The 60,579-nt window shown below is 42.3% G+C and overlaps 1 protein-coding gene across 1 annotated transcript; it reads left to right on the top strand.

Annotated features, from left to right (window-relative positions):
- Nucleotides 1-3,442: 3,442 nt before the first annotated feature.
- Nucleotides 3,443-50,609, top strand: SVOP (SV2 related protein). The gene is made up of 16 exons (XM_075276602.1): nucleotides 3,443-3,651; nucleotides 23,814-23,974; nucleotides 24,894-24,979; nucleotides 26,538-26,636; nucleotides 27,263-27,334; nucleotides 27,433-27,557; nucleotides 30,023-30,086; nucleotides 34,948-35,073; nucleotides 37,346-37,474; nucleotides 37,967-38,040; nucleotides 38,183-38,259; nucleotides 41,301-41,408; nucleotides 42,483-42,594; nucleotides 42,788-42,869; nucleotides 47,915-48,004; nucleotides 49,167-50,609. The coding sequence occupies exons 1-16, from the start codon at nucleotides 3,617-3,619 to the stop codon at nucleotides 49,371-49,373; spliced, it is 1,647 nt and encodes a 548-aa protein (XP_075132703.1). The 5' UTR covers nucleotides 3,443-3,616; the 3' UTR covers nucleotides 49,374-50,609.
- The last annotated feature ends 9,970 nt before the right edge of the window (nucleotides 50,610-60,579 follow it).

Raw genomic sequence — 60,579 nt, forward strand, 5'->3', positions numbered from 1 at the left:
GACGTGTTCAGAAATTAAAGCAGCTCCTCTCCCCTATCTGAGATCAGGAAGCTAGGTCACGTGGTGCAGACACAGGAATAGCTAGAAACACAGGCTCTCTACCGTGCACTTAGCCCCTCCTCTCTCCCTCCTGAGAGCAGGCAGCTACATCACTTGACTTTTGAGCAGATAAGTCAAGGGCTGTGTCAACAATGAATTGAATAAAGTAAGATAGTGGACAAACAAAGCAGTTTTGCTGAAGCAGTGTATTTAGGAAAAGTCTTAGGGCCCCTTCACACGGCGTATACGCTCACTGCTTTGGAGCGTGTAAACGTTCCGTAGCAGCGGCGTCTAAAAGCAGATCGCATTGTTTTCTATGGGAGCCGGCAGACGCGCGCTCGCCATAGAAATGAATGGGCTGCTTTTTCCATTCATTTCTATGGGGAGCGCGCGTCTGCCGGCTCCCATAGAAAACAATGCGATCTGCTTTTAGACGCCGCTGTTACGGAACGTTTACACGCTCCAAAGCAGTGAGCGTATACGCCGTGTGAAGGGGACCTTACATCTACATTAACAAGCAGTATAGATAGGATCCTTGTGATGGGACAACCCCTTTAATGCTCTATTCTCCTGATACTTCTTGACATGTAATCATCAATCTTCATAAGACCTCCCTCCCTACGCACCCCTTATCTGCTGTCTTAAAGATTTCTCCTTTGCATTCCCCATACTCAGAAACTTGCTACATTAACCCATTAACTGCCATTTTTTTTCCCAATAATATGGGAACTGCACCGTTAAAAATGACCTCGTGCATGCACATGATCAGTTTAGGTTTCCTATCATGGGCGACATCCTGCTGGCAATGACAGCTGGCAATGACAGATGGCATTTGTAGGCGGGTTAAAGTACCACCTCAGGATCATGGCAGTTAATGAGTTAACACATCAGACTGTCCCCTGCAATCAAAACTTTTAAAGACAACCTATAAACCCACCTCTTTAGGAAAACCTACAACCTACAACAGGGGTGCCCAATACGTCGATCGCGATCTACTGGTAGATCGCAAAGGACATATGGGTCGATCCCCGATGTCTGCTTGTTCACAGTGCAGGCTGAGAGTCATCTCCGGACACTGGATGCCGAAGCCCCAGCCTGCCAGTGTCCAGAGATAATTCTCAGCCTGCACTGTGAAGAAGCAGACAGCGGGGGTCCCTGGGCAGCCACAGAACGATGCTGTCTTGCTCTCGCGATCCGCCCTGCCCATATGCCCGGCCCTGCCCACAGACACGCCACCCCACCCACAAGCCCGCCCATAGATCCACCCACAGACCCTCCCCTGGCCCCGCCCTAGTAGATCTTTTGCCTTGGTAGCTGATAAAGTAGCTCACACGCTGAAAAAATGTGACCACCCCTGACCTACAATAACCCTGCTGCTACTATGATAGCAACTGAACTAATTCTACCCTCACCTACAGTCTTCTGCCCCTCCTTTGTAGATTATAAATCTTCACAGGCAGCGTCTCCTCTTACCACAGTCACTAGTTCAGTCAGTTTTGTGGTTATTGTACTTGTTTTGTACTGTGTATATGGACCATTTTTCATATACTGTATACAGCACCATGAAATTAATTAAAATAATAAAAATAAGTTAGGTGTTTAGGGATAACTTATGGATAACTCATTAGCCTTACACCAGTTTTCTGGCATAGATAGGTGTAAATTTTGTGCATCTTTGGTGCATGGCTCTTTCTTGCACCATCATTCCTTTTGAGGTGTGCTTATCACTGTTTATGTGGCTATAGTGGGACAGACACCCCAGGGTGTGCAAGCCAGGGTGGGGGTACACTGTCCTGACAAATTTACTGAAATCTATACCAGTTCCTGAGTGGCGTAGACTTTAGTTCTGGTGCACATGAGCTCACCTGAATTATTAAGGTGCAGGAGTCTCTTAGTAATTCAGGCATAGTTTGCACCAGTGAGGTATTAGGACTAGGACTGGTGTACAGAATGGTGTACTCTAAATAAATCCCTCCAACATCTTCAGTTGCACACAGACTGAGTGGGTAATATAGGTTGCGTCATTGTACAATATCTATCAGTTTTGAGACATTGTAATATACACAGTTCACTGCAAATACATTTTCTATTCCCATGTCTGCACTAAAGTTGCATTTCAATGGTAAGTGGGCTTCTCCGCAGCCAGAGTTACCTCTCCTGCCACAGGTTATCTATAGAGATGAGCGAATAGTGAAATATTCGAGATTCGATATTCGTTTCGAATAGTCCCTCAATATTCGACTATTCGAACGAATATCGAATCCCATTATAGTCTATGGGAAAAAAATGCTCCTTTCAGGGGCACCACTATTTGACTAAAGGAGAGTCACCAAGTCGACAAATAGCAGGAGGAGAGTGTTTAGGAGGAGCACTGTGCAGTTAAAGCGCACAGACTCCATTATAGTCTATGGGGACCGTGCGCTTTAACTGCACAGCGCTTGCAGTTGTGCTGATAAAAAGTAAGCTCCCTTGTAACCGCAAGCTGCCAGCTCTCCCGACTAGCAAAGACGAGCTTGCGGCAAATCAATGCTGGTTCTGCAGCAGGCTCGTCCTTGCTAGTCAGGAATGCTGGCTGCTTGCTGTTACGAGGGAGCTTACTTTTTCTCATAGGAATGAAACTGACCAGTGTTGATTGGCCAGTGTACAGCATTCGGCCAATCAACGCTGGTTCTGCGTCTGAGGCTCGTCTGTGAGTAGGCGGAGTCTAAAATCGGACCACAATGGAGACTGCTGTGGTCCGATCTTAGACTCCGCCTCCTCACAGACGAGCCTCCGGCAGAACCAGCATTGATTGGCCGAATGCTGTACACTGGCCAATCAACGCTGGTCCTATGAGAAAAAGTAAGCTCCCTCGTAACAGCAAGCTGCCAGCTCTCCTGACTAGCAAAGACGAGCCTGCTGAAGAACCAGCGTTTATTTGCCAAATGCTATACACTGTATAGCATTCGGCCAATCATCGCTGGCTCTGAATCGAATATTTATTGCGAATAGCTAGTAGTATTTGATCGAGTACGAATATTTTGAATACCATAGTATTCGATCGAATACCTACTCGATCGAATACTACTCGCTCATCTCTAATAGAAACAATATCTAATATGAAAATGTATACAATTCACATTTTTCAGGGCAATGTAAACTGTTCTATGATTTCTTATGTAATATGTGAACAGTGTGAAGGAAGTAAACAAGTCACAATGGTATAACAATTCTGTTTCAATAACACTAAACATAGATGGGAATGCTACATCTGTATATACCAAGTAGCAGACTTAGTGAGTTTTATCAATCAGCTATTATTACCAGCCAGGGTTCTATGGTAAGCCAATAGGAGGAAGCTATGCAGTAAGCAATGTGGATAAGAGAGGAAGAACCAATGGGGGGCTATGTTACATGTCAGAGGATAGGAAGGGCCTGTGTGGCTAGCATTCCTGGCAAGGAACCATTCCTGAAGTGTGACACATCTGTTTGTGCTCACAACACACAGGAGCTGTCCAGCAGGCAGATCTCCTGAATCCAGCACAATGTGACAGGCCATGAGAGCAGTCGGGGCATCCGTACCACACACAGCACAGACATGGAGGATGACCTGTTCCAGCTAAGACATCTTCCGTGAGTAGCTCTCTGATCCTCCTTCTCTTCATTATCTATTGTGGAATCGGTACATGTACAAGGCAGGATCAGGCCCCTTATGTGCTGCCTCTTATTAGAATTCACTGCAGATTAAGCGTCAAAGAGCTTAAGACACTAAGGGTTAATGAGTAGAAGATGAGCAGGGCTGCATTTAGTAATCTACAGGAATAGTCTAAGAATCTCCATTGTCTTCATTATAATTAGTAATGCAGGGCATCAGATCAGTTAACCATTTACCCCTGCGAGGTTCTCACAGCAAGCAGTGGCCATATAGTACATCAATACATGCAGTAAATCTTTGTATTGGAGAAACCTTCGAAAAAATGGCAGGAAATAAATATTAAGCATTATAGTTAACTAGAAAAGGAAAATCAATAATAATGATACTCTACCTATACTATACCTATATATATATAAAATATTATATTATTATACTCCTCGTTGCATCATTGTCATGTTGGAATCAGAGGGAAGAAATGTCCAGAAATACATTCTAATGTATTTATTATGTCAAGTGAAATATCCCTTACTGTGGTTGGAAAAACAGTATGTAAATAGTATGTAATATGATTATGTTCATTGGAATCAGACTAGTTTAGAGCTGTAATATAATATACATTGTATTACTATGTGTGCATCTATGTTTTTGGTGGAAGTTATTCCTATGCCTATTTCAGATTATATTATGTGCTTTTAGCTGGAAATGTCTTGGACAGTGAATGCAGGAGGGGACAACTATCTGTAAATATCCGAGGATAGTCAGTGTATATAGTTGTGTTGCTTACATTACATTAGTGTATATGCATGCACCATGTCGCTATATACTGTCATATGTCCATTTGTAAATACAAAAACACAGCAGATGCTATCCTTGAAACCTACATTTAGGCTACATTTGAACATAATATGCACTCATATTATTGCCTAGAATACAGTATGTTATTGTTAAGAAAAGTTGAAGAATTTGGGGCATTAATTATACAGAAATACTGGAGACTGGCATGCTGTCATTTTAAAAGGGAATAGTTTATTATTTTCACTGCTGAATTCAATGTTGAGCATCCAGTATAATAGATACTCAAGTATATAAAATATACATGTATATATATGTGAACTATATATGAGTATTGGAACATACCTCTTAATTCTTGAATTCAGGTGTTTCAGCACCTCACCATCCTGTCTGCTTTTACAAACATTTTTGAAGGATTGGCTCATTCTTAAGAGCTCACTGAATCACAATGTGGTACTGTAATAGGATGTTACCATTGCAACAAGTCGGTTTGTGAAATTTCTTCCCTCCTAGATATCCTGCCATGAACTGTGAGTGGTGTTATAGAAATATTACATGATTATACAAGCCTTAACTCACCAAGCACAATGTCTTACATGAGACAGAGTGGTGTAAAACATGTCACCATTGCACTCTGTGTTCTGTGGTTTGGTGAATGTGAGAAGAGCATTACCTGCCTTTATTGTGCCAACTCACAATTAGCGCGCTATTGTAGTGGGAGTGTTTTTCAGGTGTTTGTCTAGACCCTATAAAGGAAAATCTTAACTCCTCCCTGACATCTGCTGTACTATTACAGCAGATGTCGGGTCGTAAAAGATGGTGGCCACAACCAGGTCTTCACTATATTCTACAGCGGAGACCTGGCGCTAATGCCTGTGATCAGAGTTCACTCAGATCATGGGCATTGCAAGTCAGCACCCCCACCCTACAGGTAAAAAAATTGCCCCGGGGTTGGTCCCCACCAGCCCATGCCTTTGTCATTGCAGAACAGCTCTCATACAGTGAGATTGCGGAAGCCAACCTGTTCCCTTGACAGCCGGTAGCCTACTAAAAGCTCCCAGGCTTATTATTGTATTGTAGTCTATGACCAGCCTCAATAGCTATGTAGTGAATTTACCATAGACGGCAATACAGTTGTGTTGCTGTCTATGGGACCTGCAATCGGAAAATTGCAGGTTCAAGTCCCCTATTGGGGGATAATAAAATTATTATTATTTTAAAAAAAAGTTTTAAAAAATATTATATGTCTGTCTAATATATGTCTGGTTTACAAACATAGAATAATATTTTTCCCATACAGTGAGTACCGTAGCAGAAAAAAGAAATTCAAAAGTGCCAGATTGCCGGGGGTTTTTTTTGCCATTTTGCTTTCCATAAAAATTTGAGTAAAAAGTGATTAAATCATCAGGTTTTCCCCAAAATGGTATTGCTAAACTGGGCTTCTGGCCCTGCAAAAAGATGCCTTGTACATCCCCATATACAGAGATGTAAAAAAGTTACAGACAACTTTTGCAAAATTTTGGATTTTCTTAGAGGTGTTAAAATGTAAAACTATATGAATTTGGTATTCACAGAATCATATGAACTCATAAAATACAGATAACAAGTCATTTTGGCTGCACAGTGAATGCTGTAAAAACAAAGCCCCAAGAAAGTCACACAAATGCAGTTTTTCTACAATTCCTACCCATTCTGACTTTTCTCCAGCTTCCCAATACTTGGTATGGAATATTAAATGGTACCGTTACAAAGTACAATTTGTCCTGCAACATTAAACCCTCATATGGCGTTGTGAGCAAACAAAAACAAAAAACAAAGTTATGGAGTTTGGAAGGTGGGGAGTCAAAAATGCAAATTTAAAAATGATTGGGCTAGAAGGGGTAAACGGTACTTTTATATCCCAACATGATTATGCCTCAGAGCACATAGCAAGGTCCATAAAGGCAAGGTTAAGTGAGTTTAATGTGGAAGAACTTGACTTTCCCGCACAAAGCCCTTAATTTCAACCCATCAAACACTTTTGGTATGAACTAGAATGGAGATTAGCCCTCTCATCCAACACCAATGTCAGACCTTACAAATACTCTTCTTCATGAATGTGCCAAAATTCCAAGACACACTCCAAAATCTTGTAGAAAGCCTTCCCAGTTGAGTGGAAGCTATTGTAGGTGCAAAGGAAGGGCCAACTCCAAATTAATGCCTATATATTTAGAGTGGGATGTCATAAAAGCTCCTGTAAATGTAATATGTACAGTAGGTGATCCCAGTACTTGTGTCCATATGGTGTACTTTATGCACTTAGTGATATACATAGCTTAGTTATTGAAGTGCCATCGTACATGATTGATTGCTGCTTGAACTTCTTCTCCTTGGTCATGCAGCTAGGAGAAATGGAGTGCCCCAGGCCCCCCTTTCAGTTTCAATGGTGGGATCTCCACCAGTCAGACATTTATAACATGAAAAAAAGGGCAATGGTGCCGCACACTCACAAATTTAGAAAGTGTGGTGCAGACGTCAAAGGGTCCTTTGACCCCACAATCAGATTAATCAAAAAATGTTGTCGCACACACAGGTTTTGTTGCCAAAAAGGGAAATAAATTTATTTACAACACCGTGTACATCATTTGTTGTGCCTTTGGACATAGGGATCGCAGTAATATGAAAAAGACTGATAGATCACAATAGTTGACGTTTCGGTCGTGTAGACCTTCATCTGAACTGATCTATAGTGTGAATACAAGGCATATAGGAGGCGTCCCAGGCATAGGTAGAAGCAGCTCAGTAGCTGTATATATAGTAAAGAGGAGAGCTACTGAGCTACTGAGCTGCTTCTACCTATGCCTGGGACGCCTACCTATAAACCTATACCTATAAACAAAATAAGAACAGTATACTTATCACAATGAAAGAATTTAGAACTCCATACACAAATATAACTGAAGAGGAAGTATTGTATGTAATGTAAAGAACATGTTCACCATCTCACACCATATTGTTCAGTAGTTCACCCCCTCATACCTTATTGTTCAGTAATAGATAACAAGTCCAGAAATTCTTTTATATTAACAATCTTCTTTATCTTGCAATCTTCCAGAAGCGTCTACATTAATTTTGTTTTGGCAAGACGCAAGCTCTTTCTATAAATTACTTCCCCCTCCAATGTTTTCAGCTAATTGGTCCAATCTGAGCAGCTTGGCATAGCCAAGCATTATTGTCATAAACTGTTGATGTAGGATACAAGGAATACATATAAACACTTAAGGAATATAAACATATTAAACACCTACAGAATTTTATATATTGTATTCATGATCCAGAGCAATGTATGTACAATATTGACTAATTATTATTTTCAGAGAAGTGCCAATGCACCCCTGCCTTCCAGTCTCTTTTGATTGCATAGGACAGTGGAACATGGAAGAAGTGTCAGGGGTCACCTTGGAGGTTCACCACCTCCTCTCAATATTCTTCCCTTTCTTTATTTTTTTTCCCTCTTATTCTTTTCCTATCTCCTTTGTAAAGCTTTTCATCAATACTCTTTATGCATTCTTTCTTTCCTTGATTGAAACTGTTAGAGAAACCTGGAGGGGCACATGAAAATGTGGGGACAACCGAGGGGGACATTACAATGTAATGTTTGAGAGTCCACGGCAGTGGGGACAGATTAAAGTGATGGGCCACTGAGGGGGCATTATATTGTGTGGGGCCACTACTGAGGCATTATATTATGGTAGTAACTGTTCTGTTATTATTGCTGTTTACTGTATAACTAGCAAGTCCAGTAGCTGTGTCTTGGCTTTATTAAGTTAACGTCCCCATCCTTTCACCTACTCCATTGCTGTTGTGTTATATGTTGTCCATCTGTTCTACTAGATCGTTTTATACCTTTTTCATTATTTGAATTCCTTAATAAAACATAATTAACCATAAAGGGGTTGCTAGTCGGTCAAATTACTTATAGACCGCTTAGAATCATTTCTTGGATTCCCCACCACCCCAGTACTGACACTGCCCAGTTCCAATGCGACCAATCATTGGCTGCAGTGTTCACATGTCTCGCATCAACAAGACATCGCTGGACCAGGAGAATGTTGGGTGATCCATGAGATGAGCAGAAGTACAATTCTTATTTTGCAAAATTCTAAGCTTTTTTACTATTTATTCCCAACTGGACAACCCCTTTAAGGAAGGAAACCTTTGACAAGGTTAAGATGATTTTTTAATATGTTACTGTTTACCTAGAGTTTAAAATATTTAAGTATAAAATCTCCAGTACTTTGTTTTATTTTAAGACCCCTGATACACAGTTTACAGCTATCAGGAATCCCAGTGCCCAAGATCCTGTTTCTGCAGCTTACAGCATGACCACCATTACCACCAGTCAAAATCTGCCTGGGTCTGTTCAGCTTGTCAGAACTTTATGGCACAGACCCAGGGTTCTCCCTGACTTTGCTATTCTCCTGGTTACTGACAGGTGGCTGTGACCTGGGTTTGACTTTGACTTGGACTCTGACATATCTTTGTTTTCATTTTGGCTAATCCATACTCTCCTGGTTTGACCTCAGCTTCTTTGTAACTCCTTTGGCCTGAGACAGGGTTATTGGTTTGCTTCTCTCACTGCAGGCACACTTATTTTTTCGTACAAAGTTTTGGTTTTGCAACCTCAGTCCCGACTTGGATAAACTCAAATTTGTGTTTTATCGGCCTCAGGGGAAAACATCAGGGGTGGCTTAAACACTGCAAACCAAAATATTATTAATATTAGATTATAGGTAGCTACTTTCCTTCTGATAGTAAAGTTTGTTTCCAATTCCATTACAAGAACTTGCTCCTAGTTTCAGATTTTTCTCACGTATTGCCTGTATATTCCAGTACTAAATGCTGTATATGTGTTCTATCAATCCAGGATGCCGCTGCCTTCACTAGGCTGGAGCACTAGCATACTTCTTTCCTATACTGCTTTTTAATACAGACAATATACTGTGGCTGTGTGTGTCATCTCTCCCCCTCTTCCTTAGATTCTGCTCTCTTTTTCTACACTGCCTCTGTATGTATGATCACTTCCCGTCTTCAGACTCTTTCCTGGGTTCTCATCTCTTTCCACACTGATACTACCTGTATGTGTGTGTTTGTGTGTTTTATCTTCCTGAAAATTCTACTTTCTACCTACAATGATGATGCCTGTGTTTGAACATTCCTCTCCCCCTTTAAGAATGTGCTGTGGGTTCTCACAGTTCTCTCTCCAGACTTGAAACAGCCTACCTCTCATTTACTATTCCACATATAGACTCCATCTCAATCCTGCTAGTATCTTTTACACTAAGAGACAGAAGTGAGAGAGTAAATAAAGATGAGGATATCTGTCATCCCAATAGTAGGAAATTTGTAAAGGAAGCTATTCAGAAAGTTGCTTAACTTTGCATTCAGGAAGTAGATAGGCCTAGTAAATTTGTGGGTGTTAGCAGGCATTATGAGCAATTTGGACATAGAGTGTAGTAAAAAAAAAAAAAAAAAAGGTTAAGGTTATGTCCACACAGAGTTTTATGCAGGCTGAAAAAAATCAGGAATTAGGAAGAATGGCTGTCAGTCAGTATTTGTATGTTCATTCATCTATTTGTCCTCTTATTCAGGCCTCTGATGTGCAGAGACTATTCTCTTTGCATAAAACGTGTCAGCTGCAAATACATATGTGTTTGTGACAGCTTGTGCATGTTTTCTAGCTAGATTATTTGGGAGAGTGTAATGTAAGCTCTCTAGTTAGCAAGCTAGTTAGCACTTCTCGGATTCGGTCTTTTACTGACCCGTAAGCCAGTTTTTGTTTGCGCTATATGTATGTGAGTGGTGGGAACAAACTGCCAAGTGTGAGTTGGTTAAACCGTATGGTGAGACTCTGCACGTTATTGTTTGGGACATAGAATAGATTGATCACTGTTTATTATTAAGTAGCAGGTCAATTGTGAACATATACCTGGACATCTGTTTTGCTCTAGATCAAGGATCGATACCAGCAAAGTGATATGCTTTTTTTCGGTCCTCATCTTTCCTAGCTAGGTTAATTGAAGTTTTATATGGAACAGAACAGATACAAAATGTAAAACACAAGAAAGAGCTTAAAGGGGCTCTATCAGCAAAATTATGCTGTATGAGCCCCACATATGCCTGAATAGCCTTTAAAAAGGCTATACAGGCACCGCTAATCTTATTTTAATCTCCCCCCCCCCCCGTTCTTCTGGCGTGTTTGGTTCAAATCGTGTGCAGTAGCGCTCCTGCACACGCTCCGGGGCCATTTGTGTAGTAGTTCTAAGTTCCCTTTAGAACTACGCGAGCGTACTGTGAACCTCTTCATTCCGGAAGAACAGAAGATCTAGGCGGGGAAGAGCCAGGACAGGAGGGCGCCACTGGAAGAAGAAAAAAGAGGAAGGCGTGACAGCAAGATGACGTTGGACAGTGCAGGACCGCCCACTGTGCACGGTAAGTATCATTTTCATATTTGTTTTTAGGGTATTATTTTAAAACGGGGGGGGGGGGGGTGTTAAAATAAGATTAGCGGTGCCTGAATAGCCTTTTTAAAGGCTATCCAGGCATATGTGGGGCTCATACAGCAAAATTTTGCTGATAGAGTCCCTTTAAACAATACCATTAGCTAGTGTATAAGTAAACGATCTAACCTGAAAACGGGCATGTCAAGGGGAAAACAGGTATGAAAAAGAAAAGAAAAAGGAAAAAATAAAAAGACACCAGGGGTGACAAAAAAGGAGGAGACAAGAGAAGGGGGGTGAGTGTGGGGGGAGGTGGGGAGGGGGCTCACCATTGCAGTGGGAGGGGGGCCAGGTAGTCTTATGAGAAGAGGCTGGTAAACTCTGAGAATTCCTGAAAACTTTTTTAAATATTTATTATCGACTTTTAAAGAATTTTATTCAAAGTTAATTTTTAGTGTGTTTCAAAATCATTTCTGGAATGAGAGCCCAGTATGGTTGTGAACCTAGCCTTATGTGTATGACCAACGCAACTTTCTCCTTTGTTTAACACTAAGTAGCTATTATATCCGTAATATATCAATGATTTACTGCCTACGCAGTTTATATAGAAAGTGTAATCTGTACCCTAAAAAGAAAAAAGTTCAAAATTTCAGAATGCAAAAAAGTCAAACATTTGTGTAGTCCTCAAGACTAAAAGTAGGCCCTGAAATGGTTCATGGGACATCCATTGTCTAAGGTACATAAATCTCCAGAATTTGTGATTATGACTCCTGATCAAGACCTGTTTCCACTGGGGTGTTCCCATCAAATATATCTGTGGCATATTCAGAGCATGCTATGCTATTTCTATAATTCTCATTTCACATGGCACAACCTAATTCTATCTGTGCCAGGATGCTGTCACAACTATTCTCATGTTAGGCAAGATTTGCAGAGTTGAGAGCTCACAAATCACAAATTTAAGGCATTTTCTGTGGATACGCCAGTCTAACATGAAAAACCCCTCTAGCTTTACTTTAAACTAGCAATATACTATGTATATTTATTGTGCTAATTTTTTGTATAAATGTAATTTTACCAACAGTAGTTTATAAGAAATAGTGCAAAGTAAATGCTCATTGAAATTTGAAATTGTATATTATATCTTGCATCTGCAATGTGCTCTTGGTCTGGCCAAGTTCTAACCTGATAGCTGTCTAACATATGGAAATAGCATTGGGCCCTAGTGCAAATCTGTGATATTTATGTAGCAGTGGAACTTGTCATTAGGCACCAAAACTCAGATCAGACAACCAGACCCTTTTAGTACAGCCACCAGCTATGTCTCCCCAATAGTTAAGCCATTTTCTACAAATGCCTGTGAATGTTTCCATTGTGTTTGAGGCTTTTGCTTACTGTAGATTTTACATTTCTAAAGATAAAAGAGAGGAGGTATAATGTTTTCTTGCTGAATTAGTTCCCATTATACCAGCAGTAGCATATTTCTGTAATACTTGTAAAGAATGCCCTGAATATATTGGGTCACGGCCTTCATCATTTCACAAGCAGATGATTATTATAGTGAGCGCATAAGGGTTGGTTTGGTATTTGCAGCATTTCAACATTTATTAAAATGTATTGGAATTGCTTTTAATTTTATAATTAACCCTATCTTCATTCATTATACCAGGTATAAATACTAAACCCTTTGGAATTCAGTTTGTTCTCTGTGTACAATAGAGATTATATAAGGCATGAGACAGATTTATGACAACAAGGGCCGTTTAATTGAAAGTGGTGCAGTTGTCAGTAGCAGCTGAAAAGGTTCATTTCCCAAAAGGGCTGTAGAGAGAGAAGATGGAAATTTACTTGGGCAACCACTCGGGTCTCCACTTTTTATTTGCACTAGTTTTTATAAATCATCTCCATTTTATGCTCCTGTATATTGTATTGTGAAATGTATCGGAATATTGTGTGTGAAATAAATATATACTTTTGTGATATTTGTAAAAACATTTTTCATGGTACACTTCATCTGAATAGAACCAGATGTTCAGGATTTAAGGCTTTAAATATAGTCTTTCTATACTAAATTGGCCCCAGCATGGGTAATATCAAGTAATGATCTTTCCTATGGCGTCCCTGGCTAAGCTTTTTTTTCTTTTCCCTATCAGTATGTCTTTGGAGTGTGGAAGGAAACCCACGCAAACACAGGGAGAACATACAAACTCCTTGCAGATATTGCCCTAGGCAGGATTTGAATCCCGGGCTCCAGCACTGCAAGGATTTTAGAACAATAGCTTGGTATTCATGGATCTAAGACACACCCAGTGAGGACAGTAGTTATGGGTAGGATATCAGGCTCACCACGGACAATGAGGGGAGTGATCTAGTATAATGGCTACATGACTAGACAAAGCTGCTTCCTACCCCTGTCCCTAGAAAAGGTAAATTTTCACCTGATAGGTTCCCTTTGAGTAGTTTTCTTTTTTCATATAACTTGAATAATAAATTTTCTAAAATCTATAGCAATTACTATAGAATTACTCATGAAAATGTGCCAGAATGTACCAAAAACTGGCATACATGCTTTGCGCCATATTTATTAAGTGTTGTAGCCTCTTTTTGCACCTTTCTGACAAAGTGTGGGGTTTTCAATGAAATGGAAAGACGGCGCTCTCAGGTCACAACAGGATTTTATTCAAAAAGACAATGATGCACAACGCTAAAAAATCGCCGCGTTTCGGGCACACCTGCCCTTTCTCAAGTGCGTAACTAATTAGAAAATAGATAAAACAAGTATTCACTTCAACGTTTTTTTGGCCAGAGAAGCACTTAGGCCTAAGTTAAAATATACAATGAATTCAAAAAATAATAATACATGATTTATAAAACAATAGTAAAACAAATCTCATATACCAACCTTATCATTTAAAATATAAAAAAATCTATATATACATAATAACAAGTAAATGTGCCAAATCATCTCAATCTCATGATAGAAAGCCATTGCATATCAAACACTGATCGTTAGCATGCATCATTGTGTTGTTATTTATATCAATGTGGCTACCAATAATCCCTAGTTTACAACTACAGCAAAAAAAGGGGGAGCATAGAGAGTCTTACCTTCACACAAAGCTCGGTCAGTCTGGAAGATGTATACAAATTGTATGCCGTGTGCTCCTAGGTTTAAATATAGTGGAGCTCGTTTGGCTCCCTACATTCCTTGGAGTGTTGCCAGATGGTGCGATTCAGGTTGGAGAACATATATGTCCGCGCAAAATATTAAAGCTACACAACAATGTGCTCTAAGTTGTAGCGCATATGTGACTCACGCGTGCGTGGTATAGTTAGCATTATTAAGCGCATAGCTAAGTGCTCATACGTGATATGCATATTCATGGTATGATTACCATTACGGAGCACGTGACTGAGTGCTCATACATAATTCGCGCATGCGTGGTGTATTTAACATCGCGGGACACATGACTGAGCGCTCATATGGTAAATAAAAGGTATTGATGTTTTTTCGGATTTCTCCCTAATATTACAAATGAATTGGAGCAACTCATAATGAAAACAATTGTTCCAAAAAACAACAGATATAGTAAGAAAAAATATATATACATACATATAAACACATATATACACATATATACATACACACACACACATATATATATATATATATATATATATACATACACACATACATACATACATACATACATACACACATACATACACATACATACACACACATACACACATGCTACAGACTGGGACTTATATATTTTCAGCGTTTTGAAACGCGGCGATTTTTTAGCGTTGTGCATCATTGTCTTTTTGAATAAAATCCTGTTGTGACCTGAGAGCGCCGTCTTTCCATTTCATTGAAAACTCTATCTTCCCTGGCCTTGGCCGGTGTCCATCAGACGTGCTGCCTCCTCCACCTGGCGGTAAACCCCAAACGTAGTTGTGAGCGATTGTCACAACCTCATCAGGTGAGAGGCCATTTGGTCCTTTTAAATCTTCTGGTTATTTCCACCAAAATTTATCAGACATTCTACACTATATAGTGTGCTCGGTGTCTCTTTTGTTTTTTATTAAAGTGTGGGGTTTAGCAGACGAAGACAACCTCGTCTGAAAAGGGTGAAGATTAAGATGCAAAACTGTGTCCCAAAGAAATGTGCCAAAAGTCTGGCTTTTTCCTTGTTTGTTGCACTATTTAGTAATATGTGGTGTGAATTTAGGGGGAAACAGTGAAGATATACCCAATTTATTAAGAAGCACATGGCTGTCAATAAATTTGGTGTATCACTGGACCGCCATGAAACAGAAACTCAAATTTAGATCTGAGCTAAACTTTACATAGCACCATAGTAGGTGAGGTTGGATGAAGACAGGTCCATCAAGTCCAACCTATAAATTTACAGTGTTCATCCAGAGAAAAGCAAAAAACTCAATGAGGCTGATGCCAATTGTCCCATGTCAGGGGAAAAATTCCAAAGGCAGCAAAAGAGTACAAAACCCTGGATCAATTTTTCTGACCTGAATGATATTTAATCTGTTAGATAGAGGAGGCTAAGCCCTGTCCCATGTTAGAAAATTGATTTTTGTAGTGTAAAATACCAGAATAAGCTATGCGGTAAGAAATTCAACTTTTTACAGCAATTAGTGGAGTTATGGCTAGATGGTGCAATGTCTGTGTGTTTTAGTTCCTCACCATTATCAAGATGTCTGTTTTCTGCTAAGGCATAGGAATATTCCGATTACATACTGAAAGCCTGTATATGCCATACTTCAGACATTAAAGAGATTTTTTCTGGGTTAAAATTTTATTTTTTGATGAGGCCGGGAGAGGTGGAAAAACAAAAAAAACAACCCATACTCACCTATTCCCACTCTAGTATCTCCCAGCGCAGTCCAGTTCTGCAACTCTGTTGTTGTCTTTCGGTAGAAGCCCCACTGCACGTGACTAGTGAGGCCAATGAGCGTCCTCAGCAGAAGGGACCCAGGAAGTCAAAGCTGCTGAGGAATTTCACTGCAAGAAGACAGCTGAGCAGAAGGACTGGACCTCGTGCGGAGGGCACCGGACCACTAGGGACAGGTGAGTATGTTTAAAAAAATAAAATAAAAAAATAAATCACCTTCCCTGGACTAATTTAAAAAAAATATTTTAGCCTGGCCAACCTCTTTAAGGTTGAGGTGTAATTTAAGCCACATTAAAAACCAAATCTTAAAAGCTGTCTGAAGTTTTGATGCAGTTGTGAATTTTACCCATGAAGTTTTTAAACTAAATGTTTTACCTGTAACAAGTGCACTCTTTAAGTATCTAGGGGTTTGGATCTCCTGTGAACTGGGAGAGTTCTTCTCTAGGAACTACCTGTCGCTCATGTGGACAGTTACAACTAACTTGCAGAGATGGTGAACGGCATCTAGTCTCATTTTGTCAATATCATAAAACCCTCTCCATATGAGTCCCCACCCCGCATTTTTTACGTTTCTGTATTAAGATCTAACTTTCTCAATATGGACAAATAGATTGACACTGTTTTCGTCCTGACAAAATGAATGGAGGTGAAGTGCACTTTCTCTGCTACTCCCCTCTATGGATTCATCTTCTACTGCAGCTTTAAGGCCTCACCCTACCATTGGGCCGAAACTCCTAATTTGTAAGGTGTTATTTCTGAGGCACTCTATATGTTATACGCCTTCTCCCATGTACCCTATTACTGGGTAACCCTGAGTTCCTGACAGTCATGTCATGTAGCACCTTTAAGCCATGGCCTATGGTGGGAAAGTTTATGACAGTGCTTTTCCATGTGGATGACTGGTGACCCTCCCCTAGGGAGCTACTCAACATTTTCCAATCTGACCTCTTTGGGACCCTGGAGGGCACTTAACTTTCTTGTTGGTCCTGTCAACCCCAGAGGGTTATGACAAGCCTCTAACATCATTTGAAAAGTCCTACAGCAGAATTAGCCATGTTCGACATTCCCTGTCAGACTTCTGCACTTCTTATCCCTCCCCCACTGGCTACAGACTTCCATTTCTGGATATATGAGAAAATGATCTAGTGCCCCTCAGTGCTCCATAACTTTGGAATTTACTCATAACTCCTCAATCGCAAGTAAGTACCAAGAAGACATTTATAATCTGCTAACTAGATGGTACCATGTGTCATCTAAACTTCACAAGATTTTTCTGACTGCCTTCCCACATTGTTGTTGTCATGGTGTGGAGGAGGGAACACTGCTACATATCTTTAGGGTCTGTGTTGGGGTTAGGAGCTTTTAGAAAAGATGTTTTCACCATCTTTCTACCTTATACACCTGTCTAATCTTTCTTTGCACACTTACCGTAAGTCGTCACTTCAACACTTTGTCAGTGCTGCCAGTGCCTGCACCCCAGGTTTCTGGAAGGCTACCACCCTACCTCTCTTGTTCACTGGATACATAAAGTATATACATGGTGGAGCTTACCACTTTTCTTAGGAACACTCATGACTCATTTATTACTGCCTGGACTCCTTGGATTCTTTTCCAGAATAGCATGACCTCATGAGTAAGAATTGAGGGGCTGGACCTGTTTTTTAGTGTCCTCTTTCCTTGGTAGGTTGCTGGAATTCACTCTTTCCCCTCTTTGGCTATTTTGCAAAAATAAAATTATAGTTTGATCACAAATTTCCCTCTTTTCCTCCTACCCTTTCCCTGTATACTCAATTGTTATGCTCAGTGGCATAAATATTAGGGTAGCAGCGGTAGCAGCTACCACAGGACTCGGGACCTTAGGGGTCTTAATAGGCCGTTACCTGCTGTAGTAACCCCAGTAGATAACGGGTCCTATTTATCTACTGATTCCCGCTCCTGCTCGCAACTGCCTCTGTTTCTCCTTCTGTGCCCCATACCATGCCCTGGAGGAGAGAAGGGGAAGCAGAGGCAGCAGTGAGCAGGATCAGGGATTGGTAAGTGAGGCTGCGGATCCACAAACTCCAACAAACACTGCTATCATTATACACTGTCTACCAATAAGTATTTGGACACTCATACAAATGAAGATATCTGCGGTCGTGATGTAAGTCACGCCTTCCATCGTTAAATAGGAAACAGCAATGGCAACAGTGCATTGGCATTAGTCGCATTCAAGATGCCACGAAGTGCAGAGTTGCCCGATTCTGAGAAAGGGGTAATTGTGGGGTTCCACAGAAATGCTCGATCCTTAAGGGATATAGCAAGCGAACTGAATTACCCAAAATCAACAGTGGCCTATGTGATTACAAAGTGGAAGGATGAATGGTGATTGTTGGAATGTGCCCCAAGTCGTCAGACCTCCGAAACTGGGAGATAGAGACAGACAAGTGCTGGCCAGAGAAACCGCACCCAACCGATGGCTCACATACACCAGGAGTTTCAACATCCGGGAGTATTGTGTCAATCAATATCATCTGTAAGGAAGCATCTGCTGAGTTCTACCAACTATTGGATATGAATAAATGTTGTTTTTCTATTCTACCACCGGTGTCCAAATACTTATTGGTAGACAGTGTACTCTGGAGTTTTTTCAGACCTCCGAGTATACTAATTGAAGGCCCTCCAGCATTTGCAGGCAGTCTTCGGGCCTGTTTGGTGATGTCCCAGACCTCACGTGGACCAGGCCAGCATCATTACGTGTCACGACTAGAGATGAGCGAACACTAAAATGTTCGAGGTTCGAAATTCGATTCGAACAGCCGCTCACTGTTCGAGTGTTCGAATGGGTTTCGAACCCCATTATAGTCTATGGGGAACATAAACTCGTTAAGGGGGAAACCCAAATTCGTGTCTGGAGGGTCACCAAGTCCACTATGACACCCCAGGAAATGATACCAACACCCTGGAATGACACTGGGACAGCAGGGGAAGCATGTCTGGGGGCATAAAAGTCACTTTATTTCATGGAAATCCCTGTCAGTTTGCGATTTTCGCAAGCTAACTTTTCCCCATAGAAATGCATTGGCCAGTGCTGATTGGCCAGAGTACGGAACTCGACCAATCAGCGCTGGCTCTGCTGGAGGAGGCGGAGTCTAAGATCGCTCCACACCAGTCTCCATTCAGGTCCGACCTTAGACTCCGCCTACTCCGGCAGAGCCAGCGCTGATTGGCCGAAGGCTGGCCAATGCATTCCTATGCGAATGCAGAGACTTAGCAGTGCTGAGTCAGTTTTGCTCAACTACACATCTGATGCACACTCGGCACTGCTACATCAGATGTAGCAATCTGATGTAGCAGAGCCGAGGGTGCACTAGAACCCCTGTGCAAACTCAGTTCACGCTAATAGAATGCATTGGCCAGCGCTGATTGGCCAATGCATTCTATTAGCCCGATGAAGTAGAGCTGAATGTGTGTGCTAAGCACACTCATTCAGCACTGCTTCATCACGCCAATACAATGCATTAGCCAGTGCTGATTGGCCAGAGTACGGAATTCGGCCAATCAGCGCTGGCCAATGCATTCTATTAGCCCGATGAAGTAGAGCTGAATGTGTGTGCTAAGCACACACATTCAGCACTGCTTCATCACGCCAATACAATGCATTAGCCAGTGCTGATTGGCCAGAGTACGGAATTCGGCCAATCAGCGCTGGCCAATGCATTCTATTAGCCCGATGAAGTAGAGCTGAATGTGTGTGCTAAGCACACACATTCAGCACTGCTTCATCGGGCTAATAGAATGCATTGGCCAGCGCTGATTGGCCGAATTCCTTACTCTGGCCAATCAGCACTGGCTAATGCATTGTATTGGCGTGATGAAGCAGTGCTGAATGTGTGTGCTAAGCACACACATTCAGCACTGCTTCATCACGCCAATACAATGCATTAGCCAGTGCTGATTGGCCAGAGTAAGGAATTCGGCCAATCAGCGCTGGCCAATGCATTCTATTAGCCCGATGAAGCAGAGCTGAATGTGTGTGCTAAGCACACACATTCAGCACTGCTTCATCACGCCAATACAATGCATTAGCCAGTGCTGATTGGCCAGAGTATGGAATTCGGCCAATCAGCGCTGGCCAATGCATTCTATTAGCCCGATGAAGTAGAGCTGAATGTGTGTGCTAAGCACACACATTCAGCACTGCTTCATCACGCCAATACAATGCATTAGCCAGTGCTGATTGGCCAGAGTACGGAATTCGGCCAATCAGCGCTGGCCAATGCATTCTATTAGCCCGATGAAGTAGAGCTGAATGTGTGTGCTAAGCACACACATTCAGCACTGCTTCATCACGCCAATACAATGCATTAGCCAGTGCTGATTGGCCAGAGTACGGAATTCGGCCAATCAGCGCTGGCTCTGCTGGAGGAGGCGGAGTCTAAGATCGCTCCACACCAGTCTCCATTCAGGTCCGACCTTAGACTCCGCCTCCTCCAGCAGAGCCAGCGCTGATTGGCCGAATTCCGTACTCTGGCCAATCAGCACTGGCTAATGCATTGTATTGGCGTGATGAAGCAGTGCTGAATGTGTGTGCTTAGCACACACATTCAGCTCTACTTCATCGGGCTAATAGAATGCATTGGCCAGCGCTGATTGGCCAGAGTACGGAATTCGGCCAATCAGCGCTGGCTCTGCTGGAGGAGGCGGAGTCTAAGATCGCTCCACACCAGTCTCCATTCAGGTCCGACCTTAGACTCCGCCTCCTCCAGCAGAGCCAGCGCTGATTGGCCAGAGTACGGAATTCGGCCAATCAGCACTGGCTAATGCATTGTATTGGCGTGATGAAGCAGTGCTGAATGTGTGTGCTTAGCACACACATTCAGCTCTACTTCATCGGGCTAATAGAATGCATTGGCCAGCGCTGATTGGCCGAATTCCGTACTCTGGCCAATCAGCACTGGCTAATGCATTGTATTGGCGTGATGAAGCAGTGCTGAATGTGTGTGCTTAGCACACACATTCAGCTCTACTTCATCGGGCTAATAGAATGCATTGGCCAATCAGCGCTGGCCAATGCATTCTATTAGCATGAACTGAGTTTGCACAGGGGTTCTAGTGCACCCTCGGCTCTGCTACATCAGATTGCTACATCTGATGTAGCAGTGCCGAGTGTGCATCAGATGTGTAGTTGAGCAAAACTGACTCAGCACTGCTAAGTCTCTGCATTCGCATAGGAATGCATTGGCCAGCCTTCGGCCAATCAGCGCTGGCTCTGCCGGAGGAGGCGGAGTCTAAGGTCGGACCTGAATAGAGACTGGTGTGGAGCGATCTTAGACTCCGCCTCCTCCAGCAGAGCCAGCGCTGATTGGTCGAGTTCCGTACTCTGGCCAATCAGCGCTGGCCAATGCATTCTATTAGCCCGATGAAGTAGAGCTGAATGTGTGTGCTTAGCACACACATTCAGCTCTACTTCATCAGGCTAATAGAATACATTGGCCAATCAGCGCTGGCCAATGCATTCTATTAGCTTGATGAAGCAGAGTGTGCACAAGGGTTCAAGCGCACCCTCGGCTCTGATGTAGCAGAGCTGAGGGTGCACAAGGGTTCAAGTGCACCCTCGGCTCTCCTACATCAGAGCCGAGGGTGCGCTTGAACCCTTGTGCAGCCTCGGCTCTGCTACATCAGAGCCGAGGGTGCGCTTGAACCCTTGTGCACACTCTGCTTCATCAAGCTAATAGAATGCATTGGCCAGCACTGATTGGCCAGAGTACGGAATTCGGCCAATCAGCGCTGGCCAATGCATCCCTATGGGAAAAAGTTTATCTCACAAAAATCACAATTACACACCCGATAGAGCCCCAAAAAGTTATTTTTAATAACATTCCCCCCTAAATAAAGGTTATCCCTAGCTATCCCTGCCTGTACAGCTATCCCTGTCTCATAGTCACAAAGTTCACATTCTCATATGACCCGGATTTGAAATCCACTATTCGTCTAAAATGGAGGTCACCTGATTTCGGCAGCCAATGACTTTTTCCAATTTTTTTCAATGCCCCCGGTGTCGTAGTTCCTGTCCCACCTCCCCTGCGCTGTTATTGGTGCAAAAAAGGCGCCAGGGAAGGTGGGAGGGGAATCGAATTTTGGCGCACTTTACCACGCGGTGTTCGATTCGATTCGAACATGGCGAACACCCTGATATCCGATCGAACATGTGTTCGATAGAACACTGTTCGCTCATCTCTAGTCACGACCCCTTCCTGGCTCATGTGATGTCTGTACCAACATTTAAGAGGGCCGAAAATAGCGGGGAGTGCAGCGGAAACCGGGATAGGTGAGTAACATTGATTTTTATGTTTGTCACCTCCCCTGGGTCTCTGATCATTATATTCTGGGGTCTGAAATGATAATATAATAATTGTTAATGGGTGGTCCAGCATGGGGCCTAATACTGTGTGCAGAGGCCACTATTGTGCATAATACTCTGTGCAGGGCCCACTGTGGGACATAATAGTGTGTGCGGGGGCCACTATGGGGCATAATAGTCTGTGTTCAGGTTCCATTACGGGGCATAATAGTGTGTGAAGCGGCAACAGTGGGACATTATACTGTGTGGACAGGCCACTATGGAACATTACACTGTTTGGAGAGGCTGCTATAGGACATTACATTGTGTGGAGGGGCCGCAGTGGTACATTATACTACCAACAACAAGAAGAAATGACTGAGGCCATCAAATATAATCCAAAATACAAATACTTTATTTAAACAACAATTTTTAAAAGAATACACCAGGGAGGAAAACGTACCATCAGACTGGAGTCCCGGTTAAGGTAGGTACTGTATATAAGAGTATACATGGGAAAATGTAGACAACATAGAAAAACTTCAAATATAAATACACTTGTATATGTACACCCCAATGACAGAGTCAAATCAGATGGATATAACATATAAATTCTCATAAGGTGTTTGAATCCTCAATAGAAAAATCTGTGTGCTACATAGTACATTATACTGTCTGGAGGCCACTTTGGGACATTATAGTTTGTGTTAATAGGGCGTTATACTGTGTGGTGGTTAGGAAAGGGGGCGCTGCCGTGGGGGCCCCAAGTCAAAAGTTTTCTGAGGGGGCCCAGTCTATGCTAGTTGCACCACTGGTTATGGTTTATGTTAGAATTGTTTTGGCTATAGTTTTGATGATCTCGTTTCTTTCATTTGGTTATGTTTAGGCTGTATTCACACAGAGTAATGCCAGGTGTTTTTTGTGTGTTTTTTGCACATAGCGCCGCGTATACGCTGCGTTAACGCCGGGCAACGCCACCGCAAAATAGCGCGGTGTTAACGCGGCGTACACGCGGCGTTAACGCGGCGCTATGTGCAAAAAGCACACAAAAAACGCCTGGCGTTACTCTGTGTGAATACAGCCTAACTCTGTATTTTAATTCAAAATTGCCTTGGTTTGTCCTAGTGTCTTTCCTTATGATTTGGCAGTGATTTGTTATTTCCTTGTTACTGTGCCATCTCCAAAATCAATAAATAAAGAATTTAAGAAGAAGGAAAAAAAAGTGCAACCTCAGCAAAAAAAAAAAAAAAAAAAAAGAGAGAAAAAAGCAGCTTTGGACAATTTCATTTGTTTGAAGATTCTCTGAAAATGAGCTAGTCGCTGGTTCTTCCAGAAAATCAGCACTATATCTCTTATTTGCACGAGAACCTGATAAGTGCCATACAAGAGAAAAAAAACAACATGACATGGTACCCACTCCAATTAATGTGCTGCCCATTCCCCAAAAGAAAAAGATGTTCTTTATAGCCACTATCTGCCACATTCAGTAGGGGTCTTGAATGACCTTGAAAGATTATTATTTAGAATCTGAAAATAGAATATTTTAATCTTGTTTTCAGGAGGTCTGTTAAATATATCATAAATAAAATGTATAATAATAGAATAATATATATTAAAGTTTCTCTTTACAGTGTTGTCAAATTCCGTCGAACTGGAGAAAGTGCCAGATCAGAAGAAGACAACATCTCTGGGGAGCATGAGATTCAAATTGGAACTGTCCACACAGATTTGGAGGCAGTGGAACTGGAAGATGGAACCACCGTGCCCAAGGAATTTGCCAATCCTACTGATGGTAAGAATACTACTTCCATTTATAATTGGTAACAAGTATGTAATAAGTATTAATTAAACGAATGTTCCCCTTCCTGGTAACGGACCAACCTCCTAGTTGGTCTACCTTTCGCTCGCCCCCCCCCCCATTCACACCTCCATGATTACGCTCCCTATCCTTCCCCCTTCAGTTTGTTCCCATCCCCCCTTTTTTTTTTTCTCCTTGTCCCCTTCTATCCCCAACCCCCCTCCCCCGGCATTCCTCCTCTTCCTTTCCTGCCTCTGTCTATTTCTTTCTCCTTCTTTTTCTGCCCTCTAAGATCTTGTGTGGCTGAACCACTCTAGGGGCCTCTCTGGCAGTCCAGTGATGTTTTGTTTTATTTGTGTTGTCTGTATTATTGTATTTCTTTCCTGTGTTTTTTATGTTTTTGGGTCTGATTCATACCCTGTTGTATTGTTAAAAATTTGTGATGAAAACCAAAATTTAAATGCATGCATTCTACTTACAAGTGTCAATGACCTAAAAGATGATTTTTACTAGATTTGTTACATAAAGACTAAACCCACCAAAACACATTAAAGGACTTTATGCCACATACCAACAATATTTTTTTCTACCAACGGTATTTTTAGCATGTGTTCTCTCTCAATTTATGCCATGAAAGGGCAACCTCTCTAAGTGTTCTGTGCCCAGTGCTGCACAAAATGAGTACCCGTAACAACCATTATAATACCTAGTATATGTGTAGTGTAGGAATGCACATATGCATTGTTCAATGTATTTTATTGTTATTAGTTTGCAGAAATATAATTTATGCTATAAAACAAAGTCTTGTATGTGAGCAATTTATCTAATACATTGACGATTATATTTCACACACACCCCTTCCCGTTTATTTGCCTGTATCCTTATTTAGAGTTTTCTTTGTTCTGTTTTACAGATACATTTATGGTGGAAGATGCTGTGGAAGCAATTGGATTTGGAAAATTCCAGTGGAAATTGTCAATCCTTACTGGACTGGCCTGGGCAAGTAACTTGGATATATGAAGATATAAAAAGTATTTAAAGGAGTTGTCCAGGACATTGGAGTGGTGGCACTGGAGCGTTGGGATAATGACCAGACTATTATAAGTTATAGTTTTATTATAACACATTTCAGCCTTTAGTAATTAAAAAAATAGACAACCCCTTTAAAGCAAGTGTTTTTGTTCCTGTCTATTTTAATCTCTATGTGTTATTATTTTTAAAGATACAAACAATAGAAAATATTATGTGGCCATACTTACAAAAAAAAATAAAAATAATAATAATAATAATAATCAGCAGATAGCTTCCATTCATTTAACACAGTGGTATCTAACCAGTGGCTCACCATAGGAGCCCTTAGTTATGACCATATAAACAGGTTATAGCACAACAACCACCCTGGCAATATTGCAGACATATCCTATTCCCTAAACAGTGGCAATATGGATGATATAAATAATAATAAATCAAAGATTTCACATGAAAATATCTGCAAATGTTTGCAGTTTCAAGATTTCTTATTTCACTACGTTTATTGGGGGGGGGGGTTTGTTCAGCATTGCTATAAGTTTTGGGGTATTTAGACTAGATTCACATGAAAGAGGGGAAAGGGAAAAAGTCAATTTTTCACAACTGTCTTGAACCCCAGGGGCGCCTGTTTTCATGGATCCTCCATATATTCAGTGCATAGAGGGATCCATGAAAAAGGACAAAACTAGGACATGACCTATATTTTGACGGTCCGTGACAATGTACTACAGAAATAACAGTCATGTGTATAGCCCCCATTCACTTACATTGAATTTAATGATGCTGTGTGATGTCTGTTAACAAAATGGACGTTACAGGCCATTAACCACTGTTGTGTGAACGTAGCCTTAGTCTCACTTGAAATACTTTCAAACATAGTGATAACGGTTGCAGTGATTCCACACTTAGGCTCAATAGAATCTATAAAGTAGTACAGTGCTACTTGGTCACTGATATTTCCCTCTGTCTTACAAAAGACTGTCATTACTACAATGGTTAGGAAAATCTCTAAGACTGCAATTTTTTTAAATTATTTACCGTATATTTGCAAAAGTGTTTAACTTTTAATTGTCTACAAACTTAAATATGGTTATGTTTATAGGAAAAACTCTTTAAGTATCCTGCCCATCTATATGTCATGTAGTAACTATCTAGACCTATAGATTCCATGGGAGCAAATTTGGATGAGTTTTTCACATTTTTTTTTATTTATTCAAATTTGTTACGATTACTGTTACCCCTAGTGTTACTTTTATCACCTTTCCACAGGATGCCCTTGGTTATCTCCAGCAGTCCCACAGATCTTGAATCTATATCTTAAGATCCAGCACCCTATTTAAACTCCTAGCTGTGGTCACACAGTGAGGGGGAACAGGGGGCTTGGAGTCCCTGTTGTAATCAGAAATGTATCATCTAGAAAGTAAAGGTCAATGAATGTTGATTCTGTGTGATTTCTTGTATCTTTGAGCTATGAATACTTTCCTCTTTTTTCCATTTTCATGAATTCTTTGCGTCTTGATTTGTTTAGATGGCTGATGCAATGGAAATGATGATTCTTAGCATCCTAGCTCCCCAGCTCCACTGTGAATGGAGACTTCCCAGTTGGCAGGTTGCTTTGCTCACATCGGTAAGCAGATACACTGACCACTTCTTGGATTGAATTCCAGGTGTTGCATTGACGTAATATGTGCCCAAGGACTTGCACTTATCCCGTGTAAGCACAAAGCTTTGCTGGCACAGTTATTGAATATAAAATTGTCGGCTGCAGTATCTGCTCCGTGATAAATTTATACTACAATGCCCTTGGTAATTGAATCTGTTTAGAGTTACCATAAAAGATTAATATTTGACTACAGTAAATCTTCAGAAGTGGTTATAAAACATATCGATTTCTTCTAGTGTCAACCTCACATCTGTAGAAGGTTCACTCTGTAAGATGTTTCTAAACTTTATTGAGGATGCCAATATATATCGTGCTAGTTACAGTGACTATGCCCTTTTATGTTTGAGAAATGACAATAAAATGTGATGTTAGTGTAACATGAATAAAATATTATATTATAATCCTAATCTTATTATATTTCATCTCAGACTTTCTGTGTTTTTGACATTTCCTTCATGATAACTTAGCATATAAGCATCTAAGAGCTGTCTTTTTCAGATCTTCAGTTATAGGATGATGCCACCTTCAGTGACTAAAGGACACTGCGACACAAAGATTTGCTGATGTTCATGTTCTGCTTTTCTCAACAGGTTGTGTTTATTGGGATGATGTCCAGCTCATCCCTTTGGGGAAATCTCTCAGACCAGTATGGCAGGAAAACGGTAAATTATACAAAGTCATATTATGAAGTATATTGGATTATGTCACATTTAATTGGGATTTGCTTCCCTTGACATCTGCTGTTGCCTTTACTTTCCAGGGCCTGAAGATCAGTGTGTTTTGGACATTATATTATGGAATCCTCAGTGCATTTGCGCCAGTCTACAGCTGGATTATTGTGCTCAGAGGACTAGTTGGTTTCGGGATTGGTGGCGTTCCTCAGTCGTAAGTGTCCTACTGATCTCCTTTCTAGTGACTGTTCATAATTCTTTGTCATTTACATGGTTGTTTATAGTTTGTACACCATGTAACCCTGTACGATATAACTTCTCTTTTGGGGTTTTGGGTATTAACAAGAATTTGTCTACTATGAAAGCAGACACTTATACTAGTTTATTAGTTTGCCCATTCCACATTTTTGTCACTTAGAAATTCAACTTAGGGCTCGTTCACATCTGCGCCCGGGTCTCCGTTCTGCAGGTTTCCGTTTCCTGCACAAAACTGGCCAGGAGACAGAAACCTGCTGACATCTTTCAAACCCATTCATTTGAATGGGTTTGAAAAGTGTCCGGCCGTGAGCGCCGGTGAGCCTTTTATGCTCTCCGCGGCGAAACCGTTTTATTTTAACTGGACACAGTCAGAGATGCAGTACTCTTTGTCCGGTTTTTAAAAATCCGGTTTCGCCGTGGAGAGCTCAAAACGCTCACCAGCACTCACGGCCAAACTCGGCATGACAGGTTTCCATTTTCTGCTGGCAGAAGAGGGAAACCTAATACGGAGTGCTGAACGCTGGTGTGAACCCAGCATAAATATTATTTATCTCCTTTTTGAGAAAACGTACAGGCATGTTCTGGCCTATCAAAAGACCACTGGCGTAACGATAGGGTTTGCAATTGTCGCTGACTGGGCCCAGAAGCCAATGGGGCCCACTGGTCATGCTCAATTTTTTTTATCTCCTTTCTGATTTCCTTTGATGGTTGTTGTAAATTTAAGACCCTTGCCCTCTGCTGAACTAGAATGAGAAGATTTTCCATATGCAGCCCTCCACTCTCAGAAAGAAGAAAATTAACCCTTTAAAGGCAAAAAAAAAAAATAACAGTTGGAAAAGAAAAAGTAAATGCTGCAAAAATGTATCCAGGGGATGCAGGTGCTGGCTGTGAGGAGAAGTTCCTCGACCAACCGACATCCCCCCCTGCATTCCTGCACGCACTGTTATGCCCCATAGTGGCCCCTGCACACAGTATTATGCCCCGTAGTGGCCCCTGCACACAGTATTATACCCTATAGTGGTCCCGAGTGACCCCCGAGTATAATAGCACTTTTGAGGCCCACGGCGTCACTTACCGATCCTGGCCCCTGCCAGCTCACCCTGGGTTAGCACGGTGCCCTCACTGTATTTTATACAGATTCTCATTGTACAGCATCTCAGCCAGGCTATGCATTGGTATAATATACTGAATAGATTATTTAAAGAGGACCTTTCATCAGATTGGGCACAGGCAGTTCTATATACTGCTGGAAAGCTGACAGTGCGCTGAATTCAGCGCACTGTCGGCTTTCCCGATCTGTGCCCCGGGTAAAGCGCTATCGGTCCCGGTACCGTAGCGCTTTAGTGTCAGAAGGGCATTTCTGACAGTTAGCCAGGGACGCCCTTCTGCCCAGCAGCGCCTATCGTGCTGTACTGTGGAGTGGGGAGGAACGCCCCCTCCACTCCTGATAATACTCGTCTATGGACGAGCAGAGGGAGGGGTGTTCCTCCCCACTCCACAGTACAGCACTATAGGCGCTGCTGGGCAGAAGAGCGCCCCTGGCTAAGTGTCAGAAATGCCCTTCTGACTGTAAAGCACTATGGTACCGGGACCGATAGCGCTTTCACCGGCGCACAGATTGGGAAAGCCGACAGTGCACTGAATTCAGCGCACTGTCAGCTTTCCAGCAGTATATAAAACTGCCTGTGCCCAATCTGATGAAAGGTCCTCTTTAGGAGACTACCCAGTTTATTTGTAGACACATTGGGTGGGAGATGACATCTAGATTCAGAGTCAGGCCAACCCGTATCTTTACTCTTCTCTGTTACTGCATGGGCACCAATCACCTTGCAATGTCTTTCTGCTGTGTGAGGCCCGTCATTGTGTGAGTACATATTGCCAACTCACTAAAAGGTCTCTAGTTCAAGGAAAGAAACCAGCTTCAGGCTACTGACAGGAACAATCAAAGGCAGGGGCTAGACAGACGACCAATACAGAAAAATAAATTTATGTTGCCAACATTTTAGGAATTGAGAACAAGTACCAGCTAATATTTACATGTAGCTGTGCCCCCAGAATGAATTGAATTAGTGGGCCCCAGGCACCTTAGTCCAACAATGTCTTAGGGGTATGCAATTTGACCACACAATGTGAATGAACCCTAAGGCTACATGCACACGACCGAGTGTGCTGTACAAAGGTTTGGTCCATTTCCAATAATTATAGTACAAGTCCTATGTGACATTTGAACAAAATGTAACAGAACCCCCATCCCAACCAATGAAACCAATGAGGGGTAGAAGGCACTTGGGTCTCACCCAAAAGTCATTTAAAAGATTCCGCTTTACAATCGCCTCTGGCCTGCACACTTGGTCATGTGCATGAGGCCGTAATCTCTTATTTACTGTTATTTGCAGTCATTTTTTTTTACCTATTAACTAGAGTGACACTGTATGCAGAGTTTCTTCCTATGAAAGCAAGAGCAAAGTGCATACTTCTGATAGAGGTAAGAACATACATTTTACTCTAACTTTTTATTTAGAGTCCTTTGCTTATTATTAGAACAACTTGTGCACTGTTTTGCTCTACCAAGGTTTAGTAAAGGTTATGCCATTCAGGGCTGATTTTCAATAGTTAGAATCAATGTTTTTAAAAAATCTGTTTTTTCAAATGTTTATTGTACAAAATTTCTTGTTTTTAACAAGTAAAATCCCTTCTATTATCAGAATTATTCTTGGTCAGTACAGTATATTTACAAGAAATCTGTAGGTTGATGTCCAAAAACAGAGCAGGTTCCTCCAGGATCAGCATGTGAGCTATACAATACATAATGCCCTGGTGAGCTTGTGGCAACAGTAGTTTCAGCCTCTGATGGCACAGGAAGTAGATTTCAGACTTTCAACAGATGGTGTCGCTAAAATGCAGTCGCTGGATATAGCTGTACCTTGAAGGAGTAAATAATCCAACAAAGCAAATCTACAAAGAAGCCAACTGAAAAAAAAATAGTTTGTAAGCATTACCCAAAGGTAACTGCAGTTCAGCAAATGTGACATAACTGTGTCACCAAACTGATTTAATTCATGGCCACTCCTGAGGATCTTGTCTTGTTTTCACCCTCTAACCAGCTATGCGAATCTGGTCCCTGTTGCAGGGAACTAACAGGCCATTTCCTCAGAAGTAGGTCCAATTTCGTGGTGGCTGATCTGGATGAGCCAAGAAACATTGGAGTATGGCACCAAAATGAGAGGTAAGGCCTGGTTCACATCTGCGTTTGGTATTCTATTTGGGGAGTCTGCTTGGGGACCCCTGAACGTTATACCGAACACATTAAAAAGTGGTGAGCAATGAAAACACACGGACCCCATAGACTATAAAGTTGTCCTTACGAGTCATGCGGAGAGGAAACTACTTCAAAAACTACTTTCCTCTCTGCATGACTCGTGCAGACACTGTGCAGAAAACACACAGACATCATTATAGTCTATGGGGTCCATGTGCTTTCATTCCTCACCGCTTTTTAATGCATTTGGAATTCTGTTCAGGGGTCCCCAAGTGGACTGCCCGAACGGAATACCGAACACAGATGTGAACTGGGCCTGAGGACATGATTAGTGGATAAGCTGAGGTCAGGGAAGGTAGTGTTCTTTTGTGACAGGGTGCTGGGTTATAACCTGTAATAACAATTCTTCAAGCTTTAGCGCTAGATCACTCTACGTTCCTTTCTGACTTAATATTAGCAAAGACTTTATGTTGGTCAGTTGCCTTCTGGAAAATGTCGTTTTCACTTTAGACATTGCACAGTGATATCCATTAAGGGTGTTTTCCCATCTCCCTGTTTAAGCAGTTTGCCTGCAGTCTCTTCTTTTCACTTCCTATATTCCCCCCTCCATCCCAGCTTGTTGAACAGGACACTATGAAGTATCACAATACTTATGCAGATCAGATAATTTGAAGAGACTGGACTCAGTATTATTTGTGTGTTTACATATAGAGATAACAGACTTGACTTTATTAGCAAACTGCAATTAGCTGAACTGATTGTCCTGCAGAGCTGTGGATAACAATGAGAGCAGTGAGTGACGTCACTTGTCCAATCACACAGGTCCGGTGTTATAGAAATGCTGCGTATACAATGGGAGGAATAATTTCACATAGCAGGAAAACAAAGTAGCATTACAAAAGCAATATATTTAGGAAAAGTCTTTAATTTACATAATCTACCTGTATAGATAGGATCCTTGAGATGGGACAACTCCTTTAAAGGAACAGAAGAGTCACTGGTTTCCAACCAATACAAAGTATTTAAAAATGTTTAACTGTAACCATTAAGCTCATATCCATCATTTCCCAACGTACAACTATAGCATTATTTTAACTAAAATCTTGTATAAGATCTGGATGATGGGAAAAGACCCTGTTTTCAAGAACAGATCCTGGGTAAGATCTCCTTTTCTGAATAGTAATTTTGTGTTTTTTAGATGAACATTTTCTCCTCAAATAATCATGGAGCACCATCCTGTAAGCAGAGCTCTGTGCAGTCAACTAAACTTTCCAATACAGCTACAGATAAACTAGAAAGCGTATACACAATGGCATATGTTCCTGCATTATACGCTATGGATATGTATATGTGTTTCTCATTTATTTCCCATTCCTTTTGAAGTAATGGCTTTGGTTTAGGTAAACAAAGCATATTCTACACCAAAAACAGCTTTTCTGCAACATGTGGTCTCAAGGGAGCTGTTCTTGAATTATATACATTTAGACCAGAGGCATAGCTAGTGGGCGGGCAGAGGAAGCAATTGCCCCTGGCCACTGATTCTGTGGGGCCCACCCCAGGGCCGACATTAATGCTTTACTTTTAACTAGATTGGTGTCTGCAGACAATGAGCTAGTTAAAACCTATGCTTGCTTTGTAAACCTGCAAGACACCTCAGGTCTGCAGTTTACATAACATCGAGAACAGACAAAACTCTGTTCTTGGTACAGGCCGGCGCAATGACATCAGCGCACCTCCTGCGTCGGGACGCAAATGTCCTATGCATGGACCCTGCGCATAGAACAGAGGAGAAGAGAAGAGGAGGCGGCTGCAGCGGCAGCTCCATTCAGTAAAGTATTTTAGGTAGGTGAGTATAACTTTTTTTAGTGCAGTTGTGGGTGTTTTAATAGTATAAGGGGTTGTTAGGAGGGGGAAACATAAGGGAGGATTCATTAGAGAGCATTACAACGATAGCAAGGGGCCATTTATTTAAGGGCTATTAGGGGGGAGGTCATTTATATGAGGGGTCATTAGAAGCGCAGTATTTATGTCAGGGGGATTCAGGGGCATAATATAAGGGTGCAATTCATTTAATTAAGGTGGCACTTGGTCTTTATTACGGCTTGGCCCCAAGTAGCGGGCTATAGCAAAAAAAAAAAACACTGCAGCAAAAAACATGGCAGAAACAAAACACAGTTTTTCCAGAAGCACTTTTCACAGAAAGTCCGCAGAGGTTTTCTATGCACACTTTCTGCTTCCATTATACCTATAGGGAAACCGCCAGCGTATAACCGCTAGATATAATTGACTTACTGCGATTTCCAAAACGCAACAGTTTTGGAAATCGCAGCATGTCCACTCTGCATATTTTTCTGCAATGTGTGGATTGAATTCGCTAAATTCCCATCCACTTTGCAGGAACTGTAAAACGCTGCATTTTTTATGCGGCGTCTACACCGTGGCCACACCACAGCATTTATGCAGAAATGCAGATTTTTTTGTTGCAGATTTTGCTCCAGTTTTTTTTTTAGCCAAACCTAGGAGTGGCTACAAAAGGAATGGTAAATATATAGCAAGCTCTTATACTTCTAACTTCTGCTCAATCTAGTCCTGGCTGTGGCTCAAAAAAACGCAACAAAATCTGCAACAAAAAAAGCTGTGTTTCCACAACATGGGGCCTTAGACTTAGGCTGAGGCCCCACATTGTGGAAATGTGGCTTTTTTTGTTTCAGATTTTGCTGCGGTTTTTTGAGCCAAAGTTAGGAGTGGATTGAGAAGAAGTTAGAAGTATAATAACTTCCTATATATTTACCATTCCTTTTGTAGCCACTCCTTGCTGCTTTTCCACAATGTGGGGCCTCAGCCTTAGCCCTGGGCCCCATGAGCTGGAAACGCTGCAGTAAAAATCGCGGCATTTTACAGTACTTGCAATGTGGATGGGATTCATGCGAATCCCATGCCCACTTTGCAAAAAAAATTGCAGTGCGGACACACTGCGATTTCCAAAACCGTCACAGTTTTAAAAATCGCAGCATATCAATTATATCGACGGAAACGCTGGCAGCTTTCCCATAGATATAATTGCAACAGAAAGTCCGCGGAGGAAAACTCAGTGAACTTTCTGTTCAAAGTGTTTCGGGAAGAACCGCAATGCATTCATGCCGCGGTTGTTCCCGCAGTGCTTTACCGCGGCGGTTCCGGCTTTAGCCTTAAGGAGTTTTCCAGCTTACCATTTTTATTGATGATCTCTCCTCAGAATAGATCAATAAGAGATCAGTGACTCTCCACTGATCAGCTGTATGAATGGGACATGGTCCCTGTTTATATCACACATTGTCTTTTTTATAAGTGACCGTTTGATGTAATTCCAGCCTTGTCACATAGACGTGTATAGGATGAGGCTGTAGTTACATTACATGGCTCCTATCAAATGAATGACACTTTGTAAACGGAGAAGGGTTCATGGCGCAGGTACCACCATTCATTCAAACAGCTGATCCTGGGGGTCTCAAGTATTTGAACCCCATTAGTTTTATTCTTTTACTTTTTAATTAGGAAACACCTGGGGCATTATTAATGTGGGGCACTATTTAACGGAGGTACACAGGGGGTATTAATTTAAAGATGCATTTGTGGGTATTATTCATTATGGGGGGAGTTACTGTATATACATTTTATAATTGGGGGTAGCAGCAGGATGGGTGTGCAGGTAAGAACGATGTCGGCCAGGTGCCTGGATAAGTAAGGAGCCAAAGATGTCGGTGTTGCAAACTTTGCAGAGACTGAAAGAAGTGATCATAGCGGTCCAGGTGGAAGAGGAATGGAAAGGAAGTATGAACGATTAGATGAGACGTCACCTGTAAGTCACTAAATGTTACTGCACTGTATACACCTAAATGGTCTGCAGAGCCCTGTCTAGAGCCGATATCTACCACTATACGTTCACCCTATAGTGATAATCCGTATACCTAAGTTGGGGGCCCACTTGGACATGTCCCCCCCACACACACACACACTTGTGCTCAACCCCTGGCTATGCCTCTAATTTAGACTTTTAGCATATTTTCGAAAATGTGAGTATATGAATAAAATGTTTTTCCATTGACAGATATTCTGGGCAGTGGGTACAGTGTTTGAAGTTCTACTGGCTATCTTTGTGATGCCCACCTTAGGATGGCGTTGGCTCCTGATCCTTTCTGCACTGCCACTAATGCTGTTTGCAGTTTTATGTTTTGTAAGTATCTAGCATATACAGTACATACTAAAATAGACAGGGTCATAACTGCCCATTCCAAAGTACGGACCTGCTTGTTCATTAATAATTTACATCTCACTTAAATCATTGCAAATTATTTACTTTGGGGCAGTTCAATTTTACACATCTAAATGCCCCCAAATTCTTGCATAATTTGCAATAAAGAAAAATTGGCCTATGTGATGTGCAACAACTGTATGTGTTTTAGACACTGATACTGTCTAACAAAGTGCTGGAGTTCATTGAGTAAGTTTGTCAGAAAGTTAGGTGTTAAAATATGTGAATGTGTGTTTGAATTGAGCCAGAATTGAGATAAAATTTCTGTTGCTAAGTAAGCCAAATAGTAGATTCGCTAGAATCCCATCCTCTTTGCTGTGACTGTAAAACACCGCTTTTTTTTTTTTGCAAACTGCGGTGTTTACACCACATGGTCCCCGGTCTCAGGGTTTGTTCACACACACAGGAATTTGAAACTAATTATGTTGCAGATTCTGTCTCAAAATCAGCTCTAAATTCTGCCTAAACTGCTATCAAAGGCTGTGTTCACATGGAGGAATTTGCCGCAGATTTGAGGGCGGATTTCGCAGGACACGGCAAAAAGAAGCGTCCTGTTCGATCTTCCGCGGACACTGTGGCTTGAGACTCCCTGCTGACTAGGCTCATTCATCTGGGCCTAATCAGCAGCGGGATGCCGCGATGGAATGCCAGTGCACTGCATCAGCATCCCATCATGGCTAGACCGCAGCGAATATGCTGGCGGCAGAAAATGAAGAGGAATTCCTCTTCATTTTCCGCCATGTGAACATACCCAAAGGCAGGCAGAAGCAATTTTTTTCTGCTTGCTGATTTTTTCAGCTAGCAGAAAAGAGAAGCATCCTGCTTGTTCTTCAGGCTGAATCTGTCTGAAATTCTATTTGGAAAGAATAGGAGGCAGATTATGGAGCTCTTTTTCAGAATCAACTTCCAAAATCTGCTTGAAATTCTTGAAACAGAAATTTTCTGTGTAAAGGTCAATGCACACAGAGTCTTTTGGCAAGGATTTTTTTTTTTAATGTAGATTGTGAGCCCCACATAGAGCTCACAATGTACATTTTTCCCTATCAGTATGTCTTTTTGGAATATGGGATGGAAATCCATGCAAACAAGGGGAGAACATACAAGCGCCTTGCAGATGTTTTTTTGCTCTTAACAAGATTTGAACACCAGGACCCAGTGCTGCAAGGCTGCAGTGCTAACCACTGAGCCACCGTGTGGCCCCCTTCTTGGTGAGGATTTTGAGGCTGATTCCATCTCAAAATCAACCTTCAAAAAAGTCTCCCAATAGAACTAATCCTCGCCAAAAACTCAGTGTGATCCGACCCTAACAAATCAGCATCAAATTCCTCTGTGTGAACCAGCCCTTGCAGAGCTCACTATACTAAAGTGGTTGGGAAGTAGGTGTGATCAGCCTATTGATTTGATGTACACCAGATTAGTCAAATGCAACTAACGCCCCTTGCCGACAACCGTATGAAAGGTCATTGTGCAATCTTGGTTTTTCCTGGATGGCACATTGACCCATTCATTTCTATGGTCCCATGCAGATGACCATGAAATACACAGTCCCATGTGCAGGCCACCAGTCCAGACCTGAAAATCGCCCATGCGCCAGCTGTGCCATTCTTTCACGGACGGCAGTAAGCACACAGTCATGTACAACTAGGCTTTGACACATAAAACTGTAGCCACCTTCCACCAAAATAGCGGTGTAGTAGAAAGTAGAGTTACATTGCAGGACAGAATTGTTACCCTGCATTTACATGACCAAATTTCATCCATGAAACTTGCTCTATGTGTTCGTCGCATTTATCGGCCTGTATCCTATCCCGGCAGAGGGACTCCTAGCATGATAGATATCTATGATGCTAGGAGTCCCTCTCCCAATTATAGTACGGGACAGTATGGCACTGGGATGCAGGGACTTTTAACATCATAGAGAATTATACTACTATGAGTCCCTCTTCTGGCATACCGTTCAGGCTGGTAAATCCAGCCAATACACAGGCCGAGTTACATGTGTGAAACTAGGTCATGTGAAAGCTGGGTGAGACTGAGATGTGCCAGATTTATCTTCGTCTGATAAATTATACACAAATTACGGCACAGCAGGATCCAACAAAACGGCCTTTAACATGTACCCTGATGATAAATCATCCAGTGTGTTTACTGATAATGTTACTTGACTTATCTATGCATATTATTATTATTATAGTGGTTACCAGAGAGTGCTAGATATGATGTTCTGTCTGGAAATCAAGAGAAAGCCCTTGCAACCTTAAAGCGTATAGCAACAGAGAATGGTGCTCCAATGCCTTTGGGAAAACTTATTTTATCCAGGCAGGTAAGTGTTCATGTTTGCTCCCCATATAAGTTGTTCCAGTTCTACTCATACGGTCAGTGGTGATGTCTATTCAATACCATTGTGTATAGTAAAATAATAATGTTTATTGAATCCAACTTAATAAAATGTTTTTGTACATTGACGCTAATGAGCAAACAGGTAAAATTCCGCATATACAGCGTCTAGTGTAGCTTTTAATCCTCGCATTGGCTTTAACATAATATGAAGTAATCAAAATTGTATCAAAAATGATAGCAAAGAATACAAAGGATGACGAGGAAAATTGATTAAATTAACTTAATAACTTATACATTTAGCATCAGGTTTGGCAATAATTATTTTTACAGGATTGGCCAATCTATGTTTTGTACATTCTGTAGCCCAACAAGTAAACCTATTGCCCATGTCCTGCTGTATGCACAATGACACAAATCCTCTAGACATAGAACGGACATTGGGGTTATCAAGTGTAACTGATTTCCATATTCATAGGAGGATCGTGGTAAAATACGGGACCTTTTTTCACCTCAGTTCAGATGCACAACTCTGTTGCTTTGGTTTATATGGTAAGTAGTTATGTTACCTATTCATCTGAGAATAAATCATCTTCAGCCATTATAGCAGATGTGCAATACAATAATGTCTTGTCTATCGGAAATTAACCATTTGAACATTCTCTTATAAAATAGACCTCATTTCATATTACAGGTTTTCCAATGCCTTTTCATACTATGGGCTGGTTCTCTTAACAACAGAACTTTTCCAGGCTGGAGATGCATGTAGTAGTAAGTAGCAAATTCATCATATAACTTTTTCAATGAATGGAACTAGAATCTTTCAATATCGAAGGATTCCAGCTTTTGCTGCTCTAGTTTCCACCAAATTCAAACATGGCTCCTCTAGACATAATCAATATTGTTATCAGTAATGGCTAATATATATTTTGCAGTTTTCTTAAGCCTGGTTGACATCTGCATTCAGCCTGCTTGGTTACTCCCCTGCGAACGGAGACCTATATGCATTAAAAAGTGGCTACCTAAAGGAAACCCACGGACACAATAGACTATAATAAGGTCTGTGTTGTTTTCGCTAGGTGTCCACACGATATATGCGGAGAGAAAATTCCTGCAAGCAGCACTTTTCCTCCGCATGTTTCGTGCGGAAACCACACGGACGTCATTGTAGTTTATGGAGACCTCAGGTTTCCTTTAGGTAACCACTTTTTAATGCGTACAGGTTTCCGTTTAGGGGAGTCCCCAAGCAGACTCCCCAAATGGAAACCTGAACGCAGATGGGAACCGGACCTTAGGCTGGATTCATACTGTTACGCTTTTCAAAAACACAGCATAAATGCATAGTGTGAACTCAGCCTTACATCAGTTAGTCATTCCAAAATTATGCCCACAAAATGTATGTTTACCACAAAACAGTTATCATATAGAAACTGAACTATTTCACATTTGATGTTACTACTAGTCTACTAGTAGATTTTACATGTTACAACACAGATAATGAACAGATGGCATGCACTGTTTTTAACTATTGCTAGGCAATAGGGCAGATCTACAATTGAAAACCCACAAAAATTCTGATACAATTTGCACCAAAACTGTCACAAAACTCATTTATTAACTGTTTTAGGCCCGGACCGGAGTGGGGCCAAACACCGCAGAAAAAACTTGGTATTTTACAGTCCCTGCATAATAGAAGGGAATCCCATCAACACACTGCAAAAAAATACGGGCAGCGGACACATTGCGTTTTCCAAAATCATTGCAGTTTTGGAAATCGCAGCATGTCAATTATACCTATGGAAACACTGGCGGTTTCTCTATAGGTATAATGGAAACAACGTATTAGTGCACTTCTCTGTTGGAAACTAAACCAACTCATGGGCATTTTAAACCTATACTATGCAGTCTAACAACGTGCCAAATTTATCATCCTGAAAAAGTCGCTGTGATAAATCTGGTGCATTTTAAAACTGTCTAAGTTTGCACTGTCTAAAACAGCGGTTCTCAACCTGTGGGTCGCGACCCCAGCGGGGGTCGAACGACCAAAACACAGGGGTCGCCACATACCTCCCAACTGTCCCGGTCGGTGGGAGGTATATCCCGGTTTCAACTGATCGGCGCCCAGAGGACGCCGATAAGTTGAAAACACAGGCGATTAAAGCAGGAGCTGACACAGCCAGCTCCTGCTTTAACGCTGTGCTGCGGCTTCTGTATGTGTAGCCGCGATGTGATGACGTCACATTGCGGCTACAACTATCTGAGTGAGCGGGCAGCGAGGGAGCGTTGGAAGGTGAGTGTAAGTGTTTTTTTTTGTTTTAAACATTAAGGTGGAACATAATGAAGGGGCAGATGAAGGGGGGGGGACATGACATTGGGGGCAGAGATGGAGGGACATGAAACTGTGGGAAGATGAAGGGGGGGGACAGCATGACACTGGGGGCAGAGATGGAGGGACATGAAGCTCTGGGCAGAGATGGGGGAACATGAAACTGGGGAACAGATGGGGACATGAAACTGGGGGAAGAGATGGGGGGACATGAAACTGTGGGCAGATGAAGGGGGGGTACGGCTTGACACTGGAGGCAGAGATGGGGGACATGAAACTGGGGGCAGAGATAGGGGGACATGAAACTGGGGGCAGAGATGGAGGGACATGAAACTGTGGGAAGATGAAGGGGGGGACAGCATGACACTGGGGGCAGAGATGGAGGGACATGAAACTGTGGGCAGATGAAGGGGGGGACGGCATGACACTGGGGGCAGAGATGGAGGGACATGAAGCTTTGGGCAGAGATGGGGGAACATGAAACTGGGGAACAGATGGGGACATGAAACTGGGGGAAGAGATGGGGGGACATGAAACTGTGGGCAGATGAAGGGGGGTACAGCTTGACACTGGAGGCAGAGATGGGGGACATGAAACTGGGGGCAGAGATAGGGGGACATGAAACTGGGGGCAGAGATGGAGGGGGGACATAAAACTGGGGGCAGATGAAGGGGTTATATGAAACTGGGGGAGAGATGGCGGGGGACATATAATGTACGGGTGACTGTAGGAGGATTATACTGTGTGGGAGCACATGAAAAATGAATGAGAATGGGCGGAGTCAACATAAAAGTGGGTGGAGCTAGATTCACACGCCGCATATTTTCTCCCTCTTTCTAATCTTCAAAAGTTGGGAGGTATGCCTAAAGCCATCAGAAAATACATATTTCTGATGGCTTTAGCCACTGAGAAGCCGCGCTACTGTCTGCAGCAGCGCTATTTAGCTGGAACGCACGCCGTTATGGACGCGTGTTCCAAACTGAATGGGGTCACCGCAACATGAGGAACTGTATTGTGGGGTCACGCCATTAGAAAGGTTGAGAACCACTGGTCTAAAAGCTAGAAATAGTAAATCTGCCTCAACATGTTTATCAATATTCATTGATTGTTTTGAGTATTTACAGCAGGAGGTCAAGTGACAAGATAACTACAGTTACATATGAGGGAGAGCCGAACTGCTAATACAGCAGTTACACATGGAGCCCGGCGGACACCATTGACTATAACAGGGTCTGTTGTATGTCCGCCACTTTGAAACTGAAAGCAGCAGAGAAAAAAGTCCTCAGCGCAGGACATTTTTCTTACCAACTTCTGGCAGTCTCTACATTGGAGACTCCGAAACAGATGTAAACCCTGCCTAAGTAGTAGTTAGTTATTAAATTATTATTATGTATCCATTATGAATCTAACCTCATCATGCAGCTATGTTGCTGTGGTTTCTGAATAGCAAATACTTTATATCTTCTATTAATATTGTTTTTCCCAGTTTCCAGCCGCAGAAAAGCAGTAAAGCCAAAATGTAGTCTCTCCTGTGAATATTTAACTGTGGAGGATTACACAGATTTATTATGGACCACACTATCTGAATTTCCAGGTGAGTGAGACAACAGGTGTTGACTGAGTATGCATTGGCAATATCCATTCTAGTGGTATTTCATTGGACCTCTTTCTTCTCCCCATGATTCATGTTCTCAGTCATTTCCAGGGTTTCCCTTTACGTCAAATATCAAATATATACAATTAATATCCACATCATGTACAAATGCTATCACTATAAAAACATAGCCTACCTGCATTAAACACTGAACTGTTTTTATGTTTTTGTTTGAGTCTTTTCTGTTATATTATTTCTTATTTTCTATATGGTATACTGTATATTTTATATTATATACATTATTTAATACAGTCTTTTTATATTTTGAAAAACATTTGATATCCAACATTTGATGGATGCATAATTCAACTTTATTTTTATATACCTATTTTGAGTGGTAATGTGTTTTTAGTGTCTGTCCCATTAGAAAAGTTCATGATGTAAGTTGTAGTTGTAGTACAGGTAATCTTGTTCTGGTGGTTGTGTTGCTGTTGTGTTGTCTTGCTCTTTTCTGGTCCTCTGCTCTGCCATGTGACCAATATTCAGATTCTAAAAATGAAACAGCATTGTATGTGTGGACAGGAAGTTAGTTTCTCCATTCATTCCTATGAGACTTACGTGAGGCTTATTGCTGGTCACATGACATAAATGAGGACCAGAAAAGAGTGGATATCTCACAAATGCAGCCACCATTAATACAATTTACATCATGTGCCTTTCTAATGGGCCAGAGAATAATATTTTTTTATGGGAGTTCAACTTTAATACAAAAGTTTAGTGTTGAAAATATAACTCATACCAAATTTGCGCTAAAAATTTCAGTGCCCAAGAAGGATGATAACGAAAAAACTAATTCACTTACAAAACCTGTCCTGTACTTTCAGTATGCCTATGGTTTATTACCCTTTAGTAAATAGTTGGGAACTGCCCTAGTCTGGGGTGATTGCCCCAGAAAGGGAAGCCCTGAAACTGTGACAGGAACCTGTTTTGTATATACCATATCAACAATGTGAACTGGGATTGCAATGATTTGACTCGTCTTATTATTTTTTTTTATACTTTTCTCCATACAAGGTGTGTTGGTGACATTATGGATCATTGACCGACTAGGCCGGAAAAAGACAATGGCCATCTGTTTCTTTGTTTTCTCGCTGTGTGCCCTTCTTCTTTTTCTTTGTGTTGGACGGTATGTGAAGTATTTTTAACATTTTTCTAATAGTAAAAAAGATCAGAATAATAAAAATCTGTATTTCCTTGTGCAGGTATCTACTGGCACAAGCCATTATCCAAATGACCTGCTGCTGAAAATATTCTAAATGTAACTGTGATTTTGTAGTAGATCTGTATAGGTAATTGCCTTTGTATTTGTTGCATTTCAGGAATGTCCTTACTGTTTTACTCTTCATTGCAAGAGCCTTCATTTCGGGTGGATTCCAAGCTGCCTATGTTTACACACCGGAGGTAGGTCCATGGCCACCTTTGTATACCCATCTGAACATTTTAACGAGATTGAATGCAGAGGTATTACTTGAAGTTCCTAAACCCCAATGCAAAATTGGTAGAACTTGGACTTGTAGGGAGATACAGCACTGTGGAGAGATTTGTGGGAAAAAAAGTTATATTCTGTGGTGGACAGGCAACCAGTGCAGCGACTAGCACAAGGTAGATGCATCTATGTAGCAGTTAAACAGAACAAAAAAAAGGTAGATGGACAAGATTAGTAAGTGGAAGATCAATTAGTACAGAATTTTAAAAGTCAAGACGAGTGGTAATCAGAGGAATAATGACAATGAAATAATGAATTAGAGAGTCCATTGCATTGAGACGATGGACATGCTACCTCAGACTTGGTAAATCCACAAATGGAAATGGAGATAATAGGGTTAGGTCGGTTAGTAGATGATGGAAACACAAGATGTCCAGTTTTTGGGAGATTCAGTTTCAGTCAAAGAGAAGATATGATATTAGAGACAGCAGAGAGACAGTCACTGGTGTTCTGTAGTAGAGCAGGGGTGATGTCTTGGGAGACGTTATAGAGAGAAGAGAAGAGGGGGCCTAGGACTGAGCCCTAACAAGTTGCAACAGCAAGGGCAAGTGGTGAAGTAGTGAAAGAGAACGATACACTAGATCAGGGATGCTCACACTTTGTCAGCATGTGAGCTACTTCTTTAAATGACCAAGCCCTAAGTTCGACTACCCACTTCTTGTGGGTGGGGCGGGGGCAGGTCTGTGGGCGGGGGCCGGGACGGGCCTGTAGTTGGGGTGGGGCGTGTCTGTGGGCAGGGCGGGGCATGTGGGCGGGCAGATCATGAGTGGTGGCCGCCCAGGCATCCCCGCTGTCTGCTTCTTCACAGCGCAGGCTGAGAGTTATCTCTGGACACTGGCAGGCTGGGGCTGCAGCAGCCCCGCCTGTCAGTGTCAGTAGATGACTCTCAGCCTGCGCTGTGAAGAAGCAGCACCCCGGCCCCCTCCATCCCTAAGAGCGGCCTGCAAGTGCTTGTTCACAGCGCAGGCTGAGAGTCATCTACGGACACTGGCAGGCGGGACTGCCGCAGCCTCAGCCTGCCAGTGTCCAGAGATAACTCTCAGCCTGCGCTGTGAAGAAGCATCCCGTGATCGACCCATACGTCCATTGCGATCGACCGGTAGATCGTGATCGACGTATTGGGCACCCCTGCACTAGATGAATAGTCTGAAAGATAGAAAGAAAAAAAGTGATCTCAGTGTCTTTAAGGCCAATAGAGTGGAACATACTGAAGAGATGTTGGTGGACTAGGGTGTCAAAAGCTGCCGAGAAATCCAGAAAAATAAGAAAAGAATTGTTCTATTTAGATTTAGCTGTCAGGAGACTTTAGAGCAGGGGTCCTCAAACTACGGCCCACAGGCCACATGCGGCCCGCCGAGCACATCTGTTCCGGCCCGCCGGCACCACCGGCAGGCGCGCATTTATGATGAAGCTCCTGGGGCGCTCGGTCCAGGCCATGTAGCGCTCTTCACTTCACCTATTGGAGGGCACCGCTCCTGATGTCTGCGCGATCTGCTCTGCCTCCGGTGTCCGCCTGTGTCCTCCTGTCACATCGCATGTATGCGATGTAAGGAGGATACCGGTGATCTGCCTCCGGTATCCTCCTTACATCGCATACTTGCGATGTGACAGAAGGACACAGGCGGACACCGGAGACAGAGCAGATCGCGCAGACATCAGGAGCAGTGCCCTCCAATCAGTAAAGTGAAGCGCGCTGTCTCCATGACCTGTCCCGGTATAGTCAATTGTACCCCTCTGCCTATGCCCCTCCGCGTCACTTCGTCAGTCAGGTCACCATAGCAACGTGACCTGACCTGAGGCAGCCCAAATTACAGTGGTCAAAGCCACCTCACTGGTTTGGTTTAGTGCCTGCTGACTTCCTGGATCCCAGACCCTATCTGTGCCCCCTGAAGTAAGCACTATAATATCTTACTGTAGGATTAATAACACCTCGGGGGCATTCACACTTATGCTCGGTGTGTGCATTCCGCTGGGTCAGCTTTAAAGGGATTCTACCATTAAAAACTGTTTTTGTCGTTGACACGTCAGAATAGCCTTAAGAAAGGCTATTCTTCTCTGCACCACCGTTCAGTTAAAATTCTGTTTTCTGTCGGTATGCAAATGAGTTCTCTTGCAGCACTGGGAGCGTCCCCAATGCTGCGAGAGAACTCTCCAGCGCCACCTCTATCTTCTTCTGGAACGTCATCTTCATGCGTCTTCTTCCGGCGCAGGCAGTGAAACTTGTATGCCTTGGGCCTCGCTCAGAGCCAACTGCACATGCCCGCGGCCACAAGAAAAATGGCCGCTTGAACAGTAAGTAAGCAGCATTTTCTTGTGGCCTGTGGGCATGCTCAGTCGGCTCTGCCTGCACCAGAAGAAGACGTATAAAGACGACCCAAAACGAAAAAGATCCATAACCTCCCGACGTCTTAAAAACTTCCAATCTTTATTTTCAATTCATTAAAATGGAAACATGGCAACCACAGTAGGGCGTAATACGGCTACGCGTTTCAGGACACGTCCGGTCCCTTCCTCATGGCATACTCTAATGATTTCCAACTTCCTTTATATAGACACTCACTACCTTTTAAAAACTCCTCCCATAAGAACAATTAACCCCTAAATACATATACATATTTCATACATAACAAATAACAACAACTTCATACATGTGTTTCCATGGTCCACTGTACCTTGACAACTTCAGTTATTACATTTTGTTCTTACAATCGTATATTATTTTATATTCCCCCACTGTTACTCCGTACACATTATGCGATTCCCTTCCTCTACTATGCGTTTTTATCGCGATTTATCTTTCAATATTATAAATACACTCAAATAACATTCCCAAAATATTCCATACAGTTACTGCCTTTCCCGCTCAGAAATTCTACCGATTATGCAAAAATTCAACCAACTATAGAATGTTCTATGGAGTTACCTTATTTAGTTTCCCCTAATTCTTCCTTTTCAGGCACTGACATTTCCTTCGGTCATGTGACCTCCCATAATACGTCATTCTGAGATCACCTGACTTCCCATGTTGCCTCACTCTAAACCACAAACCACATGACCTCATGGTATTACCCATAAGGTACATATGGAAGAATTCCTCCGGTCATGTGATATATGGTCACATGACCGGACCCAATTCATCATGTGATCATTTAATCCCTAGTAAATATCAATATCGCCTGTTCCGTGATATGTTACTTTTTAACAATGTTACTTGTTTTTAACTGCTACTTTTTTATTAAGTGTCAGTATCGTCTGTTCCGTGGTATGTTACTTTTAACTCCTTCTATCGAAACCAGATCTTACAGGTAATTGATTCTATGTCACTGAAAAACTAAAATCTATTTTGCATAAAGACGACGTTCCAGAAGAAGTTGGAGGCGGCGCTGGAGAGTTCTCTTGCAGCATTGGGGATGCCCCCAGTGCTGCAAGATAACTCATTTGCATACCGACAGAAAACGGAATTTTAACCAAACGGCGGGGCAAAGAAGACATCGAAAGGTAGGAGAAGAAGAGGCTTTCTTAAGGTTTTTCCTATGTGTTATCGAGAAAAAATGTGATTTTAATGGTAGAATCCCTTTAAACTATATTCCGGCCCTCCAATGGTCCGAGGGACAGTGACCTGGCCCACCTTTTAAAAAGTTTGAGGACCCCTGCTTTAGAGACTTGTGTAAGGGCCATGTAATGCACAAAAAATAACATATTGTAAGGGGTCCAGAAGGGTTAGCAGAAGATAGTGGATTAGGTGAGAATAGACCAAGCATTCCAGGAGTTTTGAGATGAAGGGAAGCTTAGAAATGGATCTGTAGTTATCAATAAAGGATAGGTAAAGCAACATAAGACAATACCAGTATTGTAGATAGCACATGGTAAGTGGGGTCCCATTATAGATTTTGCATTAGGGCCCAGGAGCTTCATGTTACGACTCTGGGGTTTGACAGTGGTGTGTAAAAAAGAACGTTCACAGCCCTGTGGTTTTTCTCGTGGTCTTGGTGCGACAAAATATTCTTTTCTGTGCTACTACCAGTGCACGGATAACCATGGAATCCTGCCGGTGCAGGTACCAATACAAATTTCAAGAAAAAATCCAAAAGTAATCCAGCAACCAGTTTTGCATTAGATTAAAACATTATGTTTTATTAGTCCATTTAAAAAAAGGGAGTAATTCCTTTGCTTTGACAGTAAACCAGTGACAATAATTATGAAAAAATGACACAGCACTTACATGAAAAAACGTGTTCGGATTACATAGGACAATAGACACACGATGCTTAACCGCCTACGCGTTTCAGGGTCCAAGCCCCTTCCTCATGGCGAAGTGGGACAGTGGTGGGTGATGAAAGCATGTTTAACCCCTTCCTGAAATCCACAGTACTATTATGGTGGATGTGGGGTATTTAAGTATGGCAGCCGCTCAGGAACTGACCAGCCACCATATCTGCCAGGTCTCTGCTGTAATCTACTGATCTACTTCAATCCCATTGAAGTCAATGGGAGCAGCGGATTTTAAGGCGGATTCCACGTCATAATCCGCTGCCAACTTGCCTTGTGTGAACTAGCCCTAAGAGATATTAACCTTGAAACTCATAAGCTGTGTATCCTCATGTGCTCCAGGTTTGTATTTAAAAAAAAAGAGTTGTTTGGTGCTGGACTCCATCATTTGTTGATACTGCAATACTGACATCTACCTCCTTGGATCTGGGAAGCCATCTTGGCATCAGTTTCTATGGTTTTGGATTTACATTTAAGACATTTGGGAGATGTGTAACAAATCTTTTTCCATTCATTATTAGGAAAAGGAAACAGCAAACAGCATTTATGTCACTGTAATTTCTACTTCTATTTGCAAAAGACAATTGTTTTCATCTTTTCTTTTGGAGAATATTTTAAATAATCTTGAGAGAATCTCTTCAGTTGTATCTTGGTATATTATCATTTACATTTGTATCTTTTACCTTTGCAGGTTTACCCAACAGCTACACGAGCCCTAGGTCTAGGAACATGCAGTGGGATGGCTCGTGTGGGGGCATTAGTTACACCTTTTATTGCACAGGTAACACTTTATAGTTTTTACTGTTGGAATTAAAACTTGAGGATTTATGGAATCAATCAATAGTGATCTGGTTTGATTATTGCCCTTGTGGTCAATAATCTTTGGGGTTTATTTACACAGTGAGGTTATGCTGCAGTTTATGTAGTGCAGGTAAGAACCACACAGCAAAAATCAGAAGCATTTTTACTGTGAATTACAACATTTACAACATTTGGTGCAACAACTTAGACAATACACCATAGATAATTGTCATTGTATTCTATTAATGTTGACTCAATCTAAAGTCTAATGTGTGTAAGGTAAATCTAGCCGTCTTCTGATGTCTACTATTGGGGGAATCAAGGGGCAAGATTACTGGATTTTAATTCTTTGTTGCCCTTAGTATTAGTTACCACCAAATATGCCTGGCAGCCATTTTCTCCCAGGAAATAAGCAGGTCAGAGGAGATAGCTGTTGACCAGATAAGCAATATCTTAAACTATCCCCGTAACTTTGCTCTTCTGCCCAATCTTGCATTTATCATTGAGAGTTGGTGGTAACAGGTAGGATATAGTTGACACTCCGGTGTTGTGCAGTTGACCATTGTACTGCCCAATGTGTTACTAGCTATGTAATATTAGGCAGAAGAGACAAATTATGGGCAGCATGATGGCTTAGTGGTTATTACCGCAGCCTTTCAGTGCTTACGTTTGATTCTGACCAAAGACAACATCTACAAGGAGTTTACATGTTCTCCCTGTGTTTGCGTGGGTTTCTTTTGGGTACTCTGCCCACCACACACACACACACACACACACACACACACTCTTCCCCACACGCCAAAGGCATACTGCCTATGTGGTATAATGATTCACAATGTCTGCTAAACCCTGCAGAATATTATGGCACTATATAAGTAAGCAAAATAAAAGAATTATGTTCATATCTATGTTCTTACATAGGCTATGAACATGTATGTAAATTCACACACATCTCTATTTATCATTTATATTGCTATATAATTGTCATTATAAAGAGAGGTTCTTGGCTCAAGCATAATATATATATATATATATATATATATATATATATATATTACATTTTGTACTTAATATCTGACATTAAATAATAACTAACATTTTTACACACAATTCTTATGATGCATCCTTTTGTCTGTTTGCAGGTGATGCTTGAGTCTTCTATATATCTCACAGTGTTGGTATACAGTGGCTGTTGTCTCCTGGCAGCATTGGCTTCTTGTTTTCTCCCCATTGAAACCAAAGGCCGAGGTCTTCAAGAGTCTAGCCACAGAGAATGGGGTCAAGAGATGGTGGGAAGAGGTGCACACAATTCTGGAGTCACTCCCTCAAACTCTGGCTCACAAGAGTGACCCCTCACTTTACCCATTGCTCACACACCACACACGGACAGCCTTTCAGTCTCACATCTACCATTACATGGATGAATTAAAGAACAGTCAGCAACGGTCAGTGTGCTGCAATAAACAGCACTGCTATGGTAATGGGATAAGGATGTGTTTAAAATCTTGTGAAGGGTTAAAAATGTGCAGAACTGATCTTACGGGATACGGGGATAGAAATGGACGCTGGTAATTACCATTCATTTAGGAAAAGAGTCAAATAACAAGTTGTATTTTTAGCTCTAACAACAAAAGCAGTAGTCAGCACTGGATGTGATTCTACCCCGAAATGACTCAGTAGCTTTGAATGTGTCATGGCTTCTCAATGCTGATGTGTTCGAGGTCAACACATTAGTTACAGAGTAACCTAGAGAACTGCTGGATGCTGAACAATACCTATTATTTCTATCTGAAGACAAATAAATCGATACGTTGCATCTACAGATTATAATCCTGATAACCTTTAATTTATAGACTATAAAATATTATGGTCCACTTACCTAATAAGATGCTCCCTTTATCTACAGCCTCTACTAAATTACATTGTATCATAATGAATTTCATTTATACTTGTAAAGTAGATTACCTTTAGCCATATTTGATGGAAGGCATATCAAAATTGAACCACATTTTAAGACTAATCTGGTCCATTTTATCAGACGTTATTACAGGAATCCAGTCATTTTCTATACAAAGGTCACATGTTACCTAGAAGTATACTGAGGGCATTTTTGTATTCCCATGGCAGGATCTTGACAGATTATTTGTGACAACCAACATATTCAGATGACTTTGATGCAATGACCAACTTATAGATTCATTATTCTCTGCAGATGCAATTGAAAGCCAAGAGTGCATACTTTTCACAGGAAAATTTGATGTTGAGGATACTGGTTTATACAGAACAATGAAGTGGACCATATCATTTCATACTAATGGTCTAGCCCAGGTTAGCTAGAAACTGGGTTTGAATCATTGCTTGTTTCTGCTTGGCACTGTATGTATGATGTCAGCAGATGCAACAGAGCAGACAGAAAAGTGAATGTTAGTGTGTCTGAATGTACAGACTTTTGATGAATGCACTTAAATGTTTGAACGTCTCTGTGTAAGATGCTTGTTGTATGACCTCTTCTGTCCACAATGCCTTGTTGACTTGGATTTTACTGTAAGTTGAATATTTTATGTTGAATAAAATTTTTACATTAACCAGGGTGTTTCTTTTTTTATTTTTACAAGTCTCTTTAAAGGGATTCTATCATTAAAATGCATTTTTTCTCAATCACATGTAGGAATAGCCTTAAAGGGGTTGTCCCATTACAAGGATCCTATCTATATCTCTTGTTAATGTGGATTTAAGACTTTTCCTAAATACACTGCTTCAGCAAAACTGCTTTGTTTTTCCACTATCTTACTTTATTCAATTCATTGTTGACATAGCCCTTGACTTATCTGCTCAAAAGTCAAGTGATGTATCTGCCTGCTCTCAGGGGGGAGGGAGGAGGGGCTAAGTGCAGGGAGCGAGCCTGTGTATCTAGCTATTCCTGTGTCTACACCTAACTTCCTGCTTTCAGATAGGGGAGAGGAGCTGCTTTCATTTCTTCTGTTCTCCCAGTTATCAGGCTAGCTAATTCAGTTGTGTTCATTATGGCAGAGACAGGCAGTGTCTGTATGTAACACAGAATGGAGTTGCTGCTGCCTGTACTTCATAGTCCAATATGGGTGGGCAGAGGTACACGGTAATTTGGGGGCGGAGCTAAATGGCAGGTTGCATGTGGAACCCCACCCACCAAATGATGCAAGAAACCAGGAAGAAAGAAGATTTTACAGCAGTGAAGACTGTGACATGGGAATACCCCTTTAAGAAAGGCTATTCTTCTCCTACCTTTAGATGTGTTCTCCACACCGCCGTTCGATAGAAATCCCATTTTTCTTCAGCATGCAAATGAGTTCTCTCACAGCACTGGAGGCGGTCTCCAGCGCTCAAACAGTACTGAAGGCGTCCCCAATGCTGCGAGAGAAATCTCCAGTGCCGCCTCCATCTTGTTAAGGACCGGCCTCTCTGTGCGTTTTCTTCCGGCGTTTCTACGCATGCGCAGTCGGCTCTGCCATCATGCATCGGACAGAGCCAACTGCACATGCGCACAGCAATTTTTTTGTGGCCGCTTATGCGAGTACAGCGCATACTGAGTATGCCAGGCATTGTGCAGTCAGCTCTGCCCGAGGACTGAGCTGACTGCGCATGCGTAGAAGTTTGAACACAGCGCCAGAAGAAGACGCGCTATTTGAGCGCTGGGGACCACCCCCAGTGCTGCAAGAGAATTCATTTGCATACAGACGAAAACCAGGATTTCTACCAAATGGCGATGGAGAGAAGACATCTAAAGGTAGGAGAAGAATAGCCTTTCTTAAGGCTATTCCTACGTGTGATCGAGAAAAAATGTGATTTTAATGATAGAATCCCTTTAAGAAAAAAATGCGTGAGCTCTCTTCCCTTTCTTACTCACAAAGAGAAACTTAGATAACTTCATATAAAGAATTAAACAAGGTACATAATACTAGATGTTCACTAATATTTTAGATGTTGGGATATTCCCTTGACATTAAAGGGGCTCTATCAGCAAAATCATGCTGATAGAGCCCCACATATGCGTGAATAGCCTTTAAAATGGCTATTCAGGCACCGCTAAAGTTATATTAAACTACCCCCCCATGTTTTAAAATAATACCCTAAAAAAGAATGATCAACTTACCCATTGTGCACGGTGGGCGGGCATTCAGGGTCCGCCGTCTTCTTCATCCACGCCTCCTCTTCCTGTGATGTCCTCGGGTCCCGTCTTCCTCCAACGCTCGCGAACTGACATTGCTAAAAATAAAATGGCCTGGGCACATGCACAGTAGCCGTAGTAGAAGCAACATGCTACTGCGCATGTGCCCAGGCCATTTTTTTTTTTTAGCAATGTCAGTTCGCGAGCGCCGGAGGAAGACGGGACTCGAGGACATCGAAGGAAGAGGAGGCGTGGATGAAGAAGACGGCGGACCCTGAATGCCCGCCCACCGTGCATGATGGGTAAGTAGATCACATTCTTTTTTAGGGTATTATTTTAAAACTGGGGGGTAGTTTAATATAACTTTAGCGGTGCCTGAATAGCCTTTTTAAAGGCTATTCACGCATATGTGGGGCTCTATCAGGATGATTTTGCTGATAGAGCCCCTTTAAGCTGATGATACAGGATCCCAGTTTTCATTAAAGGAAATCTGTCACCATGAGTCATTCCCGTAGATAGATAGGTTAGGGTCACCTGAATTAAAAAGTGTTTTCCACTTGTGAGTCTGACTCTTTTGCCGTGAAAATACTGTTTTGCCAATATGCAAATGAAATCTTTGGAGTAACAAGGCAAGGCCATTGCTGCAAAGAGGTAGGCGGCGACGGAGGCCCTGATTCATAGGGGGAAAGCACTGTTTCATTCAGGTGATCTTAACCTATCTATCTGTGGGGCTGGGTTGATATGCTGGGTTATGGTGACAGACTCACTTTAAACAGGTTGTCCAGAATAAAAAACAAAATGAGGCAGCGGTGCGAAAATGCATTAAATAAATAAACAAGCCGTACTTGCCTTTTAGCTCCCCTGCTGATCCAGCACCACAGTTCTAGCAATGCAGGCAAGACAACATTACGATCTTTAGCCACATGACATGTTGCAGCCAAAGCTGCCATATACTGTATCCCAAGCCTAATTGTAACTGGTCAAGGGACAGATATTAGTTATGGAACTGTATTCAGATTAATAGTAAATGTCTTGGGATATAGTATAGAGGTTATTATTCTTATTACTGCTTTCTACTTGATATGGTTGCAGCAATCTCTGGTTTGGAAACATAATTAAGGGTGCATTCACACGGAGTAACGTGCCGCGTGATGTGGCACGTATACGGCGTGTGAGACTTTGCACTCCGTAAAAGCTCCCATTGATTTCAATGGGAGCCTGGATCGTATACGCCGCGTTATTTTGCAGCTGTGATCATATATCGGCGTATACGATCCAGGCTCCCATTGAAATCAATGGGAGCTTTTATGGCGCGCAAAGTCTCACATGCCGTATACGTGCCACATCACGTGGCACGTTACTCCGTGTGGATGCACCCAAATACATATTTGTGTGTATTTTATAGTATTATTCTTCTGTTGGGTTTTGGAGATAAATGGTAAGATAAATTGAGGTCTTTTTTGCAAACTTTGATATGGACTACAGCCAATTATGAGGTTCAAGTATCACTTTATTCAGGCTGGTGAGACCCAGCAAAAGAATATTCATTCCAAAGCAGTTGTTCTTAACCTATGGTATGTGTCCCAGGATGTACTCCCCGTGGCTAAGAACCACTGGTTTATATTAAATGCATGTAATGTGCTGTATGTAGTGCAGCATGTAATATAAACATCACTGAATGTTGGGACCATTATTTTTCATATGGAGGCCATAATGTTTCATGTGTAGGTTCTGTGGGGCACTATGTTACACATGGGGGCCATTATGTGATTTCCAATGTGGCCCGAGTATGGCTGCAATATCTCCAAGTCCAATCTGCCCTTTACTCCTCATCTGTCCCCCCTCTGTCCCTGCCCTCAAGCGTTGGCTGATGTTTGATACCCACACCTGACCTGCTCTTGCATCTACCCCAGTGTGCCTCACAAATCACACAAATGGCCTGCGTCCCTGTCGTTCCTATCCCCTTGGGCCACTGGTGGTGAACCTAGCCTCTTTGCTGCCTCTTGGGTGGGGGTGGGGGGGGGAGTGTTGTTCATCTTTTGATCGTCCGCCTCAGGCAGTGGGTTTTTTTTGGGGGGGGGCTAGCGGTAACATTACAATAAATACAATGCAGTAATATTTTGTGCAGTAATACTCACAGGCAGTGGAGTAACTACCGTGGTAGCAGCTGCCACAGGGCCCGGGACATTAGGGGCCCCGCGACAGCCGCTACCCCTGCAGGTTTTTTTCCCCTAATAGGCTCCTTAATATCCCCACACCCTCAAGGGCCCCATACCTTCCCTACCATAAGTAGAAGAACGGCAGTAGACGCAGGGCTGCAGATGCTTCTTGTAAAAGCTTCCGCACACAGCAGCTTCCTGTTCCACCCCTGCCCCTCCTCAGTATCGGAGTGTGAAGGGAGACATCCTGTGCGATGTATCTGCTCTCTTCACTGCTAGACAGAGCTGCACAGCCACATGTAAGTATATTTTTGGATAAAATATGCATAGATGTGTATATGTGTTTACATTATGTGTCATATACTGTGTGAGTCCTGTATGTGTGTAGATAGGTGTGTGTATATGTTGTATATGAATGTATGTGTGTGAGTGGATGTGTATATGTGTAAGTATATACAGCATATCAATGTCTATCTATCTATCTATCTATCTATCTATCTATCTATCTATCTATCTATCTGTATTTGCTTCTATACATGTCTACAATAATATACTAGAATTGTATTTTATAATGTGATGTTTAGGCCCGGTTCACATCTGCGTTCAGGTTTCCATTCATGGAGTCTGCTTTGGACCCCCCAAACAGAAACCTATATGCATTAAAAAGTGGTTACTTTCACGGTCTCCAATTATTATACTCTGGGGTATGAAAAGACCCAAGAATATAATAATTATTCATGGGTGTTCATTATGGGGCATAATGATGTGTGTAGGGGCCACTATGGGCTATAATAGAGCGCGCAGGAATGCGGCGGAGTTCGGTCGGTGGAGGTCTTTAGTGTCAGTAAGGAAGGGGGGGCCATGTCAAAAGTTCGCCACGGGGCCCCGCCATTCCTAGTTACGCCTCTGCTCACAGGAGACGTCTTCCCCCATTTCCTGTCTCTTCCCTTTGGACCGCCATGACCACTTCATCCAGCTGTGTCTGTAAAGTTTTTTTCTCTCTCTCTCTCGCTCTCTCTCTCTCTCTATATATATATGTATATACAGTGTATATATCCCACAGCGGCCCCTGCAGCCTATATTATGCCCCGCAGTGGCACAATAGATTGTGGGGCATAATAGAGGTTGCAGGGGGACCGCTGTGGGGCCTGAAAAGACCCCTGAGTATAATAATAGCGGTAGTGGGATCGCGGCCTGGGCTCTTGCCTATTCACTACCGCCCTCCACGGCCTATAGTACAAGGGGAAGTGGGGGTGTCAGTGACCCGCTGTCATCTCCTCTTCACCCGGCAGTAAGACTTTAGTTTAGGCAAAAAAAGTTTTTAAAAAATAATAAATCGCCGGGGCTGCCGCCCCCCTCTGGAGAACCACCTGAGGATGTCGCCTCACCTCGCCTAATTAGAGGTGCAGCGCTGACTGGGATATATTCCTGCTTTCTCATGTCAACCCTTGCTGAGAACTAACAATTAGGGAACAGTCCAGAAATGGGCCTGGCTCTCACCTGAACCCTGTTAGTTGCAGAACCACCATAGGATGAGCAGAGGAGTGCTGTCACCACTGAGGTTGGAGAAAGAAGTCTGCTACTCACATTGAAGGATAACAAATAGGAAAATGGTCTAGGTGCCACTCTGACTCCTGGCACGGTCTTCTACTTCACCTGGAGGACTACTTAGTACAATTTTTGTATGTGCTGATGACTGGGCCAGTATCTACCCCAGGTGGTGGGCAGCTAAGCGGGTCATTTGGTCTGGCATATTCCCTGATGACGAAGGTCTCCCAGGGGTTCCACTGCTACCCTGATATCAAGGTTTGTGACCCGAGTGTCCCTGTGTCTACAAACTAGCCTAAAAACCCAAAATGGAGAGCAAACTGGCTATTAATGACTTGAAACGAAGTCAGGGCTAAAAACCATAGGGGGCCTCAAGACTTGAGACAATCCTACTGTTGGTGACAGAGAGTAAGCCAACGCCCTGAAATTCAAATTCTTCAATCGATTTCGTAATGCTGACCTGGTTGACAATGGAGATGCTATCATGGAGGTCTTAGGGCCCACAGTTTGCAATGGGATGGAGGTGCTGACTGCACCATGGCAGATCTTGGATAGTGAGATTAGGAAAGTGCTGTGTCCAGTGAAAGTGGGCAAGTCAGCTGGGTCGACTGCATTGCCTCCAGGGTCCTGAGGTGCTGCAGTTCCCAACTGGACAATGTGTTTACGTACCTGTACAATATGAGCCGAAAGGCACAGAAGGTCCCTACCCTATGGAAGACTTACTGGCTAATTCCTGTTCCCAAGAAGTCTAAAATTAGCTATAAGGCCAACTACCATCCAATTGCGCTTATCTCTCAAGTTATGAAGGTCTTTGAGAGAATTGAGCTAGCTCTCCAAATGGAGTGCATTGGTACCCCCTCCCTCCCTGGACCACATACAGTTTGCATACGGTTTCAAAGTTGGGGTGGAGGATGCAATCATCATTTATTACAGTGTGTATATTAATCTTAAGGGTCGTGGGCAGTGTTCAGGAAAATACTTTGGGAAAATATTTTAAATACAAAATACTTATGACTGAAGTATTTTAAATACAAATACTAAATATTTTCATCCCGAAGTATTTTAAATAGAAATACTAAATACTACTTGAAAAGTATTTTAAAAATACTAAAATACTTGAAAAATGTAAACAAAAAATGTAATAAAAACAAAAAATGGAACAATTGAACGTAGGCTAAATGGAAAAAGACCTTTAAGTTTATTTCCAAAACTCGAAAAGTTATTATACATTATTTATGTTATGTGCTTGTTTGCATTCAGAAGAACAAGGATTTCAAATGTTTTGTCCGACAGGCGGTTTCTTCTCGGTGAGAGAATTATTCCTGCTCGAGAAAATAAGCATTCGACTGGAACCAATGAGGGTAACGCACTGATTTAGTCAGAAAAATTTGCTTCAGGTTGGGGATTGTAAAATAAAAACCAAACCATGATGTAATTAAATAACTTACCCTTACGTCAGACCTGGGCAATGTATGGCCCACAGGCCACATCTGGCTCTCTGCCTTGTTTTGTACGGCATATCTTTTGGAAGTTCGTTCTAGGACCTGTGAAGACGTCATCACAGCCTATCACCAGGATAGGCTATGACTTATTAGTGGGCGGAGCCACACAGGACAGTGTGAAACAGCAAGCTGTTGGCAATGGAGGCTGCTGGATGATAAAGAAGAGAGAAGAGACAGCATGTGTGAGCAAGAGGGGGGAACTAGGGGCAGATGTAGGGGGGCAGTTACACTGAAGGCAGATGGAGGGGGGAGATTAAACTAAGGGGCAGATGGAGGAGGATATTAAACCATGGGGGGTAGCTGGAGGGGGACATATCTGCCTCTAGTTGCCCCCAGTTTAATGTCCCCCTACAGCTGCCCCAGCTTCATGTCCCCTCTAGTTTCCCCCAGTTTAAACTGGGGCACCAGGAGAGGGACGTAACACTCTGGGACATTTGGAGGGGAACATTATAATGTGGTGGCATATAATGTACAGATGACTGTAGGAGGATTATACTGTGTGGGGTCAGCGTATAAGTGGGTGGAGCTAAATTTGCCACAGCACGCATAGCCCTCTATAACCATTTCAATTTCTCATGTGGCCCCATGGGAAAACTAATTGCCCACCCCTGCCTTAGGTGCTTAAGGAAGTTGGATGTTGAGTTTATTTGACCCGTGATTAACTTGTTTGGACAGGCCTTGCAGTAAGCATACACTTTTTGTCCTACCCCTGCCGCTTTGGATTTAGTCTTGTTAATTTTGAAAAAAGTTCCGTCCAAAATTGCAGGGAGATGTGGATCTTTGAGATCTGAATCATTGTCAGTTGCTTCCCCTTCACTGGAATTACGATTTTCCTCCATTTTTGAAGTAATTTTACGGAATGGATTACGCGATCGGGATGATTAAAAACTAAAAATACATCACGCTTCACTACAAGGCGGATTTGCGTTGCTGGAACGCGCTGGAATTTTCCTGCCTCTCGTCGCACCTCGCACGAGATACGAGAGTAATGACTTGACTCGCGCTGTTGTTGTTTTTTTTTTAAGTGCGGTGAGGCGGGTTATTTAAATTACAACATTTGTTTTGAATTTAGACAGTAATTAAAATACGTAAAATACTTCCTAAAAGTATTTTAATTACAAATACCAGACAAGTATTTTAAATACTATTTTAATTACTTGTATTTTAAATACTCCCAAACACTGGTCATGCGGCATCAGTCAGACTTACTGTCTTCAACCTCAGCAGTGCATTCAACACCATCGACACCTCCTTGGCCATAAAATGAAACAGATGGAAGTGTACAATCCTCTGGTGAACTGTATTACTGACTATCTCTTGAACAGACAACAGCTGGTTGGGGGCTTATTGGACTGTTTGGTAGGGTTGAGCCGATCTTGACTTTTCAGGATCAATTTTAAAATCCGATTTCCGATCATTTTTCATTCGAACCCGATCTCGATCCCAATTCCGATCCCAATGCAAGTCAATGGGATTTTTTTATTAGTCGGAGATCGGATTTTAAAAGCAATCCTATTCACTATACAGCATGGAATCTAACAATTGTTAGAATCCACGCTGTGTAGTGAATCACTAAAGTAGCCAGAGGATTTTTTTTTTAATCCTCTGGCTATTTAGTCCCCCCTGGTGTCCACTTACCTCCAGAGATGGCTGGTCCTGTGCCCCGTGCCTTCATTCTTCACCTCACTGCTGCTCCATGCTGCTTTTCTTCCTTCGCTGCCCCCTCCCTGCCAGGTTAGGAGAGTGTGGGTGAGTTAGGAGAGTGTGGGCGGGTACTGGGAGGGGAGACGTCACGTCTCCCCGCCCTGTACCCGCCCACACTCTAAGCCACAAGCCCCGCCTACCTAGCGCTTTAAACACTAACCTGGGAGGTGGAGCAGCGAGGCAAGAAGAAGGAGGGCACCAGAGCAGCCATCTCTAGAGGTAAGTAGCTGCTAGAGATTTAGTTTAGCCTTCCATTCGAATGAATGGAGGCAGCCGGCGCGCAGGGGGTTAAGGCTGTGTGTCGGCTGCTTCCATTCATTCCTATGGAACTGAAGCGGAGCCTTCACACTGAATATACAGCGTATACTCAGAGTGAAGGCTAAGCAAAGCATTGTGGGAAAAATCACCGATCTCGATCCCACATAAAAAGATCATGTTTGGAATTCCGATGGCGATCGTGAAATTTTCTCGATTGCCGATCGGAATCCGATCTTTTCCGAACACGATCGCTCAACCCTACTGTTTGGTGAGTGGGATGGGCACTGTTTTAGCCCAATTTATGATCCCCTTGTACACATCTGACTTTCTGTACAACTTGGAATCCTTTTTCTTGCAAAAGTAATCAACAACGTGGTGGTGATTGACTGTATCACTGATGGCGATGACAAGGATTATAGGGGGTTGGTAGACCAGTTCTCATGGTGGAGGGCCTGAATAGCCTCCTCTTGAACACAAAAAACCCCAAAAAGATGGTAATTGATTTTGGCAGGAAGTGTACTGATGCCCATGGTATGGAAATAGGGGGGCAAGTAGTCAAATGAGTTTTGTCCTACAGGTACCTTGGGGTACTCTTGGACAATAAATTGGACTGACAGTTAAATGTGGAGAAGTTGTTCAAGGAGGGCAAAAGGAGACTGTTCTTCCTGCAACAACTGTGGCCCTTTGACATCTGCAGCTGATTCTTGGAAACGCTCTACCACTCGGCAAAGGCTGGTGTCCATTTCTCAGCTGAAATTGTTTGGAGTGGCAATGTCAGAGTGTTTGACGTCAGAAAGGTGGATAAACTGATAAGGAGAGTCAGTGCTATAATTGGGACCCTGCTGGCAGGTCTTAATGCAAAGGTTCCTCTCCACAACCAATAGAGTAAATTCAAGGCAAGGTTTTCCAGGTACACTGCTGCAGCAAAAGACTTATTCATCCCTGCTGCCATTAGATGCTTCAATGGTGCTGTTAAATCTGGGTCACAGGGGGTTGTCTAAGCGCTTGTAGACCTATTGACCCTAACTGATGCAAGTGTTTTCAAATCCATTTATATATATATATCCATGTGTCTCTATGTATCCCCCAATGTACTGACTGTGAACTGTTAGACAATGAATTTCCTGTGCAGATCAATAAAGTATTCTATTTTATTCTATTCTACTTCATGTGGGGGCCATTATGTTATATGTGGGGGTACTGTGTAGGCCAAGTTTGTTTTTCAGCCATGCACCTCATT

Source organism: Leptodactylus fuscus, chromosome 1, assembly GCF_031893055.1.
Source record: "Leptodactylus fuscus isolate aLepFus1 chromosome 1, aLepFus1.hap2, whole genome shotgun sequence".
NCBI lineage: Eukaryota > Metazoa > Chordata > Amphibia > Anura > Leptodactylidae > Leptodactylus > Leptodactylus fuscus.

Bases quoted from the DNA above. Each gene is read 5' to 3' on its own strand.
- SVOP (XM_075276602.1), top strand. From the start codon at position 3,617: ATGGAGGATGACCTGTTCCAGCTAAGACATCTTCC. The intron at 26,637-27,262 runs GTAAGCAGATAC...TTTTCTCAACAG, and splicing joins AGGTTGCTTTGCTCACATCG to GTTGTGTTTATTGGGATGAT. The intron at 27,558-30,022 runs GTAAGTGTCCTA...CCTATTAACTAG, and splicing joins ATTGGTGGCGTTCCTCAGTC to AGTGACACTGTATGCAGAGT.